We start from the raw sequence: 59,623 nt of genomic DNA, 5'->3' as shown, positions 1-59,623 counted from the left end.
TTTTATACCAGGGGGTGCCAATAAATCATTGGGAAACATGTTTTTTGGGTGAACTCTCAACTCTCTCTCAACCTCGAATACAAATAAGTTTTCATTTTTAATATTTCCCCATTTTACTTCATTTTTTTGCTGCATTTTTTTCTGAATTCAGCATAGTGGATATATAATATATAAATAGTGGTCACTATTTTTAAAACAAAGACATTTACTGAAACTCCTACTCCTACTGTCTCAAATGTGAAACATGCAAAAATGTGTTTACCAATCAATCACACTCATTTAAAAGTCAAATTATTTTCTTTCAAAGCATCTTGTATGTAAAATAAAACTTATGGTCAGCATGTTGAAGCTTAACTTTTACTGACAAAAGCAAACCGTCTGGTTTCAACAAACCCATAGCAGTACAAATTCAATAACGCTACACATCAGCACAGATTATCCAGGATTTTTTAATTAATTATTCATTATTATTATTATTATTATTATTATTATTATTATTAGTCCAAGCAGTTATAATGTTTTACCTTATACTGTTTTGCCAATGTGTAGGTTAGGGTGGGGTTAGGGGGTTAGTCCACAGGCAAATTGAATGATTTTATGAACCCCAAATGTTCGCCACGTGTGAGCTTTGGTACAGGTGTGAAATTAGTTCCATGGATATGTGTTCTCTGAGTAGATTGTGTGTGTGTGTGTGTGTGTGTGTGTGTCATGTGTGTAGGAGTGTGTGTGTGTGTTATGTGTGTTGGGGGGGGGGGGGTGGAGGGGGGTGTGTGTGTTTTGGGTGTGTGAGTGTGTGTTCTGTGTGTGTTTGTGCGTGTGTATGTGTGTGGGGGGGGGGATGTGTGTGTGTGTGGGGGGGAGGTGGAGGGGTGTATGTGTGTGTTTGTGTGTGTGAGTGTGTATGTATGTGCGGGGTGGAGGGGTGTGTGTGTGTTTGTGTGTGAGTGTGTTATGTGTGTGTCTCTACTCCAGTTGGCAGAGGGACACTGAGCCCTCCCACAGATTAAACCCAGCACAGAGGGGTGTGTGTTGAGTGAAGTGTGTGTGGAATGTGTGCAGGAGGGTCAGTGTGTCAGTGTCAGAGACGCTGTAGAAGGACAGAGTGCCAGCCGGACGGTCCACACACACTCCTACCCTGTACACACACACTCCTGCACCAGCACCATCATCACACACTCCTGCTCTGTGGTAGGGGGAGGGGCAGACAGGTAGGTCTGTGGGGTTCTTATTGTGACGGACAGAGTAACTGTGTTTATCGCACCTCAGACTCCAGGAGTTTTTATTCCATCCAAACACACAGTCAGCATCCTGTCCTTTCCTGCCGATTCCTTTATATGTCACTGCTATATCAACCACTCCCCACTCAGACAGACTGAACTCAGCCTCCCAGTAACAGCGCTCACACACACTCTCTCTGCACAGAACCTGGCCCTCAGACTCAAATCTCTCTGGATGATCAGGATATGGCTCCTTTCTCCCCGGTGTGCGTGTCACCTTCCTGTTCCCCTCAGACAGAGACAGCTCTCTGTGCGCTGTGTTTGGATCCAGTGTGAGCTGACAGCCGTCTGCACACCAGAGACATTAATGACATTAATTATTATTCATATTCACCTCAATATGTGAGTGAGAGATTTTTTGGCAAAGTCTCACACTCACACACACACACACACACAGTACAGTGCGTATCTATGGAAAGTGTTCTGCATCAAAAAAGACTCACATTTCCTGGGTCCTGGTTTGATCCTGTTCTCTCCTGCATGTTCCACACTGTAAGAAACACAGAACAGAGTAAGTGTGTGTGTTTCTGTGTGTGTGTGTACTTACAGCACTGTGAGTGTGTGTGTGTGCGCGTGTGTGTGTACTTACAGCAGTGTGTGTGTGCATGTGTGTGTACTTACAGCAGTGTGAGTGTGTGTGTACGTACAGCAGTGTGAGTGTGTGTGTGAGTGTGTGTGTGAGTGAGTATGTGTATGTGTGTGTGTGTGTGTGTGTGTACGTGTGTGAGTTTACGTACAGCAGTGTGAGTGTGTGTGTGTGTGTGTACTGACAGCAGTGTGAGTGTGTGTGTACGTACAGCAGTGTGAGTGTGTGTGTGTGTGTGTGTGTACTTACAGCAGTGTGAGTGTGTGTGTGTGTGCACTTACAGGAGTGTGAGTGTGTCCAGTTTAGCAGCAGACAGCGCTCTCACTCCAGAGTCTCCTGGGTGATTGTATCTCAGGTCCAGCTCTTTCAGGTGTGAGGAGTTTGAACACAGAGCTGAAGCCAGAGAATCACAGCCTCTCTGTGTGAACCTACAGCCTGACAGCATGCAGAGAGAAGAACACACACCTTACAGCACATTCACATAAACTAACAGAGCTGTGTGTGTCACACACCTTACACCACATTCACATAAACGAACAGAGCTGTAAAACATTGACAGTGTTCCCCAAAAGTAGTAGGCCAAAAAGAAAAAGGTTTTTTTCTGATGCAATTTGGAGGCTTCTGGTGCATTTAATGCATTAAATTAATCCCTAATACATGCCTTTATTCTTGAGCATTTTGTTAAATTTACCAGTTTAAAGATGCCAACATCACATACAATTAAATCTTGTACTGCCATGAAACAAATTTGTTCAGAAAGAACGAAGAAAACATGGCAATGATAACTCTCTACTTGAATAAACAAAGTATTTTACAAAGCTCAATGAAATGGAACAATAACTCTAATCTGACTATGTATAAATTAAACTATTAGGTTTATATATTTAGTAATCCATGTCAGACTGACTCTTCCCAGTCCGTGTGAAGAGACACCAACACACACAGAAATGCACATACCCTGTACATACATACACACACACACACAAATGCACATACCCCGTATACACAAACACAAATGCGCACACATTCACACACACAAACACAAAATCTACTACACACATATGCATATCCACTAACATACACAGACCCCCTACACATATACACACTAACATACACATACTCCTACACATGCAAACACACACACACACACACACACATACAGTACTGCGCAGAAGTTATATATATATATTCTTATATACAGTGCATCCGGAAAGTATTCACAGCGCTTCACTTTTTCCACAGCCTTATTCTAAAATGGAATAAATTCATTTTTTTCCTCAAAATTCTACACACAACACCCCATAATGACAACATGAAAGAAGTTTTATTAATTTATTAAAAATAAAAAACTAAGAAATCACATGTACATAAGTATTCACATCTTTTGCTCAATACTTTGTTGATGCACCTTTGGCAGAAATTACAGCCTCAAGTCTTTTTGAATATGATGCCACAAGCTTGGCACACCTATCTTTGGGCAGTTTCGCCCATTCCTCTTTGCAGCACCTCTCAAGCTCCATCAGGTTGGATGGGGAGCGTCGGTGCACAGCCATTTTCAGATCTCTCCAGAGATGTTCAATCGGATTCAAGTCTGGGCTCTGGCTGGGCCTCTCAAGAACATTCACAGAGTTGTCCTGAAGCCACTCCTTTGATATCTTGGCTGTGTGCTTAGGGTCGTTGTCCTGCTGAAAGATGAACCGTCGCCCCAGTCTGAGGTCAAGAGCACTCTGGAGCAGGTTTTCATCGAGGATGTCTCTGTACATTGCTGCATTCATCTTTCCCTCAATCCTGACTAGTCTCCCAGTTCCTGCCGCTGAAAAACATCCCCACAGCATGATGCTGCCACCACCATGCTTCACTGTAGGGATGGTATTGGCCAGGTGTTGAGCGGTGCCTGGTTTCCTCCAAACATGACGCCTGGTATTCACGCCAAAGAGTTCAATCTTTGTCTCATCAGACCAGAGAATTTTGTTTCTCATGGTCTGAGAGTCCTTCAGGTGCCTTTTGGCAAACTCCAGGCGGGCTGCCATGTGCCATTTACTAAGGAGTGGCTTCTGTCTGGCCACTCTACCATACAGGCCTGATTGGTGGATTGCTGCAGAGATGATTGTCCTTCTGGAAGGTTCTCCTCTCTCCACAGAGGGATGCTGGAGCTCTGACAGAGTGACCATCGGGTTCTTGGTCACCTCCCAGACTAAGGCCCTTCTCCCCCGATTGCTCAGTTTAGACAGGCGGCCAGCTCTAGGAAGAGTCCTGGTGATTCCAAACTTCTTCCATTTACGGATGATGGAGGCCACTGTGCTCATTGGGACCTTCAAAGCAGCAGAAATTCTTCTGTACCCTTCCCCAGATTTGTGCCTTGAGACAATCCTGAGACAAAACTGTGGGACCTTATATAGACAGGTGTGTGCCTTTCCAAATCATGTCCAGTAAACTGAATTTACTACAAGTGGACTCCAATTAAGCTGTAGAAACATCTCAAGGTTGATCAGTGGAAACAGGATGCATCTGAGCTCAATTTTGAGCTTCATGGCTGTGAATACTTATGTACATGTGATTCATAATTATTTAATGTTGTCAATACGTTACATAACACAATCTGGGAAAAGTGAAGCGCTGTGAATACTTTCCGGATGCACTGTATGTATGTATGTACATCATCGGCGGAGGTAACCGCTGCACCGCCTGTCTCTCCTGTCCGCGGAAAGATGCCTAATCCTGACCCAACATCTTCATCTGACTCCGAGCCAGAGCCAGAGCAGACCACATACAAAAAGGCCAAAATATACTCTGCCTTTCGCAAAGAATGGCCTGTCCAATTTCCGTGACTCAGATATGATAAAACGGCCAACATTATGCGTTGCATTTATTGCAAAGAGTGCGGCCAAAGCATGGCTGGAAACAGAGCTTTTGCTGTCGGAGCATCGACGTTCCAAACTGAAACGTTAAAAAAGCACAATGTCTCCAAGAAACACGTCCTGGGCATGACAGGTGCGTGGCTGGCAGAGGAGCCCCCCTCCCCGCAGCGTTTCAACGCCAGGCAGTGGAAAACCGAAGCAGTGAGGAGTCAGAAATGATAATACAATTTAACACTGCTTAGAATATAGCCAAATAAGAGCTACATTTTACTAAACTTAAGTCCCAGATCATCATACAAATCATGGATTCAAAGTGTGGGAGTGTGAAATCGTCTTAAGCCGCATCTTGTACAACGGGAGACAGGCCAACATATTATTGGCCACGAGGTGGAGCATGGCAATGTTACAGCTGAAGTTAAGCAGAAATAAGAGAAGCAAAACATTTATATAGTTATTATTCAGATATGAATAATATGATATGATTGATTCAATAAGCATCTATAGTGCCCTAACTATGGAATCTGTCATTTCTTATATTCTGTTTGATTTTTTCATGATCATTTTCTCTGTTTTAAAGCCATATTGTCCTGTGGATGTTTATATAAAAACTCTTGTAGTGGCTTCAGGAGATCACCACTATCTCTTAAAAGTGGTTAGACATGCTGCCCCACTGCAACATGTCCGGTTAGAAACACAAGAGGATGCCACTGAATTCTCAACATTTTATTCATCACTGCCACACAGTTAGCACACACTTTCAGTTGAAGATGTGCTTCTGAAAGGAATAATTATCCAAAATTGCTAAAAAGTCATAGAAATAGGTCAATGTACAACTTTGTAAGCTAACTTGCCACATGATTGTAGTTGAGTAATAATGAGGAATAAAAATCTTTGTTTAGGCTACTGTAGCCGGAGCCGTTATAAAAGGCACAGATAAAATAAAGTGGCTGTCAGGAATGTGGGACAGAGGAACCAAGAGCAGACTCGGGGAGAAGGTGAAAACAGGCAGGCTTTAATGAACAGCGGGCAGATCCAAAACACAATCCAGAAACAGGTAATGGTCAAAAATCCAGGCAGACGGGTACATAAAGGGCACACAGAAGAGTGGTCGGATAACAGGCAGAGTTCAAGAACAGGAAGGCAGTCCACACAGACAAAGGCACAAAATATCTATTTCTTTTTTAATCCAAAAACACAAAGTCCAAAGCCAGGCAGAGATCAAAAACAGGAAATCCAAAATCAGAGCAGACCAGACGGAATTACAGGGGTGAAGGCACGGGGTACAGGAGGCTAGAACCGGGACAGGAAAATACAGGGACAGACTCAGAATACAGGGTATGGTGAACTAGTGTTGAGCAAGCGAAACATCTGCTGCACATATACCAGTCTAACAAGTAGAAACAAGAATCAGGTGTGTGAACTCGGGAACAGATAAGGAACAGGTGAAATAAATGACAAGAGACAGGAAGGAAGTACATATAAGGAGTGGGAGGCAGAGACAACAAATGGAGCACAGGTGAAACAAACAAATGAGTGAATGGAGCAGGAAACCGACTACGGAAAGCACAGAGGCAATATAAGGCAAAAATGCTGGGAGTCATAAAACAGATCACCGAATAACAGTTCAGGTCCCTCCACAGATTTTCGATGAGATTTAGGTCTGGAGACTGGCTAGGCCACTCCAGGACCTTAATATGCTTCTTTTTGAGCCACTCCTTTGTTGCCTTGGCCATATGTTTTGGGTCATTGTCATGTTGGAAGACCCATCCACGACCCATTTTCAGTGCTCTCACTGAGGGAAGGAGGTTGTCGCCCAAAATTTCCTGGTACATGGCCCCATTCATCCTCCCCTCGATACGGTGAAGTCATCCTGTCCCCTTAGCTGAGAAACACCCCCAAAGCATAAGGTTTCTACCTCCATGCTTCACAGTGGGGATGGTGTTCTTGGGGTTGTACTCAGCAATTCTCTTCCTCCAAACATGGCGAGTCAAGTTGATGCCAAATAGCTCTATTTTGATCTCATCTGACCACATCACCTTCTTCCAAGCCTCCTCTGGATCATCCAGGTGTTCTTTGGCAAACTTCAGACAGGCCTGTACATGTGCCTTTTTCAGCAGAGGAACCTTGCTGAAGTTCCATTCTTTGTAAGTGATGCCAAAAACATGGACCACCTCCGAATCAGTGCAAGTAGGCAAGAGCACCGATTGGGTCACAGCCGAGGAATGTCCAAATGCCAGCCCGACTTGCTCATCCTGCCAGCTGAGTGAATGGCTCTCGTCCCGACTGCAGAGCTTCTCTGCTCTAGCTCCCCAGTGGTGAAACGACCTCCCCATTGCTATAAGAACTGCTCACTCACTGCCCATTTTCTACCACAGACTCACCTCTTCACACTGTACCTTGACTCCTCTGCGGGAGTCTGCCAATCTATTCGCACTTCTCTTCACCAGTCTCAGACTTTGGCACGTGTTGTATTACCTACTTTAATCTAGGACTTTCACATGTGTATTTGTCTCAGTACTGTAGTTCCTGACCTTATTACTTACAGAGCTGGCCTATCTACCTTGGGTACTTGACTTATGTTCATTGCCTTATCGGACCTGTTCTGTTGTTTGTTCCATGACCTTGATTTGCACTTTGTTTTGTACGTCGCTTTCGATAAAAGTGTCTGCTGAATAAAATGTAATGTGATGTTTCGCAGAAATCACAGAATACATAACTTCCGTGACGAACACAGCCATAATTATTAATATAGAATATCGTTATTTTACTATATTATTTTATATTATAGCCTACTCCTCTGCCTGTAGTTTTAACTTATATTGATGCCAATTGCACATGATACTAGTTGGTCACTACAACTGTTTTTTTTTTAAAGCTGAAATGCTACGATGTGAATTTCACACATTTATTTTGAAAACGCCCCTGCATTTCGCTTTTATTGCCCCTTTAAAAAATTGTACATTTCCAACCCCGATTGAAGAATTTGTGTTTGTACTCACCCCAGTCTCTGCAGTTTACAGTGTGGGTCCTCCAGTCCAGCAGAGAGCACTCTCACTCCTGAATCCTGCAGCTCATTGTCTCTCAGCTCCAGATCACTCAGCTCTGAGTGAGGAGAACGCAAGACTGAGGCCAGAACATCACCGCAGCCCTCTGTGAGATTACACCAACCCAGCCTGTGGAGAAACCACATACACATGGACACACAAACAAACATTAAAATTCACTGGTGATTGTAATAATGTTCACCTTGGCAGTTCATACATATGTAATTTCCTATGTGCCTATGCATCCCTGAGTGCTACATACAAAAAACAGGGAGAGGGTTGTGTAAATTACATTCATAAATTATTATGAAATTATTTAATAAATTAATCCACCAAATTCTAAGGCAATTATTTAGCTTCATTAACCAACAAAAGATTAAGGTTTGGAACCTACTGCAAGTATTTCATTACCAAACATTTTCTCTATGATGAATCTGATTAGCAAACATCTGCAAACACAAGAAACAGTGTTTATATGATCACTGTGATGCACTTTATCCCCCGAGATACGTTCTTCGGTCTACAAACATATACACATTTTTTTAACAGTTATTTTTGTCTTGTAACCTTTTATATAAGGGATAGGTCCGGTCCATTGTCTCTATTGGTCAATTTGCGTTAAAGCCATGCCAATATCCACAATGTTTACAAATCTTTAATATTACTCTGCGTTTAGATCACCGTTATTTACTGTGTAACCTAAATTAACTTAATGTTATCATCGCGCCGCTAGTACCCTCCCAAAGTAAAACAAAATGAGTGATTTTAAAGTGTCCTTTCACCTTCTCAGGGATTTGAAAAGGAGTAGGAATAGGCAACATCATCGCATCAAAATGTCGGCAAGACCACCAAATCCTGCTGAAGCAAATGACTCATGATGACGCTATGAATTATTTCAATAACTGCACATTATCTGAATGTGTCCAGATAAACGTTTACACAAATAACTTGTGTCAGTGTCATCAGGTGTAACTAGCAAGCTACCTAACGATAGTGCAGTGGGGATACATTTTTGCAATAGCGTTAGCAATGCCGTTGCTTTGCAACCAATAAACTACTGTTCAGGAAGAATACATTTAACATGAAACATAGTTCCATTAAAAATACATTCATATAAAGTTTGTCTTGTCTTTCTTTTGTGAACATTTTTAAAGATAAATCTGGTAATTGTCATATAAAAGTGTTATGGAACTCAAACCTGTGGTATATCGTGGATATTGACACAGCTAGTGGGTGTAAATTGCCTAATCAACTAACCAAGTAATTTAAATATGATGATTTAGTAAATTTAGTATTCTGGCCATTCATTTTGATATATTCACTTAGCTAAATGAAAAACCACATTCAATTCAAAATTACGTTCTTCCCCATTGATTTGTGGCCTAAGAGTGACAGTAACCATGACGACATTGTTTAAAATGATAGCTGGCTCTGAGAAGTTTACTGTAAGCTTTGTTCATTTTCTAAAAATACAACTGTAGACAGCTTATAGCCATCACTCGTCAAAAAAAGTTCGCATCAAATTCTTCCCCTCCACTGTAGTTGTTGTGTATTACCTGAGTTTTATTCCCGTTAAACTATAAGCTACAACAATAATCAGATGGAGACGGACTTGAACAATACAAGGACGGTCATCCATTTATTTACTTCCAGAAACAACATGTGACCCGGAGGTCTCTTAAATCAGAACGGTTAGTAAGGGCACTAGCCAATAGGTGGCAGTAACAGAGTGTAACACCCAATACCAGAATATATGACATACTCCTCCCCACTTAATGGTGGCATCCTTAACCGCCAGGAACACATTTTGGGGGATTATTCTACCCCATTCTACTGGGTAGGTCACCACTATAGATCTAGGCGTTTTGGAGGCCGCCATTCTCTATGCGAATAGCGGCTAATAGCACTGCCATCCGGCTGATTCACGCTGACCGTCACCGGAACAGACCTTGGTGTGGGATATGTCGACAGTCCTGTCTCTGAAACAGCTGCAGGAGTGGGTCCTGAAGAAACAGGTTCCATAGCCTGCAGTGCCTCCTGGGTGAGTGCGGGCTGGGCTGGGCTGTCCAGCTTAGATGGCTCAGCACCAACCACAGATGGGGTTTCTGCAGGTGCTGTCACACCAGCAAGTAGTTGGTCAGTGTGTCTCCTCCAGACAATATCATCATTGGTCCGAACTGTATAAGACACAGGGCCAGTCTGTTCAAGGACTGTAGCAGGCATCCATTTTGGTCTGTTGTTGTAGTTACGTGCTTGGTCTGTTGTTGTAGTACATTGTCACCAGGGCGGAAGGTCCTTTCCTTTGCTCTTTGCTCACGTCTCTCAACCTGGGCTTATTGTTTCCGGTGAACGGTCTCTTTGGTCTTTGGTGGTTTCAGAAGGTCAAGGTTGGAGCGGAGCTGTCTCCGCTGAGCGACTTGTGTGGTTGTCCCTGTGAAGTTTTTCATGTTCTGAACAAATCTCTCAGCTAATCCATTGGTAGCTGGGTGATAGGGACTTCCGGCCACTTGCTGTGGGCATCTACCACCACCAGTAACATCCTCTCCTCACGTGGGCCAGCAAAATCCACATGAACATGCTGCCATAGTGCCTCTGGCCAGTCCCATGGATGGAGAGGGGCTGGCTGTGGCATGCAGCAAACTTGTTGACATGATGGGCATGTTCTTGCTGTCTCTTCAATCTGCCCATCGAGTCCAGGCCACCAAAAGTAGCTTCTGGCAAGCTCTTTCATGTGGACAATCCCACAGTGTCCTTCATGTAGCTGTTGTAGTAGCCTTTTCTGCAGCACAAGTGGGATAATCAGAAAGGAGACATCCTGCCTGCACCGAGAGCTCATTCCTTCTTGTGAGGTAGGGCTTTAGGTCGGGGAGATCCATACCTCCTCCGTTGATCTCTGCATCCATCAGCGTTGCTAGAACAGGGTCATTCCGGGTGTGCCTCTTTACTTGTGCAGCAGTGATGGGAGCTTCCTCCACTTCCCTGAAGTAGAAAATTCCGGCCTGCGGTGGCTCAGCACGGTCCACAGGCAGGGGTAGTCTAGAGAGGCCATCTGCATTAGCACGCAGCTCAGACTTGCGGTATTGTATATGTCATAGTCGTAGGCAGACAACAACAAGGCCCATCTTTGCATCCGTCCGGCTGCTAAGGATGGAATGCCGGTATGGGGTCCGAAGATTGTTGTTAGGGGGCGGTGGTCTGTCAGAAGAACAAACTTTCTCCCAAAGAGATATTGATGAAACTTCCTGACACCAAAAACAATCCCCAGTGCTTCTCGTTCTATTTGTGCATAGTTGCACTCGTCTTGGCTTAGTGTGCATGAGGCAAACGCGATAGGTCGCTCTTCACCACTGGGCATGATGTGAGAAACAACTGCCCCCACCCCATAAGGGGAAGCATCACATGCCAGTTGTAAGGGTAGTGTAGTGTCGAAATGTGTTACAACGTCAGACTCAAGCAGCCTTCAGAGTCAATCACATGTCCCAAATACTCAACAGAAGACTGGAAAAACTCACACTTTGATCTGCGGACCCTAAGTCCATATTCTTCCAGCCGCTGCAGTGTGGCATCCGGGTTCTCCAGATGCTCTTGCTCTGTCTTTCCGGTGACCAGTATGTTGTCCAAATAACATTGAATTCCGGCCGCTCAGTATCTGGTCCATCGCACAATTCAGATCCATTAAAGGTTCATGTGTGCGTCACTTGCAAATAAGCATTGTTATCTCCAAACAACTGCAGCATTATTAACTTAGTAAACATCTAGCCTAACAGGTCTTACAAACATGAGTTGCTGAATTGAAAAATTTCCTCAGCACTCTCCTAGGGACGCCGACTCCATTTCTCTCACCATTTTGTCTTCCCCAGAATTATGGGAATGGTAGTAAGTTCTATGGCTTAACCAAATTAATAACAACACATTACATGATTAACACAGATCACTATTGTAGGCTGTGCTATAAGGAAGCATATGCGCGCCAAAATGCAAATGCAAATCGGGAATTACATTCCATTTTGATTCCATGTACTTTAACACCATGTCATAATTAAAATTAAAATGCAAAAGCCATTTTCAGTTTCATTATGGCACGGATATACTTCCAAACAGCGACCAAGATGTTCAGTAAGGAAGCATTGAACACACTGACTAATCAGAAACACCTGTAAAGCTATTCGTTCCAAATGTTATGGTGCCCTGAAATCGGGGGACTATGCATAAAAGGGCTGTAATTCCTACACAGATATGGATGCAAATACCCTCAATTTAAAGACAACAGTCTGCACTTCAACGCCATATTCCATTACACATGCGCTGGAGTACCCAGCCAAAACAAATATCACTGACCAAATATTAACGGACTGCACTGTATATAGGTCAGGGCGGTTCTATTCACCTGTGGTACCTTCTCTTAAGCACTGTATCACAGGCAAATAGGGAAAAAATCCTTACCTTTTGTATCTTGACACTTTTTGAACATATGCTAATTCTCATGAAGAATGGAAAACGCACAAATTCACACTTATTTCTCCATGTGGATGAAGTCAATTCAGTGAAATTTTCAATTTCAATGTGATGAATGACTCAATAGCTCAAGAACTAATTTTAGTTTTATTGAATATTTATTGAACAGAAAAAAACTGATTTATTTTTGCAGGAAAATGCCCATTTTCCCCTGGTTTATGCCCACACCTTCTCATATCCTGGAGCTCCAACTGCATCACCCCACCCCTCAAACTGCTCACTATACTTTCCCTCATTTGAACTTCCTACCTTTCCAGCTAGTTTTTTGATTGAACTAAAACCGGTTCAACCCATCTGAATTACTCTAAAATCTCTGTCTTTGTTATGTTCCTGTGTTCTGTCTGTTAGTTTATCAATGTTTATTATTATTATTCTTGTAATTTAATATTTTTCATATTCATGTCTGGTGTTGTTTATATTAATTCGTCTTTGCACTCGTCTTCCCCTGTGATGTCTGAGTCTGAATGTTGACGAGCTCAGTCACTCGCCTGTCTGCGTGCCCCACTATTCTGGTGTTTATGGTAGTTCCGGGGTTCAACCTTACTTTCAATCTTGCATTCCTTACTTCCTGCTTTCTCTCCATTTCATGTTTGTACATAGCACTAATATACTAATTCCAACGAACATAGAGCCCTTAAAAGAGCCCTTGCAGTTATCTGGCCCTTTGGCTCTCTTATCAGGGTCAATCACCAACCGCTAACTGCAGCACCAAAAGCAAAAAAGTCCTGTTCTGTACGGGGGAATGAAGTCTTTACAGTCAGCAGAATAGTCCTGTTCTGTAGGTGGGAATGAACTGTATTGTGAGGAGTACAGCTCCCCTTCATCAGAGAATGGGGTAAAATGAAGGATTCGATCCGAATTCATAGCAGGTAGTGAACAGTGGAGATGGATGAAGACTAATGTGAGACATACCTGAAACATTTTACTATGCAGGTGGTCAGTCTTTTACCACATCAATCAGACATCCAGCATCCAGTCATCACCTGTGCGCTGATACTACAGACTCCACTGAAACCTTACATTCTGGTCAGTAACCACAAATCTGCCAACCATAAGACTCATCAGGTTTTATCCTGCTTTTCTTTGCTGTGATAGTGGAGTAAGAAGAGAGGGATGAGAAGAATGTGGAAAAAGAAAGAATGCCGATGGACAGAATAGTAAACAGAGAGAACAAGCGTTTCATCATTTCACTGCATAAAGCCATAATCACTCATTCTATTTCGTTAAGGTCGCACAGAACACCGCACTACTCACCCCAGTCTCTGTAGTTTAGTTTGGACTCATCAGTCCAGCACAGAGCAGCTCCACTCCTGCATCTCCCAGCATATTGTAGCTGAGGTCCAGTCTCTGTAGTTTACAGTTTGGACTCATCAGTCCAGCACAGAGCAGCTTCACTCCTGAATCTCCCAGGTAATTGCAGCTGAGGTCCAGATCTCTTAGGGGTGAGTTTGATGACTGGAGAGCTGAGGCCACAATGTTACAGGACTTCTCACTTAGGCCACAGCTGTTCAGTCTGTAAAGAAGAATAAATATATTATAGAATAAAAAGGTTTGGTAAGATCTGAAAGATAACATCTTTCAGAGTGGACAGTGAATTAGTTTGCAGTGCGGTGGGACATTTGGCACAGCTAAAGGTAAGATGTAAAATACAGTGGGCTCAAGAATTATTGGCACCCCTCACCAGCAATGCACAAACAAGGCTTAAAAAAAAAGAATAATATAATTATAGAGAAAGGCAATACACCAACATGTGCCAAATACTGTACTTTATTAAAGTTTCAATGGAAACAACCAAAATCATAACAATCATTTAATAAAAAATACATTTCAACAAAATCAAGGTTTCAGAATTATTGGCACCCTTCACCTAGTACTTAGTGCAACCACCTCTGGCAAGGATAACAGCATGGAGTCATAATTTTTGACAAGATTAAGGAACACATTTGGAGGGATTTTGGACCATTCCTCTTTGCATATCCTTTCAAAATCCTTCACATTCTTGGGTTTGTGCTTATCAACTGACCTCTTCAACTCAGCCCACAAGTTTTCGATTGGATTGAGGTCAGGTGACTGAGATGGCCATTGAACGTTGAATTTGTTGTCACGGAACCATTGTCGTGAGCCACGGACCCCTTGCCGAGCTCAGACCTCACGTTCCCACGAGCAGTACCTCACAATGAGGTGTCTCGGGGACGAACTGAAGTACTCCGAACGTCCTGGAGCCCTGGTAAGTTCTACTGAACTTCCAGCCCAGTCTCGAAGTGAAGGGTGTGATGCAAATCTGGTAATCGATGTCCTGTATTCAATGTATTTCTCTAAAGACTCTTTATCACATATGATTATAGTAAGATATACTTTATTATAATCAATCAAAAGAATAGAGTTATACAGATTACAGTGTACATATCATCTTTTGCAGTTTGCTAATCACATGCAAGTTACATATACCCCTCTTAGCTCTTTCTAAATTACCTTTCCACCACGATGTTTAAAAATCAAGGTACACCCTTCCTATATCCATCCTCCTCTTTGGCCTTTACCTTATCTTATGGCTCCCCCTTCACGGAGATAAAAGCTACTGAACTTCCATTAATACAATGGGTACGAACACCCCTAAAGTCTACTACTTATTTATATCGTATATAGTATCTTTCTAAAAAATAAAAGACATAAAAATAAAAGGAAACTTATAATGTATTACTTCTATGTATTACTTTTCCTACTTCTACAAGTAATATAGATTATAATTACCACTCATGCCCTAAATATAGCCATCTCGTTTTCTGCGGGATTTGATCCCTCCTCCTTGCTGTTGATGAGCTCTTTGAACAGCTGCATTGGTTTGGGAATCTGGGGCAGGATCAGGATCCAGACTTTCGAAAGACGTGACTTTGCACTTCGTACTTCTCCTGCCTGTTGTCTGGGATGTGCACTGGTATTTCTTCGAACACGTCGGGGGTTTTGCAGTGCAGCCGCAGCATATTGCTACAGCTGATCCCTTGAAAGTGAGTTCCCTGCACTCATTACATGTCACAAGTTCCCCTTCTGCTGTTTCAAGGCAGCTACATTTTTTCCTAGGCTGCCCCCCCTTCTCAGGCCCCTCTATTTCTCTGGCCATGAGAAAAGTGGTATTTGTCGCAATGCTAATCCTGCACTGTCCACAGACCACTAATCTGTGCATCATTACTACTGGAGAATGCCCTGTCTGGGTTGTCATTCCCCATAGGGCGTCCCCTGGTAACCCCTCTATTTTTGGGGGTACTCTTGCCCCACCAGGTCCCTGATATCCTGGCCTTAATTCATTACATGAACACATGATGCAACAGCCTGGTCCTTTAATTTCTTCCAGCACTGGACAAGGTTTTATTAATTTCTGGCCCCCATGTTGTGCCAGGTCATGACCTTTTCTAGCTGTTAAAACTCTAAATGTTCCCTCTGTCTGTCTGACCACCTTGACCCAGACTTTAGGGAACAAGCTTTTAGGCAGTAAATATTTCTGTGATCCTATCTCCATTATATTTTCTTACACTGTGCTACTGAGGTTATTCCTCCCTTTTTCAATTCTACCGTGTTTTTATCTAACACTTTCTCTACCCTATCTATAGGTCCAAACCTCACCTTTACAGGGACACCTGGTTGTGGGCCTTGATTTCTAGTTCTGACTTGATCTCCTACCTGTAAGGGGCACATAGGAGCGGTATTTACTACTGGTCTCCCTGTTTCTCTGGTTTCATATTCCCTTTGGAACATTTTATAAAAGGCCGTGCCCCCCCCCGTAGTGTCATAGTCATTTATCTGCTCATGTAATTTTATGAGGTTCTGATCCCAATCCTTGCTATTACAAGTTTTAGCTATTAATCTCTTCACTGTTTGTATCTTCCTCTCTACTATCCCATTTGCTTGGGGATGATAGGGTGGGGAAAATATTCTTTCTATATTGTTTTTGATACACCATTTATTGATAAGGGTATTCTTGAAATGTGCTCCATTGTCTGATCTAATTTCTTTAGGTTTTCCTATTGCCATTACTGTGCTTTCTAGCTTGGCTAGAATCTGTCTCCCCGTACCTTGCCGCAGAGGATGGACCAGGGTGTACCCAGTGCACGAATCAACTATTATCAGCAAGTATCGGTGCCCCCCTGTGGATCGTACTACAGGACCGGCCACGTCCATGCAAATACTTCCCCAGGGTACTCCCGACCTTATAGTTAATCCAGCACTCCACAGGCCGTGTGGTGTATTAATCATCTGGCATTGTGAGCAGTTCTTAACTACTCCCTTCACTACCTCTTTCAGCTTGGGTATATGTAACCTATTCAAGTTCTTAATTACAATTAAAAGAGAAATATCCATTCTCTTTATGTATTTTCCGAACCAATGCCTCTCCCTCTGTCGGAGGCGCGACTTGTAGTCCCTAGTAGTCCCTACTATGGGCTATTCTTATTAGGTAATATACTTCTATATGTGGGTCTGGCATATCACTGACAGCCATTTTCCCACCTATTTATAGATTGATATGTATACTATTACTTTATTAGAATTTACTGTCCTATACAGTTTTCTAATATTGTAACTTATTCTAAATTACTTCGATTCCTTTTGAGTTCGAGTATTTACGGTTTCACTACTTAGGTGTCCAGCACCTTTCTCTTCAGTGCCAGTAATCAACTCGAGACCCTCGAGTAGGAATCCACTCGGACAATGCCTCAATAGGCCGTGAGCAATTCTCTGCTGCTCGAGCCCCACGTTGGGCGCCAAAATTGTCGTGAGCCACGGACCCCTTGCCGAGCTCAGACCTCACGTTCCCACGAGCAGTACCTCACAATGAGGTGTCTCGGGGACGAACTGAAGTACTCCGAACGTCCTGGAGCCCTGGTAAGTTCTACTGAACTTCCAGCCCAGTCTCGAAGTGAAGGGTGTGATGCAAATCTGGTAATCGATGTCCTGTATTCAATGTATTCCTCTAAAGAATCTTTATCACATATGATTATAGTAAGATATACTTTATTATAATCAATCAAAAGAATAGAGTTGTACAGATTACAGTGTACATATCATCTTTTGCAGTTTGCTAATCACATGCAAGTTACATATACCCCTCTTAGCTCTTTCTAAATTACCTTTCCACCACGATGTTTAAAAATCAAGGTACACCCTTCCTATATCCATCCTCTTTGGCCTTAGCCTTATCCTATAGCTCCCCCTTCTTGACGTTTAAAAAGAAACTATTCCTATAATATTATATTTATCTAAATATGATAATTTCTCTACATTTTTCTACTTTATATAGTATCCTAATAAGAAATAAAAGATATATAAAAGTAAACTTATAATATGTTACTTTTCCTACTTCTACAAGTAATATAGATTATAATTACCACTCCAGCTTGGTTATAATTGTTCTGCGTGGATCTTTCTTCACCAGCTCGTAGATATCTTCTGAAGCCAAATTCTGGGATCCTGCTCTAAGGTCTAAAAACTTATCCCTTATATATCTTTTTTGTATACAAAAGTGTACCTTTTTTGATAAGAAATGTCCCCATTATGTCAAGCGGGAAGACATTTATCTTTTATATAACTTGTTTTTCAATGACCATATTAATTATTTCTGTTTTTCCAATTGTCATTTTCTCATACCTCAAAAGAACTGTCCCCAATATTTTATGTCATGGGCCCCTCTGGTTTGGGAATTTCCCCCATCTTAATATATGAGTGGAAAAACACTAGCCCTTATGTTGTTTTTAATGAACCTATTCATTACTGGTGTCTGTGTCAGTTTCATAATCTCTCCTTGACTTCCTCCAAACTTTGATCTCATGCAAGCCAGACGTTAAAGCCTGCCACCATCTCAACACCCTCTTCAGGTGCCCCTTTTTGTGGCGCCTTAAGGGATCTACAAAGGACATCCAGCTAATAGCTGAGTGTAATTCATCATTCAACTCCTCTATAGTCAGTCCTTTAAATCTATTCGATAAATTATTTGTGTTATCCTCAGAGAGGCCCGTGAAGCCTCTTAATTTTCTTTCGGTATTGACATCCCTTCCTTCCGTTTTCCTTATTTTTGTTTTTCTTTAGCCAGGCATTGTGCCCCTCCCCTGTAGGGTTGGGGTATTCTCAGTCAGACCTTTAACCTTGCTCCTTAAAACCCTAAATCTAAGTCCCCCGACTTCAGACTCCTCTACTGACAAGCATGGCTGCTCATTCTCTGAACCACATATTTTTCTTCTTACGCGCGTTCTTACTACCACCTCGATGGCGTGTGCGAGGGGTTAACAATGCATTCCTTTCTAACCCATCCCCCGTCAATCTCTCATCAGGGGGGCCTAGGGCCGGGTCCTCGACACCATTTCTGTGAGGATCTTGAGGTGTGTTTTGGGTCATTGTCTTGTTGGAAAGTCCACCTACGACCAAGTCCCAGACTTCTGGCAGAGGGAACCAGATTTTCAGCCAAAATTGCCTGATACTTGCTGGAATTCATTATGCCATCAATCCTAACCAGTGCCCCCGGACCTCTGGAATTAAAATAGCCCCAAAACATGACTGACCCACCACCATATTTCACTGTGGGTATGGGGTGCTTCTCCTTGTATGCATCTCTGTTCCTACGCCAAACATACTTATGCTGTATCTGACCAAAACGTTCAATTTTGGTCTCATCTGACCAGAGAACCTTGTTCCAGTCATAATGTAAATGACGTTTGGCAAACGCTTTCTTCTGTCTCTTGTGGTCAGAAAAGGCTTTCTTCTGGCAACCCTTCCAATGAGGCTGTGGTTATGGAGGTGGTGTCTGATGGTGCTTTTTGAAACCTGGTGACCCCAAGATGCCACGAAGGCCTGCAATTCTTTCACTGTGATCCTTGGGGATTTAGTTGCTTCTCTCACCATTCTCCTCAGTATCCTGGGGGGCAAGATGCAGTTGCGTCCTCTACCCATGAGATTTTCAACAGTTCCATATCTTTTGAACTTTTTTATAATTGCTCTGACAGTGCTCAGTGGTATATTCAATTGCTTGTGAATTTTCTTGTAGCCATTACCACGATTATGAAGGTCTACGACCATCTGCCTCTTTGGAACTGCCAATTCTTTTGTTTTCTTCATGGTGTTGGATGACAAAGGGATATTGCATGTGTGTTACCACATTTTTATACCCAAGTGAAACAGGTGTTGGAGCCAATTTGGGTATTGCTATATGTTGAGTGTGTTAGGTGAATGTTGTCATTACTCCACCTGCACACTAGGGGCATAAGCAGCAGGTAATCATGGTGTGCACTGATACAAGGGGTTCACAGGTGTAGGTAATCAGGGACTTAGTAGCCAGGAAGCACACAGTTTTTCAACCGTGGGTGCAAGAGACTGTCGTGTTGGTAATGTGGTAGTGTTTGATCCATATGTAAATAAATGGCAAAACGTGGACACATGGCAGACTTCATTTTTGTAACACACGTTGGAAATGCCGACAAGAAAACAAAGTTCCCTCTGGTGGCTATTTTTTGTTGTTAGGTAGCCACCACAACAGGAAGTGATGTAATCACTCAATACAGTTCCCTAACACATAGATAAACTTAAATAAGTGGAATTTAATACCTGGTTGAATTTTGGTAGGTGTTATTTACAATAATCTTTAAGGGTGCCAATAATTGTGAAACATTGATTTGGAGGAAATTGATTTTTAATTAAATCAGTAAATCAGTTTTTAATGTAAACTTAACAAAATGCTTCAGAATAAAGGCATGTATTAAGGATTAATTTATCATTTAAAAATGCACCAGAAGCTTCCAAGTTGCGTCAGAAAAAAAGAGGCCAGGGGACATCATTACATTACATTATTGGCATTTGGCAGACGCTCCTATCCAGAGCGACGTACAACAAAGTGCATACTCATAACCAGGGATAAGTGTGCTGAAAGACCCTAGAGGGAAGTACAATTTCAACTGCTACCTGTACAACAAAGATAAGGACCAGGGCCTATTTGATTTTTTTTTTTTTTTGAACAAATAAACAAACAAACAACAGAGCAAAAGTGACCAAACTTAACTATCCAAACACTGCTTACCTAGCCAACTAAAAATACCATACCAAGTAAGTCACAGAGACAACAATCAAGGTTCACAGGGAGGTAGGGAGGGATGGGGAGAGGTGCTGCTTGAAGAGGTGCGTCTTCAGCTTGCGCTTGAAGGTGGGGAGAGATTCAACAGTTCTGACCTCAACAGGGAGTTCGTTCCACCACCGTGGAGCCAGAACAGACAGTAGTCGTGAGTGTGAGGTGGAGATTCGGAGAGGGGGAGGTGCCAAGTGGCCTGTGGAGGCGGAACGAAGGGGTCTGGCAGGGGTGTAGTGTCTGATGATTGTTTGTAGGTAAGCTGGGGAAGACCCCTTAACTGCTTGGAAGGCTAGCACCAATGTTTTGAATTTGATGCGAGCCATGACAGGCAGCCAGTGGAGGGAAGTAAGCAGGGGGGTGACCTGTGAGTATTTGGGAAGGTTGAAGCTAGGAGGACAGCCAAGAGGGAATTGCAGTAGTCCAGGTGGGACAAAACCATCGCTTGGACCAGGAGCTGGGTCGAGTAGGGGGTGAGAAAGGGGCGGATTCTCCGTATGTTGTATAGGAAGAACCTGCAAGACCGGGTCACCGCCGCAATGTTCTCGGAAAGGGACAGTCTGCTGTCCATCACCACGCCGAGGTTCCTTGCACTGGGTGATGGCGTGAGTGTGGTATCCCCGAGGGAAATGGAGATATCCAGATGAGGAAAGGTATTAGCAGGGATGAATATCATTTCAGTCTTGCCTGGGTTGAGCTTTAGATGGTGGTTGTCCATCCAGCTCTGGATGTCACTCAGGCAAGCAGAGATACGGGCTGAAACCTGTGTATCAGACGGTGGGAACGAGAGGAAGAGTTGGGTATCGTCCGCATAACAGTGGTAGGATAGCCTATATGCAGTGATCACAGGGCCAAGAGAACGAGTGTAAAGAGAAAAAAGAAGCAGGTTGTTGTTAGAAAAGAAAGAAGAAAGTTGAGTAGAAGCGGCTCATTCTATGGTTTTAGAAAGAAAAGGAAGAAGAGATACTGGGTGGGAGTTGTGGATGATGGAGGGATCCAGAGTAGGCTTTTTTTTTAGCAGCGGAGTGATGTGGGCCCTCTTGCAGGATGCTGGAAAACAGCCGGAAAACAGGGAGGAGTTGACAAGGGAGGTGACAAATGGGAGAATGTCAGTTATGATAGTCTGGAGAAGAGAAGAGGGGATAGGGTCAAGGGCTCAGGTTGTAGTGCGGTGGGAAAGCAGGAGTTGAGAAACATCAGAGTCTGTAAGGGGGGAGAAAGTGGAAAAGGAAGGGATGGGCCTAGAGGGGGGGGAAGGGCTCGGTGAGGGGGCCAGTGGTTGTAAAGGATCTGCGGATGACTGTGACCTTCTCATCGAAGAAATCAGCAAAGTCATCAGCAGCGAAGGAGGACTGAGGAGGAGGAGGCGGTGCATTGAGGAGAGAGGAGAAAATAGATAAAAGTTTCCGGGGGTTAGAACCGGAGTTCTGAATTTGTGTTTGACAGTATTTTGCTTTGGCGGCAGTGACAGCGGGAGAGAATGCCGGCAGGAGAGACTGGTAAGTTGTGAGGTCTGAAGCGTCTCTGGATTTCCTCCACTTCCTCTCCGCTGCGCGGAGGCTGGCCCTGGAGGTACGGAGGGTGTCAGATATCCAAGGACTGGGGGGGATGTGCGAGGCGGCTTTGAGACAGGGGGACAGAGAGAGTCAAAGGCGGAGGAGAGAGATAAAAGGAGGGTGGCAGATGCAGTCAGCGGGGAGTTTGGAGAAGGATTCGGGAGTGAGGCGGTGACAGTGGTGGCAAAGGAAGAGGGTGAGAGGGAGCGGAGGTTATGGCGGGCTGAGGAAGGGTGGGTGGGAGGAGGGGGAGGAGGATGGGGAGGAAGAGGGAGGGAGAATGAAATGAAGACAAGGTCTAGGACATTGCCTGCCTTGTGGGTTGGAGGAGAGTGTTGCAGGGAGATGCCGAAGGAGTGGAGTAGCGGTAGGAAGGCAGCAGCCTGGGAGGCTTCAAGGTGGATGTTGAAGTCTCCAAGGAGAATCAGCGGGGTGCCATCCTCAGGGAAGGAGCTGAGAAGGGTGTCTAGCTCATCAAGGAAGCTTCCCAGGGGCCCTGAAGGACGATGACTGCAATAAAAAGGTTAGTCGGGTAGGATACTGCAACAGAATGGAATTCAAAAGTGGATATGGACAGGTCAGAAAGGCGGAGAACAGAGAATTTCCACTGGGGGGAAATTAAAAGACCAGTACCACCGCCACGGCTGGAAGGCCAGGGAGTGTGCGAGAAGGCGAAGGAGGATGAGAGGGCAGCGGGAGTGGCGGTGTGGTCAGGTGTGATCCAGGTATCAGTGAGGGCAAGGAATTGTAGGGACTGGAGGGAGGCATATGCGGGGATGAAGTCAGCCTTCCGAGTGGCAGACAGGCAGTTCCATAGTCCCCCTGTGACAGTCCTCACAGGGGGTCAGCGGGGGGTAGCTGAGGTTGGAGGGGTTCCGACGGCATGGAGGCCCACGTCGCAGGGGGTGTCTCCGAGGGAGAGAGCAGACTGGGATGGGGTGAAACATAACAACATAATTGGGATGGAGCGTCGCTAGCGTCGCTCTGAACACGCCCATTTAAATCACCTACAAATCGCTCACAAGCAGTATCAAATCAAGCTAATGTCCTGACAAATTCCACAGCTATTTAAAACAAAGGTTCAATCACTCTACAGGTATGCAACCAGTATACGTGATTAACACAGCAACAGAACAATCAAACTGGCTCAAGCCCTAACCTCAGCGGTTCAAATGAGCAATTACAAATTATCTGAACATCAGCTGAACCCCCCTGGACAGCTACTTTTTCTCTTGGCCTACTACTTACATTTCTGGGGAACAATTTGATAATCTGCAAAGACAGCTTCACAAATAAAATGGGCGGCCTGCAGCGTAGCAGTTAAGGAACATGACTAGGACCCACAAGTTCGGTGGTTCAATCCCCAGTGTAGCCACAATATTTAATGTTTCATGTTTAGTTATTTTATTGTCATGTATTACGTTAGTCTAGTCTCGCCACATTTTTATGTTTTATTTCTTGTTATGTTTCATTGTCTTGTCAGGTTACATTTCATATTTAGTTGTTACAACTTAATTGTTAGTCTTGTCATGTCACGTTTTATTGTTTATTCATGTCATAGTTTTGCAAACTTATGTCACAATTTATGTTTGTTTCATGTTTTGTTGTTCTGTTCATTTATTTGCATACTTTCTCGTGTCTTGCTGCAAACCTTGCATTCATGCTTTTTTTCTCTCTCTCTTTCTGTCACTAATTGTTTCAATTTCCCTTGTCTTCTTACTAATCTACTAACTTTAGTTCAGGATTGGATCATTCTAACCATCAGTTCATGTTACCTGATGTTTCTTGTGCATGTCATTTACTAATTTACCAACGCTAGGGCAGGATAGGTTCATAGCTAACGATGACTAATTACCTGATTAACTTGTCAATCCTCCACACCTGATTTCCATTCTCATGCTGCTCTCAAGCTAATTGTCTGCACCTGTCTACACCTGCACATAAGCTCAGTTATGTCATGTCTTTGCGAAATTGTTGCCTCCTGTTCGTCAGTGCATTTTTAAGAGGTCTGTCAAGCTATCTTCTACCCGTTAAAATCCAAGTCTGTTTATTGACCATTGTTATTGGATTCTGTTTTGTTGACCATTGCCTGCCTGTACCACAAACTTTGCCTGCTGTCTTTGTGCTTTTGCCCTGCGGAGTAGACTTCGGTCTTGACTCTTGTGCCGTCATCGACCCTGAGCCTGCCTGCTGTCCGTCTGCATTACTGCACCACTGACAGCTTTCCTGGTTACTAGACTTTTTGCATGGTTAACCAATTTCCAGACTGCCTTCTCCCTCGGAACTGTACTTTGGTTTTGGCTGGATTTCACTTTATTACATCTCTGTTGTCTGAGTCATGCATTTTGGGTCCAACCCCCCATGCACCCATCTCACAATACGATCCGCACAGCTGTTGGGCCCTAGAGTAAGGCCCTTTACCCTGCATTGCTCCAGGGGAGGATTGTCTCCTGCTTAGTCTAGTCAACTGCAAGTTGCTTTGGACAGCATCAGCCAAATGACATGTATTGTAATGTTTTATTATTACTTCAACAAAAGCACCATGATCAGGGGCGGTTTTAGTGATTTGGAGCCCCCAGGCAAAGACCAATGTGAAGCCCTTCTCCATTTTGCTAAATGCAATCATAGCTAGGGAACAAAAAATATGTGGAAGCAGCTCTTTTCAGTTAAAGCTACAGCATGGAAGGACAGACCCAAATGAGAATTCTAACTGTTGTAACCGAAGAACTGACCTTCAAATTACCTTCAGTCAGTTAGAAGACCATATTGCAAGAAAAATATTAGAAGTATATCATCACTAATTCTTTCAAAACAAAAGTATAGTACATGCTTTTTGATTAAGTATTTGTGGGTCGTTCTGTGATGGTGGTGGTGCAATTGCTGCTGCTGGATGCTGAGCTGGAGCAGTCCGAGCGGGTGTCTGATTTGTGGTGGGCTGCTGCTGTCTGTTGTCTCTGACACTTTCCTCCCACACTGTAGCTGGTTCACCACAACCAGCAGAGGCACTGTTGGTAGAAGTTGTAGGTGTGGTGGGTGCACAACCGGCTGAGGCAGCAGTAAGTGACAGCCCCTTATTATTATGGTGCTTGGCCTACCGCCTTCCTGCCTGACTGATCAGCCCGTCACTCTTCATTCATTCTTCTGCAGGTCCTGACCAGTTACCTGCATCTCCTTAATGCAGCCAATTCAGTGGGTAAGCCCTCCGCTCTCCCGCTGTGCTGATGTGTCAGTGGAGCTAGCAGTGTTGACCTGGGAGCTTGGCTGATGTGTCTGTGGAGCTAGCAGTGTTGACCTGGGAGCTTGGCTGATGTGACAGTGGAGCTAGCAGTGTTGACCTGGGAGCTTGGCATGGAGTGTTGACTGTCAGACGAGGCTGGCTTTCTTGGGCTAGTTGTGGTCTTGATGTGAGCTACCTTTGCGGGATTTCTGATAGAATTTATTTGTATCTTTATTATTCCTGGACAATGATTTTCCTCCTGCCTTGTTCAGTTTGATAATTGTGTGGGATGGCAACAAAGGCGACCATTCAGATTTTGTTGGTTCCATGGACTTTGTCGCTCACATTGGCAAGACAGAGATGTTTAGTTCTTCTTTTGCTTTTAATATCAGGAAATGTGCAACCAAATCCTAGCTCTGTGTTGAACTGTAGCACCCCAGCTGATTTGAAATGTAGGTCCGGTCTCAGTGTTATTCATTTGAATGTATGCAGTTTACTTCCAAAATTAGACATGATCCTAATCTGAGCTAAATCTACGGATGCTGATCTTATTGTGTTATCAGAAATATGGCTTTGCAAAAATATTTTAAATCAGCATATTTCTATTGATGGCTACATTTTTTTTACGAGCATTGTCTGATGATTTTAAATCTTTGAGCTACTCTCATTGACTTAATACTGACGAATGTTCCCCACAAATCTTCTGCAAATAGTGTTTTCTGCAATGACCTAAGTGACCACTGTGCTGTTGCTGCTGTTTGAAATACTAAGATCCCAAACAGAAATTGAAGGCGTTTTACTGAGCAGCGTTTTTTATTTTTTATTTTTTATTATTATTATGATTTTATTTTTACATGATTTCTTTGTTTTTAATTGGAGCAGGATAGAACTAATCCCTGATGCTGAAACAGCCTGGAAATGATTTAATTAATTTATGATGGGTTCATTACAATCATACATAGACACACCCCTTTCTACAGGTACAGAGTTCAGGGGCGGGATCACTTCACCAGAGCTCTCAAGTCTTATTCGCGAACATAATTTAGCCTGGGCTAAAGCAAGGAAATCATGGTCTGATATTGATTGGCTTCTTTTTACATAACAATGAAGCAAATGCTTTTATGAAAAAAGGCAAGTCAGAGTTTTACTTGTCTGTGAACAATAACTTTTGTTTTACCTCCTTGTGTAATGAATGATTCAGTTGCTGTTCATGACCAATCTGAAATGTTGAACTGTTTTAATGAGCACTTCATATCTTCAACCCCTCTGTTTGATTCGGTCTCATCTGCTTCCATACATCCCTGTGCTGATGAACCTGTGTATAATGGTCAAACCTTCAGCTGTACCCCCTTTTCAGTACAGGAAGTGCACAAAGCCCTTAAAGCCCTAGATCCAAGAAACTCTGCTGGTCCTTACCTATTAGATGCTCGCGGTTTGAAATTGGCAGCTGACATTATAGCTGAACCTTGAACATATAGTTTTAATCTTACCCTGGAATGTCACGAAATCCCAAGGATCTGGAAATCGGCCTAAGTTCTCCCACTGTTAAAAGGGGAGATCAGTGTCTTTTAAATAATTACAGGCCAATTCCAAATTTGTCAGCACTGGCAGTACTTGAAGCTCTTATTAGTGAACGACTCAGCGTTTGTATATACAAAAGCTATCTTATCTACGTCCCAATCAGGTTAAGGAACAACACAGCATAATTACAGCAGTCCTGAAGGCTGTGAATGATATTACTGTTGCGCTTGACAATAAGCAGCACTGTGCCTCACTTTTTATAGATCTCTCTCCAAAGCGTTTGATACAGTTGACCAAAGCATTCTGAAGCAGAGATTGCTTAACACAGCTCTCACAGAGCAAGCAGTTGCTTGGTTTGTAAACTCTCTTACTGAAAGAGCTCAATGCAATCGATTTGATGGTCTCACTTCAGATGTGCCATCTATCCATAAGGGGGTGCCGTAAGGGTTCAGTTCTGGTTCCCATTTCATTTACCATTTATATTAATAGTTTGGGTCATAATGTGTCAAATGCTTGCTCTTCATTTCTATGCTGATGATACTGTTACTTATTGCTGTGCTGCAAATCTTGTCAAAGCCTTTCAGAACCTGCAAAGTGCTTTTGATATTGTACAAAATACACTATGCCAATTGAAACTTGTTTTAAATGCTAACAAAACAAAACTAATGGTGTTTACCAATTCAATAAAAAACTGAAAGACTGAATCTACCATCTATTGTTACTCTTCAGGGCAAAGAGATTGAGTTTGTTTCCTCATATGAGTACTTGGGTATCTTAATTGATCACTGCCTCTCTTTTAAACCACATATTAAGCACCTAGTTACGAAACTGAAATTGGGTTTTTTTTCTTTTTTTATTCAGAAACAGGTCATACATTTATTTTGAGGTTAAAAGGAGACCTTTCTGCCTGTGCTTGATTATGATGAGGTTTTGTACATGCATGTATCCTCTCAGTGCCTCCATGCAATCAACAATGTTCATCATGGTGGTACACTGAGATTCATTACAAATTGTAGGGCTCTCACTCGCCATTGTACCTTATATGATCGGGTTGGCTGGCCAGCACTGGCCACCCATGGACGTATTAATTAGTATATCCTTATTTGTAAGGCAATTCTTTGTCTGCTTCTGTCATACCTATGCATTTATATATTGCAGAAAACTGCTGGAAGTTATTGTTTACATTTGCAGGATCTTTTTATGCTGTCTGTTCCCAATGCCCGTACGGAAATGGGAAATTAGGTATTCTGCTCCTCCTGTTTGGAACATGGAGTGGGTCTCATTAGATGCCTTAAAACCTATATGAAGGATCTAGAGGCAAACTCAATGGTATGTCTATGTTTTAGCTAGCCTATTTTATATATATTTTTCCTTGATTGTGACATTAATTGCCTTGCTTAAATACCTAGTTGAAAAAAGGGCTTGAAATGTGTGTACGCCACTTTCTAAGCATAAATTGGGATTTATAAAAAAAAAAAAAAAAACTTCTTTACAAAAACTTTGACCCATGCGTACGCACATTATGGAGGCAGAGGGAAATAGTGACCCTGCAGGCAAATTAGTGAAATACAGACAATATGTTCTAATGACAATTTCACTCAATTATTTGGACTCCATATAACATTCGATGCATTTTCATAATGGACTTGGAACATCAGTTCGTCCACACTGATTGATTCAAAGTGTTAAGCAATTCCCCTATTTGTGAAAGCAACGACGCGCAATGGCTGCTTTAGCACTGTTGGAGGGCTTTGCCAATGGCAGGCTTCGGATGGAGAGGGTGTTCAGGGACCACACGGATTTTCTGGCCCAAGATGATGACTGGCTTATGAGCCGATTTTGTTGATTTTGATATCATTGAGCCTCGTCATGGCATCTGTGTGGGATGGCATAATTGGAATGACCCAACGATACATACGGTTTCCCTACACTGCAGGTGAACAAGCCAATGCCAAAGCACAATTTACAGCACGTTCCCAAATGTAATCAGTGCGATCGACTGCACTCATATCACTGTAAAAACACTACACAAGGTAGGGATGTGACAAATAATCAGTTTTTGTAAACTGATACCATCCCACTTTTTAAACTGTTAACTGTGTAACCGACACTGTTCCTATCTTTTTCTTTTTATAAAAACTGTACTGATAAATTGAATGCATTTTGAACTTTATTTTGGGCCATCTTAGCAGTTACACGTCAACACTAAGTTAGATAATAGCCTTCATAGATAATTCTTCATGTTTTCATCCCTCTTTGGCTTCTGCCACACAGACTTGATTGGTGTTAAATCTGTAAATATGCTGCTGTTAAGAACTACAGACAGGGTTGCACACGCCGTTGGGAGTGCAATATTTGCCTGATAATATATCACACTATAACATGTAACACCGAGTCTATTTTACCATAGGCTACTGTTAGAGGATACGAGGAATTGAAGCCAAGCCAGGGGGAATTTATGGCTAGCCAGAATACATTGCAAAGATTTCCTGCCTTCACAAAGCAGCAGAGTGTGTTCTGGTCATTTCAATCAAAGAAGAATATAGCCACAGTCAGCAGAGAAGTCATGTTCTGTAGGTGGGAATGAGCTCTTTACAGTCAGCACAAAAGTCCTGTTCTGTAGGTGGGAATTAGGTGTACTGTACTGTACAGCTCCTCTTCATCAGAGAGTGGGGTAAAATTAAGGATCTGATTTCGAGTTCATAACAGGCAGTGAATAGTGGAGATGGATGGATGAATCCCATCCCTCCCTACCTCCCTGTCAACCTTAATTGTTGTCTTTGTGATTTACTTTGTGTTTCGGTATGCTCATATCCAGTGAATGGTAAATGGTTGGCATTCATATAGCGCCTTTATCCAAAGCGCTGTACAATTGATGCTTCTCATTCAACCATTCATACACACACAAACGGCAATTGGCTGCCATGCAAGGCACCGACCAGCTCCTCAGGAGCAATTGGGGGTTAGGTATCTTGCTCAGGGACACTTTGACACAACCCGGGCGGAGGATCGAACCAGCAACCCTCCGACTGCCAGACGACTGCTCTTACTGCCTGAGCCATGTCACAATTCTGGTCCTCATGTTGACAAATGCCAATAACAGACTCCAAAGCAGAAGTGCAAGACTCCGGTCCAGGAGGGCCGGTCTGCGAGCTAGTTTTTGTTCCAACCACTTACCTTCATTTATTTTTCTGCCAGCTCTACAAATGATATTGGTTCACCCCTGTACTTGAGCACATTAAAGGATACACTTGCAGTCTGAAGTTGTACCTGGTTCATATACAATTGTCTGATCAAGACATCATTTTGCTAATTAAATAATTAAGAGGAAAAGTAGGCACAAAATTCTTAAGTGGAACGGTCCTTGCTGTGCACCCCTGCTCCAAAGGCAATCAAAAGCCAAGAACCAAGACTAGACACTGAAAGCTCTCACCCCTTCACTTTTTGGAGAAATTGGAAAACAAAATGCAATTTCTACACTCAATACCCCATAATGACAAAGTGAAAACACATGTATAAATCTTAATGATTATAAAGAGAATAACTAAGTTGTCTTCTTCCCTACAGTGCTAAAACTCAGAACGCAGTTGTAAAAACATCAGTATGTATGTTGTACCAAACTGTAATATCACTTTAAGGAATCTTCTGCTGCTGTGTTGGCTACCAGTGACGTGCTCCAGTCCACTCTCTCCTCCTCTGACTATTCGCTCATTTGTGCCTCCTCCTCACCTATTCCTCCATTTATTTACACATCCTCACCACTTCTCACTTATATATTTTTGTTTCTAACCGCTCTTCATTGGCAGTTGTGCTTTCTCTTCTATTTCTGTCTGCCTCTTTCTCTCTCCACTTACTTTTAACAAACTCATCTGGAGACATTAGTTAGTTATCGCCGAGCTGGCTAACTTTCTAAATTTCGTTTTAGATCTCTACTGAACCATTTTAATAAACTACTTCACATGCACTGCCGCCTCACAGCAAGGAGGTCCTGGGTTCGAATCGAATCCCCGTCGGCTGGGGCCTCTCTGTGTGGAGTTCGCATTTTCTCCCCGTGTCTGCGTGGGTTTCCGCCGGGAACTCCGGTTTCCTTCCACAGTCCAAAGACATGCAGGTTAGGCTGATTAGAGAGTCTAAATTGCCCATAGGTATGAGTGTATGAGTGTGTGAGTGAATGGTGTGTGTGTCCTGTGATGGACTGGCGACCTGTCCAGGGTGTATTCCTGCCTTTCGCCCAATGTATGCTGGGATAGGCTCCAGCCCCCCTGCAACCCTGTTCAGGATAATGAATGAATTAATGTTTACGGATGTGATGCAGGTTGCGTTTGGTTCGGGGTTTGCGTAGCAGCGGGAAAGTAATGTAATTAAATCTAACTATCTTATTCTTTTGGTGTTTTGTGTGTTCTCCTGCTCCTGGTTATGTAAGAGGTGGCGCGCCTTCAGTCACTGATTTTTCGCTGATTCATAATTTGAGTATTTTATTATCCTCTTCATTCACTACCTCTACCTGAAATTTACACATTGTGATCAGTGCAGACTGCCCTGCATAGTGCTTCTGCTTCGTCATTAGTAACTGTGCTGACCCAATTCTGTACATTGTAACTGTGGTACAAGTGTCCACCTCTCAGCTCCATTGCCCAGTCCAACCAATGCGTTGAATAGCACTTGTGCGGGGCTCATTGGTGATTCTTTTAGTAGGGTTCTCTCACCCCTTATCGTGAGAGTGGCGTAAAAAACCTCAATTACTTTAACTGTAGCTGGCACTCGAGCTACTGCAGGCCAAATACAGAATATGCCGATGTTCGAGTAAGGAAAAAAGGAGAGGGTTTGATGAGTCAACTGACGAGCCCAGGTTAAATCCCCAGGCCCGTTTCAAAGTACAGACTACTTCCAGGTTCTTGACGCATTTATAACACAGACCAAGGAGAGATTAGCTGATGTCTGGGAAATGGCACCAAATATCAAATCCTTAACCCCAAGTATTTCTTCGCCTCAGATTCAATACAATATATAAACGAGCTAGCAGCTTATTATGGTCTGTGAAAGGTCAGGTTTTAGCCTTCCTTGTTGCTAATGACATGAATAGAGCATTCCCAAACCTTGCAACATTGTATCGCATAAAGCTATTGACAACATACCTTCGCTCGACAATGACCGAGGAGCGTCTTTCACAGCTTGCACTTGTCTTTATCGGGAGAAGTGACAAAGAATATTGAATATCTGTAGGCGTGATGCATGTATGGTAGGCTATGGTGGATGTAAAATTAAACTAGACATTTCCTCAAGAAAATGCAGTGTGATTGCGCCAAATTGGTGGAATATTGCTGCTACTGCTAATACTATTGTGTTTAAATATTTTTATTTACAATCTGGTGTACGTTATTGGTCACTGAGTGTATTTGAGCTGTGCTAGAGGGCAGAGGCTATTGTGACATCAAATCGGTGGACAATTGCCAGTACAGTTTAAATATTTGCATTTACAAGCTGGTGTCACAGAGTGTATCTGAACATTTTGATGTATAAATAACCTGTATGTCACCACTGTAGAAACTGAACATTCCTCCATTCATTCCTATTTTTTCCATGGAAAAGCTTAAATATCGAAAAGCTATGAACGAGCACATCATTCATTTAATTATTTCAATAATAACAGGTGATTACTTTGAATGTTACAAAATAGTTGAATAATCGTTGGTGTAGGCCTACTTAATAGGCCTAGCCCTAAACATAGTAATTCATTAATTTACGAATTTCAGCACACCTCGCACTGCTGGTCACTCGAGGTAGCCAGACCGAGTTTTTGGCTGAGCTTCTACATAGCCTTCTACATATAGTGTTTATAAAGAAACTAAAACATGTCTTAAATAATAATAGCTCAAATATATCACTACTACCATAGGCGAAATATCACACCAACCAGTTCACGTTATCTTAATCTGAAGTTACAGGTCTCCAATAGCCTGTGTTTACGTTCTCCCAAACACCAATGGAAATCACTGTAACCACTGTTTGTTTCAACGCTGAATCCGACAGAGAAAGGAACATTATTGCATCCATATCGATTGCATTTTGGGTCATTTAGAGAATGCCAGCCTCACAGAGAGCCTCCATGCAGTGCAGAGATAGAGGAGGAAGAAGCCCATGCCCTAATAAACAAATCAGTTCAAATTGATGCAACATCAGTTCAACTTCCGAGAGGAGCTTAGCAGAGCATTGGTGTCTCTTCACACGGACTGGGAAGAAAAACAAATAGTTTAATTTGTACATAATCATATTAGAGTTATTGGTCAATATCATTAAAGTGAAACATGTATCTTTTATGTAACGCTTTGTTTATTCAAGTAAAGAGTTATCATGACCATATGTTCTTCTCTCTTTAAATGTGATGTTGGTATATTTGAATGTAAACTTAACAAAATGCTTCAGAATAAAGGCATGTATTAAGGATTAATTTATCATTTAAAAATGCACCAGAAGCTTCCAAACTGTGTCAGAAAAAAAGAGGCCAGGGGACATTATCTGAACCCCCCTGGACGGCTACTTTTTCTCTTGGGCCTACTACTTAGATTTTTGGGGAACACTCTGATAATCTGCAAAGACAGCCGTGTAAGATATGTTGCATCAATTTTAAACTATATAATACCATAACAGTCAATTGCAAAATGTACTTATGTTATTAATGTTTGTACTGTACACAAATAAAATGGGTGGCCTGTAGCGTAGCAGTTAGGGAACATGACTGGGACCCACAAGGTTGGTGGTTCAATCCCCAGTGTAGCCACAATAAGATCCACACAGCTGTTGGGCCCTTGAGCAAGACCCTTAACCCTGCATTGCTCCAGGGGAGGATTGTCTACTGCTTAGTCTAATCAACTGTAAGTTGCTTTGGATGAAAGTGTCAGCCAAATGTAATGTAATAATGATGATGGTGCAGTTGCTGCTGCTGGATGCTGAGCTGGAGCAGTCCGAGCGGGTGTCTTGATTTGTGGTGGGCTGCTGCTGTCTGTTGTCTCTGACACTTTCCTCACACATTGTAGCTGGTTCACCACAACCAGCAGAGGCACTGTTGCTAGAAGTTGTAGGTGCGGTGGGTGTACAACCAGGCAGCAGTAAGTGACAGCCCCTTATTATTATGGTGCTTGGCCTACGACCTGCCTGACTGCAGGTCCTGACCCCAGTACCTGCTTCTCTTTCATGCAGCTAATTCAGTGGGTAAACCCTCCACTCTCCTGCTGTGCTGATGTGTCGGTGGAGCCAGCAGTGTTGACCTGGGAGCTTGGCTGATGTGTTGGTGGAGCTAGCAGTGTTGACTGTCAGGTGAGGCTGACTTTCTTGGGCTAGTTGTGGCCTTGATGTGAGCTATTGCTGATAGTATTTATTTGTATTTTTATTATTCCTAAACAATGATTTTCATCCTTGCCTTGCTCAGTTTAGTAATTGTGTGGGATGGCAACGAATGCGACCATTGTTGTTCTGATAATGTGCGCTCCCAGCTGGTCATCCCGTGTGGTGAAACTCGCACAAATGGACTAATTGAGAAACCACCGTCTCGCTTTTTCCCCAAACTCTCTCAGCCATACAAGCTGGGCGCATTCTCAGCCTCTCCGTTTTAAAAAAAGAACTCTCATTCTGATTTTGTTGCTTCCACAAAGACTTTCTAGCTCACTTTGACAAGACAGAGATGTTTAGTTCTTTTGCTTTTAATATCAGGAAATGTGCAACCAAATCCTGGCCCTGTGTTGAACTGTAGCACCCCAGTTGATTTGAAATGTAGGTCCGGTCTTGGTGTTATTCAATTGAATGTACGCAGTTTACTTCCGAAATTAGACATAATCCGAATCTGGGCTAAATCTACGGATGCTGAACTTATGGTGTTATTAGAAACATGGCTTTGCAAAAATATTTGAAATCAGCATATTTCTTTTTTTTTTTTCCAGATTTTTTCCTTTTTCTCCCCATTTGGTAGCCAATTGTACCTCGTCTGATTAAATTGGAGGTAGTCGTATTAGATGTACCGCCCGTACCCCGTCCCTCGGCGGCCCGAAGGAGAACGACACGCCTTCTTCAAGCCGTCTCGTCTCGTGCCCGTTGCCGTGATTCCGAGGCGCCCGAGGTGCTTATTGTGCGGCGATCTAATAACCCTGCCAAGTCCCTCCCTCTGGAGCAGCGAGTCAATTATTGCTGCCCCACGTGAGCCGGCCAAACTTGGCTTTTGGCAGGACCGAGAATCGAACCCCGGTCCCCGGTGTGCAACTGCAGCAAAAGCATATTTCTAATAATGGCTACAATGTTTTCTGTACCGACTGACCCAAGAGAGGGGGTGGTATAGCGATCTTTCCAAATTTGTTTGCAAACATTTACATTTTTTGCACTAAATCTTGAAATAGCTAAAGAACATGGTATTACTGTTGTTGGTTGCTATAGACCCCCTTCTCCCACCAACAATAGTCTATCCTCTGCACTATAGCAAAATTACTTGATTGAGCTGGGTTACGACCAGTGTCTGATGATTTTAAATCTCTGAGCTACTCTCATTGACTTAATACTGACAAATGTTCCTCACAAATTTTCTGATATTAGTGTTTTCTGCAATGACCGAAGTGACCACTGTGCTGTTGCTGCTGTTAGAAATACTAAGATCCCAATGACAAAACTGTGCATTATTCATAAGAGTAATCGAAGGCGTTATATTTACATGATTTCCTTTTAATTGGAGCAGGATAGAACTAATCCCTGACGTTGAAACATCCTGGAAATTATTTAATGATGGGTTCATTTCAGTCATAAATAGACAGGCCCCTTTCTGCATGAATTAAAAAGCCTCAATCAAATCCCTACCTAAGTCTCCAAGGTTAAGCATCTTTAGTCTTTCTGAATAACTTTTATCTTTTATACATTGTCTGAACCTTTTCCAGCACCTCTATGTCTTTCTTATAGTGCAGTCCCAGAACTGCACACAGAAATCAAAGTATTTTCTAACAAGGGCATCGTATAAGGCGAGTATAACTTTCTTTGGATTTATACTCAATACTCTTGGCTATGTATCCTAGCGTCCTTTTGGCCAGCATCACTGCTACCGCACATTGACTAGGACCTGAAATGCTTTGATCAACTATTACCCGTCTCTTTCAACTTAAACACCTTCCAATACCGTACCACCCATAAAGTAATCATGCCTTATGTTTTTATTTCCCACATGTAATAGAATGTAACTAAATGTAAAGTTCTATTTAATTTGCCAGGTTTCCACCCACTGTCTTGTGTGTCTTGTGTGTGATATGCTTTTTACCAGAGCCAGAGCAATGGCAGTGGTGGAACAGAAGCCAGCTGGGCTCACAACCTAAAATTCCAACTCACCCTGAAATGTTACTACAAGAGTCTCCAGCAACGCCCAGGACCCCCCTCACCACCCAGCCCACCTCAGGCACATCACACCCAAAAAAGGACCGGGATCCAACCTCACCTGGCCCCCCAGCACCCGCCAATCTGAATGCACCACCCCAACCAAGCACACTACCGCCCCCCAGGCCCACCACCCCAACCAAGCACACTGCCTCTCAGTCCCACCAGCACAGCCAAGCACACTGCCTCTCGCAGACCCACCAGCCTTGGCCCGACTCACCCCCCCAGGACCCCGCCCCACAACACAGCCCACACAGCTACGCTGAAGCCCTGCGAGGCCCAAATGACTCTGACTACATGGGTGAGATCAAACCACTGCTCATGTACATCTGTACAAAGCTGATTGGATAGAGGAAAAAAATAAATAAATAAATAAAGTGTTTCTATTTTTTTATAAATTAATATTGTCATATTCTTTAAATACATATATATTGTTGATAAAGGCAGAGTTAAACAGGTTTATATCCCTTCAGCCTGAATATAATACATTGTTTATTTTCTATATTGTTCGTCTCATCCAAAACAATTGTGATCATTAACAGTTACCACAGTATGAAATCTATTTTGATTAGCGTGTGGAATATCCAGGGACTGAGCTCTTCAATTTTTGGTTCAAAGAGCCAGGCCCTGGCTCAGATACTGTCAAATTAAAAACAGAGACCCCTTAAACCCTGATTTGCGCCTCTGTTACTGTGAGACACTAAAGCACTACAAACACACGTTCAGAACCAAAAAAGCCTTATATACCCAAAAACAACTGACACTAATTGAGGCATTAATGGATTAATACTAGTGGGGGTTGGTGGGTTACCATGCACTGAACATTACTGCTGCCCTAGAGGTGTGGAGAATAGTTTTTTAAAAACTAAATAAAAACTTGTTGAGATTACAGGATGAGCCTAGAATCCCCTTTCTCCCCCCTAAAGCACATGAGCTGTGCTCTATGTTTTGACATGTTGATCCGTCAGATTACTCTGCCTTTCACTTTCAACAAATTCATCATTTATTTGACAGTTTATCTTTGGAAATATGAATAGTAAATAAAATAAAACGTATAAGTGAACATTAAATGGGGGCACAAGCTAGATTCAGATATTATAATCAAATTTTCAGTTGCCTGACAATTATATTGCACTGACTAGAATGATAAAGTATGAAAATATGCAGTCAATCACCTACATGAATAATGACAATACTCACATGGCCTTCCTGCAGTTCCTGACTGCTGGTACCAGTCTGTGACGACCTGCATCTGATGTGTTGTAGGTCTTCAAGTCAAACTCATCTAGGATCTCCTCTGACATCAGTAACACAAAGGCCAGAGCTGAACATTGGTGAGGTTCCAGCTCTTTATCAGAAAGTTGTCCTGATCTCAAGGAATTCTGGATTTCCTCCACTGCAGAGTTGTCATTCAGTTCATTCAGACAGTGGAACAGATTGATGGTCCTCTCTGCGGAAGATTCGGATTTAACCTTCATCTTAATGTTGTGGACTGTTTGCTGAATGCTCCATGGTCTGCTTTCTGTCCATGTCTGTCGGTCTGGTACAGGGGATCTGCTTTCTGTCTGTGTCAAAAGTCATCCTAAGAGGGGCTGAATGGAGTCTAGAGAGAGGCCGAGAAGGAATCGGAGGAAAAGGTCCAGGTGTCCATTCTCACTCTGTAAGGCCTGATCCACTGCAGTCTCATTTAACTCAGACAGCAGCACTCTGCCACTGTAAGATTTTGATTCTTCTGCTCTGAGCACATTTCTGTTCTCATTTACACATGAATGAAACACAAACAAGGCGGCCAGATACTCCTCTATGCTCAGATGCACAAAGCAGTAGACCTTCTCCTGACCCAACCCACGCTCCTCTTTAAAGATCTCTGTGCACACCCCAGAGTACACTGAAGCTTCACAGACATCAATGCCACTGTCTCTCAGGTCCTCTTCATAGAATATCAGATTGCCCTTTTCCAGCTGTACAAAAGCCAGCTGCCCCAGTTTCAGGATGATTTCTGTATCTGATGCTGACATCTTTGGGTTTGATGCTGACATCTTTGTGCCACGATACTTCAGATTCTTCACATTAGTCTGAATGAGCAGGAAGTGTGTGTACATTTCAGTCAGAGTTTTGGGCAGATCTCCACTCTCTACTTTACCCAACATTGTCTCCAGAACAGTAGCAGAAATCCAGCAGAAGACTGGTATGTGACACATGATGTAGAGACTCTTGGATGACTGGATGTGTGAGATGATTCTGCGGACCTGCTTCTGATCTCCGATTCTCTTTTTGAAGTACTCCTCCTTCTGTGGGTCATTGAACCCTCGTACCTCTGTTACCTGGTGGATGCACTCAGGAGGGATCCGATTGGCTGCTGCAGGTCGGGAGGTGATCCAGAGGAGAGCAGAGGGAAGCAGATTCCCCTGAATGAGGTTGGTCAGCAGCACATCCACTGATGATGACTCTGTTATATCACAGCAGATCTCATTGCTTTGGAAATGTAGAGGAAGTCGACATTCATCCAGACCATCAAAGATAAACACAACTTTGACTTCATCACCTTCAACACTTTTGATCTCTTTCAGTTGTGGAAAGTAGTGCTGCAGAAGTTGCATCAGACTGAATGCCCTTTCCTTTTTCAGATTCAGATCTCGGAAAGGAAGAGTGAAGATTTAATCAACTTCCTGATTGGCTTTTCCTTCTGCCCAGTCCAGAATGAACTTCTGCACAGAGACAGTTTTCCCAATGCCAGCGATGCCCTTTGTAAGCACAGTTCTGATGCGTTTCTTCTGTCCAGTTAAAGGCTTAAAGATGTCATTGCAGAGGATTGGAGTCTCCTGGGTGGTTTGTCTCTTGGATGCTGTCTCAATCTGTCTGACCTCGTGCTCATTATTAACCCCCCCACTTCCCCCCTCTGTGATGTAGAGCTCTGTATAGATCTCATTGAAGAGAGTTGTGTGGCCCTGCACTGCTAAACCTTCAAATATGTATTCAAACTTCTTCTTCAGATGGGTTTTCAGTTCCTGCTGGGCTCTTTTAATGGATTCATCTGAAGAGAGGAAATATGAGAAATAATTGTATTTAAAATAAGATAAACATTTCCCATTCAATAACCGATTAAGAAGAAAAGCCAAAAAAAAAAGCAGTCAGTTTTCAAAGTATTTTACACACATTACAGTGCTGCATACCTTTAACAGTGTAACACCTCTCACAGTATTACAGTCCTCCCAATGATAATCAATAACAAATAAAACTAATGAGCAAAATCTACATACTGTTACACTTGTACAATAAGAGTGAAAAAAAAACGATGAAGATGAACTGACAATGGCCTCAATTGTCCTTTTCCATGTCATTTCTCAGGTTTATGCTGTGGATCCTTGTGGTAAATACCGTCTTCAAAGGTTACATGGTAATTCAAAAATCTATTCCACCCTGAATATTAACTCAGGGCAGTCTGTCTGATGGGACAGTGCTTTAGTTACTGCACAAACTCAGGACAGTCTGTCTGATGGGACAGTGCTTTAGTTACTGCACAAACTCAGGGCAGTCTGTCTGATGGGACAGTGCTTTAGTTATCTGACTTTTGAGCACTAAGTTCCTGCATTAAATCCCCTTCAGAGACATTTAATCTTCTGTGCATTTATCTTCTGTGCAATCACTACTTGAGGCGATAATTTCATCTCAATGCCATTGTGAACATATTGTTCCTGATGTTTTTTAGATGTAAGATTATCAAGGTAAAGCATTATCATGAAAGTGTGAATTCTATGAATCAGAAGACTGCACTGTGAGATCTCATGTCAGTACTCTAATGGACACAGTAGCAATGAGAGAAACTTACTGCACTGCTCTCTCTCCAGTGAGTCAGCGAGATCCTTCTGCTTCATGTTCCTCAAAATGTGGAGTGTGATCTTCAGAGACCTCTCACTGCCACAGGTCTCCAGCATCTTCTCAACAATATATAGGACCTCAGGATCCTCCTGCTCTCTCTCACTGCATTCTGGGTAATCATGGCTTTGATGACTCTTGAGCGATTCCTTCATCTTCATGAACTTCTCCAGCACAGAAGGATCTTCAGACAGAGTCTTAACGCATTCTGGGCAGTCCTGACTCAGATGGCTCTGAAACAGTTTCAACTTTCCATTCTTCTTCAGCCTCAACAGAGTGCGCCGGAGAGACTGAAATAAACACATGAAGAGGTGTGTTGTATCAGTGTGAAATAAACACATGAGACCAGCAAAAGGAGTCTGAACTTTGAGATCGATGCAGGGCCAGGACCACTGCAGAACTGGATTTGAGATTTAGGTGTGTTGCTGTTGTCTTTTCTGGCCTTAAAAAGTAGCACATTAGCACTAGCGCTTCATGTGCACAGCTGAAAGCTTCACCTGCTGTTTCCACTCAGGATTCTCTTCCCAAACATCTATGATTTTTAATTTCATGTCATTTTTTACTTCCTTGTGCCAAACGTTTGTGCCAAAATGTTTGAACGTTCACTGTCACGGACCAGCGCCGCGACGAGACTAACACTATTCCAGACATGCAACACAAACACCGCAACACAACACACTTTACATTTTAAACTGAACGGTAAAAAACAACGCACAGCAAGTGCATTTAAAAATGTTTTACCGCATAAAACAAAAGGTTTACCTGGGTCCGTTCAATCCTGGTGTCACAACCAAACAGGAAGTGAAGGGAACCAGGTGGTATTTATGGAGGGTGGTTAGCGGGAACTACCACCTGTTTGATTTAGGTAAGGGGGGAATTTGAATGGTACATAAATGATTGTTTTCATTTCTGTTTAGTACCCCCTTGTTTAACTGTTTGTTATTATTGTTATGGCCATGTTTTTATGTACTGTTTGATCATTTTCTGTTTCATTTTGTTAATTTATTGTATTTATTTTTTGTGCGTGGAAGGTGCCAGGTGGGAGGGGCTATGCCCATTTATAGCTCCAGGAGAGAGCTGAAGGGAGAGATTTTCTTTTGTTTGAGACTTGAAGTTGGTGTGCTGTGTAATGGGCCTACTTTTTAGGCATAGCCAAAGTACATGCCATTTTCATAAGCATTTTCTTTTATTTGTGTTGTAAAGTTTTTCTTCTTAGTTTATGATTGTTATTTTTGTTGTCACTAAATATTTCTGCACCACCACCATTGCACCTGTAAATAACATACACCTTCAGCACCTCATCCTTCGTCCTTCGTGTCTTCCACCCTCGGTGCACCCTAACATTCACATTAAATGTTTAAATGAAAAGCGAGTTGATTGCATGCATGCATGAGATGTGGATGGTTATGAGTAATATTTGGCAAAGGTGGAGCATGTTATTAATGTTAAGTACAAAAAAGGCACTTTTTTTCATGATATCCAGTGGGGTCCAAAAGTCTGAGACTATTTTTCATCTTTTTGTGGAAATTAAGTTTTCAGATTTTGAACATTTTAAATCAAAATTACTTCAAAGTTATGCAAGAACTACTTGAAGACCAAAGAAGAGCAAGGATTGCTGCATAATCCACAATCACCTGACATCAACTTCAATTTATGGGGACACTTGAAGACTGACAGAAACCAAGCATTCAGTAACATCACAAGATGCTCTTTGAAACATTGTCAAATAATGCTGAGATAACATGGATCATCAGGTTTTGCACAAATATGTGGAGTCCAAGACAGCTCATGTGCATGTTGCAATTAAAGCTGGGGGACATACCAAACACCAAGAAATTGTGAAATGTGTGTAAATTTCAAATTCAACTTTTCACTCAAATTGTTATGCTGATAATATAATTTGTAATGAAAACATTTGTATTTAAAAAGAAAATCATGCAAAATAGAAGCATTACATACCACTATATGTTTTAGATAGATTTACAGTACACAGAAAATAACTGATTTATAAATAATGAAGTTCTGAGGAAGATCTCACACCTGTTTTGGGGGAGATAATTTATCTGAACTCTTCTCTTCCAAAGAGCTGGACTCCAGTGATTGCAGGATCCTGAGAGCAAAACACAGAGAGATCTTCCAGTTAAACTCACCCTCTGACTGCAGCTCTAACTCACAGCACATCTGAAGATGACAAAATAAACACCATTTACACCTGAAATTTGCCAGTGATATTTAAATATAATAAAACTATTGCATCAATTTGAACATGTTTAATTACCTTTGATCCCCTGTGACCTCTCCTCTGAAGTCGAGTGGATGATCCATTGAATGATCACTCTTCATAGACAGACAGCTGGGTACAGGTGACCCTGCTCTTTCTACCTGGACCCTGTGAACAAAACATGGAGACAGAGCTTCCAGTTAAACTCATCCTCTGACTGCAGCTCTAACTCACAGCACATCTGAATATAAAATATCCACCTACACCTGAAAGGTGACAGTGACATTGAAGTGTAATTAAACAGTAGTGTCGATTTGAACCTGATTAATTACCTTTGATCCTCTGTGTCCTCTCGTCTGAGCTTGAGTGGTGGTTCCATTGAGGGATCACTCTTCATAGACAGACAGCTGGGTACAGGTGACCCTGCTCTTTCTACCTGGACCCTGTGAACAAAACATGGAGACAGAGCTTCCAGTTAAACTCATCTTCTTACTGCAGCTCTAACACACAGCACATTAAATATCTGAGTCGTGCATTTATACCTCTTTCTGTCAGTGCTGAGGGTTCCACCTTTGCTCTCTGGCTCCTCTGAGAGACTCATTTTAGAAACAGTGCCCCCCATCTCAGGAGACTGGAACACGTCAGACCAGACTAGACCACATGTGGGTTCTGACCCAAATCAGCCAACCTGTAAACACACAAAATGAGAACACACTGAACACACATATAGATACACTAATACAAACAGACAAGCACATACACAATATAGCACAGTGTTGACAGGAAGCAGTCTGGAATTTAAATGGTCCATAAACCTATACTCCACATCCATCCATCCATGATCTAATACATTCACTTCTGGTCAGGGTCATGGGGGGGCTGGAGCCTATCCCAGCATGCACTGGGTGAGAGGCAGGAAAACAAATCCATCACAGGGCAATGTACTATACAGTCACCTCAGTAATGTGGGACCATTGTAGGAACTACAACTTCCACATTCCCACAGGACAATTCCGCGACGTCTACCCCGCATGACGTCTAGCTTGGTTCAGCCAATTCCGTAATGGCGGGAGCAATACACTTTCCCGTATAAGAGCAAAACACGTTCTCGGGATCTCTCTCTTCTGCTTCTTCTCTCCTCTTCACTCTCTTCGCCCACTTCTGCGACGCACCTTTTTTGGCCATTCGCTTCAGCTCATCTGCTCCGAGACTCGGACAGAGGCTGAATGCTGCACAGCGCACTACCAGGCCTACGGACACACCCAGTTACCTTGCAGTAACTTCTTGGCCTATATCGAGTGGAAACTGGTGTAAGTGGAACGCTACATCAGTTTACTCCTGCAAAGCTAACCAACGAACAACAGCAACAAACTTTTCCACCCGGAAAAGGGAACATCCTTCCAGCAACCGAGCGGACCAGACGACAACGCACGGCTAAGACGCCCCAGCCTGCGCATCTCTCCAGGACACACATTCACAGCACCATCGCGGCTCCTACAGGGACAGCACGTCTTTTGGATCCAATGCGTATGGACTCAATAAGAGAACAAACATTCAGGCATAGCCAGTGTTTAGTTTAGTCTTAACTGTTTTTGTGAATCTGTGTTTCCATATTTGCCGTCTTATCATTGGAATGTATTTTGTTAGCTATATATGTACGTGAATTGATTCGCCGTCTTTTGCGCATATATAGAGTAAATTACGCAAGTAGTCTTCTCACAGCTAACAATAACTAACACACCCAGAACTCTAGCTTACCCAAGCTAGCTACTCCCACTTTTACCTTTCCTTTGTTCAAGCCACACACGCACACACACATACCCAACTAAATTTCCTTACTAACTTCCCGTTAGTGTATCTGTTCTGTGTTTTACGTTTGTTTAATAAATATATATCTATAAATAAATATATTTTATTAAACCCCGGTGTCCGTTTTGGAATCACATAGACATGAGAGCCGAGTTAAAGCAGTCTTTCGAAGAACTTCCAACCTTCAGGTTATCGGTATGTTTAATCATTAATATTGGTTATTTTAATTATGAATTAAAATACTAAATTTGTGGTTAGATATTTCTGATAATAGTAATTTTGAGACCGATTACTTACAAGCAATATGAAATCAAAGCTAATCTACTGATAAATTCCACAGCTATTTAAGACAAATGTTCAATCACTCTATAGGTATGCAACCAGTAGAAGGGATTAACAGGTAACAGACAAACAAACTGGCTCAAGCCCTAACCCTTGCTGTTCAAATGAGCAATTTAAAAATCAACGTTACCGCGTCTAGCGGAAAGTCCGCAGCGATACTAAACACCTGGGGCCTCATTTATAAACGTTGCGTAGGCACAAAAGAATGCGTACGCCACTTTCTAAGCAAACATTGGCATTTATAAAAAACGAACTTGACGGGATAATGTGCGGTTCTCCACGGAAACTCTGACCCATGCGTACGCACATTACCTGGAGAAATGAGAAACTGTGCCTTTAATGCTCGTGACGTGGGCCCAGGAAAACGGGAAGTGAAACAGGATGTAAAAAGGTATAAAGATTTGCCGGGAGTTGTGGCTGGGTATGGCTGCTGTAAGGACGTGCTTCGTCCCTGTTATACTTATTAAAGTGTTGTATTGTTGAATCTCGCTATACGGGTTCTCTCCCTTCCTAAGTGCAACACAACATTTGGTGACGAGAGAAGTACACTTTGTTGTACGTCGCTCTGGATAAGAGCGTCTGCTAAATGTAATGTAATGTAATGTAATGAAATATTACCTCTCACGTATCATATACGAAGAGTTAATTTGCAAAAACGGATAAAAGCCTCTCTTACAACGAATAAACAAACAGCTGTTTGATTGATGCTCCCTGGAGTGCCCAAAAAATATGATTTAGGATGATAAATATAAACGGAGATGTTGTAAAAGAATCCCTCAAATATGTAGACGAATTGTTAAACAATACTTCATGTTATTAAATGTATTCTCATAAATAATATGGTGAACAGTCGGACAAATTGCGCTGCACTGATGCCGTTTACAATGCGTCAGTCGGGCAGATACGAGCATAGTTTCATATATTGTTATCATTCATATATTCTGTTTTATAATGTGTTTGTTATAAATTTTTGTTCGTTTTATCTCTTAATTTTGTAACTGTTTTCAATGGTGCTAGACAAATAACGTGTATTATTATTATTATTATTATTATTATTATTATTATTATTATTATCATCGTCATCATCACATTCGTTGTGCAGAACTGTTCGTCATTTACAATCATCCATCCATCCATTATCTGAACCCGCTTATCCTGATCAGGGTCGCAGGGGGGCTGGAGCCTATCCCAGCATACATTGGGCGAAAGGCAGGAATACACCCCGGACAGGTTGCCAGTCCATCGCAGGGCACACGCACCATTCACTCACACACTCATGCCTACGGGCAATTTAGACTCTCCAATCGGCCTAACCTGGATGTCTTTGGACTGTGGGAGGAAACCGGAGTACCCGGAGGAAACCCACGTAGACACGGGGAGAACATGCAAACTCCGCATAGAGAGGCCCCGGCCGACGGGGATTCGAACCCAGGACCTCCTTGCTGTGAGGTGGCAGTGCTACCCACTGCACCATCCGTGCCGCCCATTTACAATCAATCAGGATAATTCCCACACCTGTAGCTTTTCAGAGGCAATCAAATGGCTGAAATCCCTTTTCTTGGCCTTCTTTTCAGCATTTGCCATTGTCGTCTTCGTGAAATGCATATTCATTAGGGGTGTTTCACTGCCTATTTATAGGCAACTGTGGGCGGGACATGAAGCTGGCAAAGTTGCGCCACATTTAGAGTTGATTGTGATTTATAAAGGAAAACTGGCGTGGGACGTGCGTATGCACTGTTTTATAAATCAGAATATTGTTTTGCGTACGCACGTCCTAGGTTTCATGCTTACGCAACCTTTTGACGTGAATCCTAAGCACAGTTTTATAAATGAGGCCCCAGGTCAGAATGATGCACTTACTTACTTACGTACACAGCTACATACTGCCACCTTGTGGTACAAACAAAAAACGGCGTCTAATACAAATAACCACAATTCTTGCTCCTAAAGTGGCTGCTGAATTGAATATGATTGAAACAAGTAAGAATTACATGGAATATGATTCAACAGGACATGAGTCGTTGTGAATTGGGACTGGTTAGAGTTGCACATCAAATATGAACCCTGAAACTTTTTTTTTTTTAACATGCTCCTGTAAACGGAAGCTGTTGGCTCATTTCAAATAATAGAAACTATGAAACTATGAAAGCTCCACACATGAATTAGCAAACTACCACCAAATTTAACATAGCAGAAATCAATTTAAGGTAATTTGTCTTAGTTCTTACTCTCACCTAACATGGAGGAACAACACAAAAACCAACAATAGCATGCCACGTTCTGTACATTCTGCCCAAATTCTACATTTGATCACAAATCCAAACTGTCTGATAAGTAGAGCAAAAATAAAAACAATGACATTCCACACAAGGTTCATACAAATGTTTGATAATGTATATCCAAATCCAAAAATGTTATTCTATCCATAAGCCTCAATTCAAGATAAATAGGCTTCTATTGGTCTATTATTGGTGGGTGGGAAAACTCACTTATTCTGAACAGGGTTGCAGGGGGGCTGGAGCCTATCCCAGCATACATTGGGCGAAAGGCAGGAATACACCCTGGACAGGTCGCCAGTCCATCACAGGGCACACACACCATTCACTCACACACCCACAGGCAATTTAGACTCTCCAATCAGCCTAACCTGCATGTCTTTGGACTGTGGGAGGAACCCCACAGACTAAAAACAGACCTTTTCAAACTGTACCTTAGTCCTACCTCCTGATTCCCCCCCCGCCCTTTCCAATATCCCTATCCCTCTTGTCTAACCAAAAAAAAGAAAGAATTCAATTGAATTGCACTTATGATGACTGTATGTTTAGAACAGCACTTCATGTGTATTTTACTTGTGATGGATGTGTTGCTTTAACTTGTGGAAGTACCTATGCACTTGTAAGTCGCTTTGGATTAAAAGCGTCTGCCAAATGACTAAAATGTAAATGTGAAATGAACCCGGAGTAAACCCATGCAAACACGGGGGGGAGGGGACATGCAAACTCCACTATTTTTTTTCAATGGCTTCCAGGTCACATGGCCCATTGACACAAAACAGCATAGTTGCCACATGAAGCATTATTGCTACATAGAACATAATCCCAAAAGGCTTGAGGATCACCCAGGTGCTTTTTTTGCAATTGTGAGACAAGCACTGATGTTATCTTGATAAGCAGTGGTTTCCACCTTGCTACTTATTGAATGCTTATGAATCCCTTATTGTGCAGTCGTGGACACAGACATTAGCTGAAGCTAGAGATGCCTTGGATGTTCTTCTGGGATCATGTGTGACTTCCTGGATGAGTTTTCACTGCGCCCTTGGAGGAATTTTAGCAGGCCAGCCACTCCCAGGAAGATTCCCCACTGCTTCAAGTGTTCCCATTTGGAGATAATGGCACTCACTGTAGTTAGGAGTCCCAGAGCCTTAGAAATGGCCGTGTAATCCTTTCCAGACCTGATTAACTTTTTCTCAACTCTTCTGGAATTTTCTTTGATCACGGCATTCCAAACCTATGAATGTCTGAATTAAAGCAGTTCTGCAAAGAAAAGGGGGATAATATTCCTCCACAGCGATGTGAAAGACTGATATCAAATTACAGGAAGTACAAAAGATGGTGCAACCAGCTAGTAAGATTAAGGGTACAATTACTTTTGCACAGTGGTGACCTGGGTGTTTAATTACTTTTTTCATGATATAAATAAAATAAAATATTGATTTAAGAATTAAACTGGCGGCACAGCAAGGAGGTCCTGGGTTCGAATCCCCGTCAGCTGGGGCCTCTCTGTGTGGAGTTCATGTTCTCCCCGTGTCTGCGTGGGTTTCCTTTGGGTACTCCGGTTTCCTCCCACAGTCCAAAGACATGCAGGTTAGGCTGATTGGAGAGTCTAAATTGCCCGTCGGTATGAGTGTGTGAGTGAATGGTGTGTGTGCCCTGCGATGGACTGGCGACCTGTCCAGGGTGTATTCCTGCCTTTCGCCCAATGTATGCTGGGATAGGTTCCAGCCCCCCTGCGACCCTGTTCAGGATAAGCGGGTTCAAAAATGGATGGATGGATGGATGGATGGAATTAAACTGCTATTGGCAATAAAAACAGTTGGGATCAATAGTCAAATTATTTCATATTGGTTTTTAGTGACTTGGTTTCGTGGTTGGGAAGCTATTGAAAAAATATTTGTATTTCATGAGCAAATTAATCTTCTACTTTTTGAACTAATTCTTATTTCAATATACACTCAGTGAGCACTTTATGAAGTATTTATTAGACTTGTTTTTTTAGACTTCTACTGCTGTAGCCTATCCACCTAGAGTTATGATGTGTTGTGTGTTCAGAGATGCTCGTCTGCATACCACTGTTGTAATGTGTGGTAATTTGTATTACTGTCACCTTCCTGTCAGCTTTGACCAGTCTGGACATTCTCCTCTGACGTCTCTCATTAAGAAGGCCTTTCTGTCTGCAGAACTGCTGCTCACTGGATTTTTGTTTTTGTTTTTTGCACCATTCTTTTCAAACTCTAGAGACAAGTGTGAGTGAAAATCCCAGGAGATGACCAAGTTATTTTCGTAGTGCTCCTCCAGAGGGGTTTTTGTTATTTATTGTTTTTATTTTTTCTGGTAAAATACATTGGGTCTCATTCATGAAACGTGAGCTGAACGAATTTGTGTGTAAAATGCGAGTAGAGGGAAATTTACGGGTTTTTGGCATTCATCAATATTTTAGTAGCTCCGATCTTTTCGTAGCTACTAACAAAATCTACACCTGCTGCTGACCACGCGTAGTGCTTGTGTAAATTCAAGAATGCACATAAATAATGCTTGTCACTATTGGAAATTTACGTTTTTATTCATATTGCGCTCTGTTATGTAAACAATACGCAGATGCCTTTGAAACACGTGATATGAACATGACAATTAAATATATAATACATTTAGTTAAATTAGTTGGCAATTAGCAGGTTTAAGATCCAGATTAGGTTCATGATTGTGAATTATCTATGAAAATCAACTCAATAGATTACACATTCTTTGTGATGCATTTGCTTACATAAACCGGAAAAACTTTCATTCCGTTAATGTGCAACCGATCTGTGAGGCACACGCTGCTGCTCAGGCCGTTGTGGAGCGGACAAACGGGGTCTTGAAGGCAAGATGGATCTGCCTGGACAATAAAGGTGGTACCCTTCTTTATGCACCCGTGAAGGTGTGCAAAATAATATTAGCCTGCTGTGTCCTGCACAATGTGGCCATTAAACAGGGCCTTCCCCTGCCTGAAGTCCCCAATGCAGAGGAACAACTGCCTCCGGAACCAGCTCTTGGGCCTCGAAATGCGGCTGCTATACAGGCACGCCAGCGACTTGTAGAGCAATTTTAAGGCAAGTGTTGCTAAGACTGAATAAGCTGTGCACATTTTAGGCTGACAAGCTTTGCAAAAAGTTAGTTTCATTTGTATTTTGTTTTATATTTATATACAACATCCTGTTTCAGTAGGCTACCTCAGTTCATTTTCAGGTCATGCTCTTTAAAATGTATACAAATAGGCTATATTTAATTATCAGAGTAAAAGAGAGTAGCTTGATTATCTTGTAGTAAATAAGTGTTTTCCCAGGATAAACACAGACATCACACAATACTGACAACATAACACTTTATTGTTGAGGACGCAAAAGTGTCTTGCAGATTTCCTTCAAGCTGGTGTTAATTTCTTGGAGGGGCGTGTTGATTTGGTTGACTGCTGTAGTAGACTTTCTTGATTCCTCGGAACCTCATCCGTAAGGACAGCCGGATCACCTCGGTACCTGGGTGCAGCAGGAGCAGCAGCGGCGGCAGCAGGTGGTGGAGCCACATCATGGGAGGAGCACTCGCCAGCTAGAAATATGACACAACGTTTGTTTTTTTTCGTTTTATGTGTGGCTCTTTTTTAATTTGAAAGAAACATTAAATAAATCTTATTTGAAAAATGTTTAATTTACGTTGGCTGCAGACTCACTTATTTTTAAATTACATTACGTTACATTACGTGGCATTTAGCAGACGCTCTTATCCAGAGCGACGTACAACAAAGTGCAAATCAAACACAAGAACACGTGCAAAAGTGGACCTGAGAGGACAGTACAGTTCCGAGTCCTAGTGTAAACATACAGAAATTCAGAACCCTTGAAGAGTTGTTTGGAGCTGTACAGTATAAAACAGAGCTTTAGGCTATTAAGATTCAAATAATTTGAAGACGATGCATACAAAACTGAAGTGGGCTATACGCGATCCGTATCCTTTCTTGAAATGAATGTTAAATAGCTCTACATTCCGACACTGATATCCATTACGCACCATATCGCACAATATAACATTACTGGTTTCCCGTTTCCACTTCCATTCAATCCGAAGATAAACCCCCACAAATGTTCTGTTTGTTTGGTGGGACTGTACGACCTAGGTCAAACTATACTAACCACTAAGCTATCAGTGATGGTTTTCAGAATGTATTATGATACAACAATTATCACCTTACCATCTGGGTTTGATGTTGTCTCCAGTGGAGGCATGTCGGTGTCTCCGTCAGGTATAATTCCTGACAGAGAGGTCTCCCCAATAATGCCAGCGATGCGCTCGTCAGCAGGTGATATTTGTGCCTGTGAGCCTCCTCCTCCTGTGGCTGATGCATGTTTTTTTTGTGTGCTTATGCGTTTCTTTTCCTCCAGTTTCATGTCAAACCATTTACGTTTAACCTCGGATATGGTTCTATTGTCTACAGAGGCAACATTAACAGCATCTGTCACCTCCTTCCAGGCCTTCGCTTTGCCTGTCCCTGTCACAACACCACTACTAATAGAAGAAAATAAAATATTTTTTACCCAATAAAAAATATTTCACCCAAGATGATTTCGATCTCCGCTTCGGAATTTTTTATTTATTTTATTTTTCCTCTCTCTCTTTCCTTGCGCCATGATGACTGACAGGTCGACTGGATGCGTCTACACCTCCTTATATGGCAATCATTGTCTATTCATGGGCGGGGATTTATGCTAATTGCTGATTACCGGGAGCGCGCTTTCACTTTACGATGGATTGGCATTCATGATCATACACATGTGTTTACGATCAGATCTGGGTTTCCCGCGGCGTTCATGAATCCGGAGTAGGTTTTTAGTAGCGTGGACGTTTATGTGGAAATCTGCACATAGACTTACTAACGTTTCATGAATGAGACCCATTGGCTTTAAAGTGTTCCTCGTCATTTTTTTCGACGCCAAGAGGGTGTAGGGAGCACAGGTCACTGTTGCTAAACCTCTTTTAGCCTTTTATAGCCATACTATACAAACATACAGGGTGATAGACATAGACAGGGGCTATACTATACAAACATACAGGGTGATAGACATAGACAGGGGCTATACTATACAAACATACAGGGTGATAGACATAGACAGGGGTAATACTATACAAACATACAGCATACAGATATTCTAGCAGACTCAGGTAGGGGTCTTTGTTCTCGGCTCTGGCTCTGGCTCCATCCAGCATGCGTTTGGCTGTCTGGACAGTCCTCTCAGTGAGGCCCTTGCTCTGTGGGTAGTGGGGGCTTGCAATTGAAATTGTACTTCCCTCTAGGGTCTTTCAGCGAACTTATCCCTGGTTATGGGTATGCACTTTGTTGTACGTCGCTCTGGATAAGAGCGTCTGCCAAATGCCAATAATGTAATGTAAATGCTTGTGGTGGTGTGAGTGAAACCCCATGTCTCGGCCAAGTGGCAGAACTCGCTTGAACTGTAGCACGGTCCATTGTCACTGATGACGGACTCAGCCACCGCTGCCTTTAGTTTCATGCTGACAGCTGATGAGGTGCAGCTATGTAGCCTCTCCACCTTGTGAGTACTGGGACCTTTCAAGTGAAAACCTTTTGGGGAAGTGAGGTCATTTTGGCCGGTCCTCACTTTTTTCTTCTTTTAATGGCATCTGGAGCCATATATAGAGCTGTATGCAGATTTTCTGAGAGGTCCTCAGTTATGGGGTAAATCAAGCAAAATACGTATTTGTGTGTTTGTCTCTTTGCTCTCTTATTTTTTTAGTTTATTACAATTTTGGAGGGAAAGTTGCTGTTGCTGGGCAGATGCAAAGGATTGATTGGCTACCATTTTGGAGGGAAAGTTGATTTGTGAAATGAGCTGCCTACACATTACAGATAGCCCTTATAATCTCCTCTCACTCAATTCATATTTGAAATCTCTCATCGTTGTCTTTGTACTACAAAATAATATATGATTTAAATATAACTAGGTCTAAGTTAAATTGAGTCTATGTTCCAATTATATATATTCAAATTATAAATCATTTAATGAGGTGTATTTATAAAAATGATGCTATAATTGAAGTAATAAAGCAATGGCCTGCTATCAGTTTTACATTCTAAAATAATATTCTAATAATAAAATAATATCTAATTATGTTTCATATATACAGTGGGAGCAATAATTATTTGATCCCTTGCTGATTTTGTAGGTTTACCCACTTACAAAGAATGGAACTGTGTAGAATTTTAATCATAGGTACATTTTAACATTGAGAGACAGAATATCACAAAATAATCCACAATAACATATCATATAAATTTTATAAATTTATTATCGTATTTTTGCATGAAATAAGTATTTTATCCCCTACCAATCAGCAAAAATTCTGGCTCCCACAGACCAGTTAGTTTTCCATTAAGAAGCACTCCTAATCTCAACTCATTACCCAAAACACTTGTGTCAACTCGTTACATCGTTATGTAGCTGTATAAAAGACACCTGTCCACACAATCAATCAGATTCCAACGTTTCCACCATGGCCAAGACAAAGGAGCTGTCTAAGAACATCAGAGACAAAATTGTAGACCTGCTCAAGGCTGGGATGGGCTACAAGAAAATAAGCAAGCAGCTTGGTGAGAAGTTAACAACTGTTGGAGCAATTATTAGAAAATGGAAGAAACACAAAGTCACCGCCAATCTCCCTCGGTCTGGGGCTCCACGCAAGATCTAGCCTCGTGGGATATCAATGATCATGAGAAAGGTCAGGGATCAGCCCAGTACTACACAGGAGGAGCTTGTTAATGACCTGAAGGCAGTTGGGACCACAGTCACGAAGAGAACCATCAGTAACACACTACACCGTGAAGGATTCAAATCCTGCTGCGCACGCAAGGTTCCTCTGCTGAATAAGGCACATGTATGATCTGGATGATCCAGAGGAGGCTTGGGGGAAGGTGATGTGGTCAGATGAGACCAAAATAGAGCTATTTGGCAATAACTCAGCTCACCGTGTTTGTAGGAAGAGAAATGCTGAGTACAACTCCAAGAACACCATCCCCACTGTGAAGCATGGAGGTGGAAACCTTATGCTTTGGGGGTGTTTCTCAGCTAAGGGGACAGGACGACTTCACCGTATCGAGGGGAGGATGAATGGGGCCATGTACCAGGACATTTTGGGCGACAACCTCCTTCCCTCAGTGAGAGCACTGAAAATGGGTCGTGGATGGGTCTTCCAACATGACAATGACCAAAAACATACGGCCAAGGCAACAAAGGAGTGGCTCAAAAGGCATATTAATTATAAATCAAATAATTATTTCTCCCACTGAAGGTGGAATATTTAGTGATGGACAGCAGAATGAATGGCACTTGTCTATAGCACTGAGCCAGTCAACCAGGCAGCTGATTTAAGGAGCCATATTGTGGGGTTCCTTCTCACTGCAGTGCAGGTGATATTGATATGTTGTATGAAGAAGCAGACAGTGATTGACTCTGTACCAATCAGCAATGGCCTGCCCTCCCCCCACTGTCTGCTCTCACTAAATGACTTAACTGGGTTGAATGTGTTGTTTAGATGAGTTTGGCCAGCTTTTCCTCTGAATTGAGCTGCCAACACATTACAGATAACTCATACAAATTCCTTTCACTCAATATTTTACAAACAACAGTTATCACCAAAGGGGGGGGGGGGTTGCGTGTGTGTGTGCTTGTGGGGTGGAGGGGTGAGTGTATGTGTGGGGTGGAGGGGTGAGTGTGTGTGTGTGTGTGTATGTGTGGGGTGGAGGGGTGAGTGTGTGTGTGTGTGTGTGTGTGTGTGGGGTGGAGGGGTCTGTGTGTGTGAGTGTGTGTGTGAGTGTGTGTTTGAGTGTGTGTGTGTGTGTGTATGTGTGTGTTATGTGTGTGTGTGTGTGTGTGTGTGAGTGTATTTGTGTATGTGTGTGCGTGTGTGTGTGTGTGTGTGTGTGTGTGTGGGGTGGAGGGGTGAGTGTGCGAGTGTGTGTGTGGGGGGTGTGTGTGTATGTGTGTGTGTATATGTGTGAGTGTGTGTGAGTGTGTGTGTGGGGTGTGTGTGTGTATGTGTGTGTGTATATGTGTGAGTGTGTGTGTGGGGGGTGTGTGTGTATGTGTGTGTGTATATGTGTGAGAGTGTGTGGGTTGGAGGGGTTGTCAGCTCACTCTGCTAGTGACCACGACTGCAAGCCTCTGAAATCAGCTGTTGCTCTTAGTTACATCTCAATCTGTTAAGCAATATGTACACTAATAATTCTACAGTTGTAGTTGGCTAATACTATAACTAAAATACCACATTAATGGCACTGTTTTCATGCAAATAATAAAATTGTAAATTACGAAGGATGCATGTTGCACTTTATTGAACATGTTGCCTAATTGCCTTTTAAATAATATTCATAAACTGACGATTTCACACTCTCTCTGTGTGTTGGAGCGATGTTTAACCATAGTTCTTTCTTGGTTTTGAGGACACCGTAGTCCTAAAACTGGAAAATAATGTTTCTTTATTCAGCGCCACGTCCAACAATATCTCCATTTCATTTACTGTGAAGCTGTGGGTGCGCTTATTTCTTTGTTTTTTTCCGCCGTATCTTATGTAAAAAAAAAACCAACTAAAAAAACATCAGCTAATCAGAGAAAATAGTGAATTACACCAGTAATGTGATGGTGCCTCTGCCAAAGCAACCCTGATTGCAAAGTCATTTAAGGCACTATGAATAAAATAATGTAAATAAAACATGACATACCAAAGGCGTATTGCTAGATGGCGTAGCCACAAACCGTATCACTAGCCGTATATATAATTTGGCGAAGATTATAGATACAGTTGGATAATTTAGTTTATAAGTTTTTGATTCTATTAAGACGTTTCCACCAGTCATGATAAATGCAATATTTTTCAGAATTCCTGCAGTGTATTATTCATAAATAACACTACTTCCTCTCACAACGCAGTCAAACAGTCGCTGCATGGAGTGCATAATCGACCTCAGAGCGAGTCGATTGGCCAAGTAACGTCGCACGTAGAAGCAACCGCCTAAGTAATAGTTTCTGCCATCATTCTACTTCAATTTAGGTATTTGGCTGTCCCCCACTGTTCACTCTGAACAATATGGGATATGCAATTTGTTTTAAGTACATTGTTTTTAATGGCTGTTATTGTAATATGAATGTTTTTTTAATTTTTTAATTTTATTGTTTCAAATTGTTAAAATTAGGGATATGTTACGGCCCCCTGCTCTGTGCTACTTATTCTGGCGTTACCTCACAGGTGCCTTGTTGGCGGAGTATCAGGTCATTTGCGCAATTGGGACCACCTGTGACCAGATGTTAAAATGTGCCTGACTCTTGTCTGAAGGAGGGAACTCTCTTCCCACGTACCTGTTGGTTCTTTTTGGGTTTGCATCAGATAACATTGCTATAGCATACTTTTCACACATCCACTCACTCACACTACTGATGCAACTGACTTTCACACTACACATTTTTGTTAACTGGTAATTTCAAATAAATTTGACCTTGTGTTTTAAATGCGTCAGTGCGCGTCTCCCTCTTTGTCACGGCAACTGAGCCAGGTCGTGACAGATAATGAAGTACATAATTTAATATCTTCTAATCCTGAAAAACTTTACATTCAAATTAATAATATCAAGCAGGAAATAAAATGAAAGGCAGGCAGCTGGTTGGATGTTGGGTAAAAGTTTTTATGTGTAACGGTTCTCATTTGGTCAGAGATGAGACGATGACTCCATACTGCTCTTAACCATTTATTGGCTCTCTGTAGAAGACAATGCAAAGACAACACAACTGTAGTCTTCTGGTCACCGCATATCAGGTTTACCTCTCAGCAGAGAGACACAGAGCTCTCTTTAACGCAATAAAACATATAAGATATATATATACATACACACATACTGTATATATATATACGCATACATACATACACATGTATCCTACATTAACACAAAATAACAGTGCACCACTTGTCAACAAAAAGAACATATGCATAGCCTGTACATTACAACACAGCAGTCTACACAGACCAGGCATAGTTACCAGGCAAAATAAATGAACATTGAAAATAACATATTTACAATATGCAGAGCCACATACCTGTAGAAGACAATGCAAAGACAACACAACTGTAGTCTTCTGGTCACCGCATATCAGGTTTACCTACATGTACAACATAAAATAATACCTTTAATCTTCTTTCTCAAAATAGCTAGCTTCACGAGAGCAACGCGACAACAAAGGAATGCATGAGTTCGCGTCATAACGAACTTTTCATCTATCATAGCGAAATTTAACGTGCCCATAAAACTTATACTAGTCACCAAATTAACACAATTATTGTGACACCATGTAATACAATGAACGTTAATCATTATCCATTACAAGATGCAACTTAAATTAGCCATATTTAACTGAGAAATGTAAAATAAAGGAGCGGTGTTTCAAAGGACCACCTACCTCTCAGCAGAGAGACACAGAGCTGCTGAGGGAGGTACGGCAACACCGGAGGTACATACAGCGCGATATGCGATGACCCAAAACATCACAGGTGGCTCCAGAACAAATACAGGCTGGGGTTTCTCACTTCGGGCAAAATTCACATTTACATGAATCCCATTTCTAACTCTGTTACATATGGCAACTGAAGGAGAACAATATTTACAACTTGTCTACTATCCATGCACACAGATACCGACAATTGCCAAAATATCCACTCACTGAGAACTTTATTAGGAACACCTGTGCACCTACTTAGTCATGCGATGACCTAATCGTGGCAGCAGTACAATGCATAAAATCATGCAGATATGGGTCAGGAGCTCCAGTTCATGTTCATATCAACCAATAGTGATTTTGACTGTGGCATGATTGTTGGTGCCAGGTACGAGTATTTCTGTAACTGCTGATCTCCTGAGATTTTCATCCGCAACAGTCTCTTGAGTTTACTCAGAATGGTGCGAAAAACAAACAAACATTCAGTGATCGGCAGTTCTGCAGACGGAAATGGCTTGAGGATGAGTGAGGTTATGGAGAAGGGCCAGACTGGTCTAAGCTGACAGGAAGGTGACAGTAATGCAAATAACTGCACATAACATCAGTGAACAGATCTCTGAACACACAATGCGTCAAACCTCTAAGTGGATAGACTACAGCAGCAGAAGACCTAATACGTCCAATAAATACCTAATAAAGTGAGTGTATATTGTCAAATAGAAGATGCAAAATATGTAACTGAGGTGAAGGGTATAGCTTAAAGTACAGAACCGTATAAACATATTTACACTTACACAATGAGGCAACATAAAAGTAGTACAGTAGTATGTATGTGAAAATAGCAGTGTATAACAATATGTGGAAAGTTCTACATTAGATGTAGAACTGACATTTCATCACTACTGACATTAGATCAATTACTGCAATTTATTACATACACAAAAAAAGATTACAATGTTATATACAGTGCCAACTGTAATGTTTAGGACAAAGACATTTTTTTATTTGGCTCTGTTCTCCACAATTTTAGATTTGTAATCAAAAATGCATATTCTTAGCAAATATTGAAGGGCATGTTTACAGACTTTGGTTTCACCATATTGAAATTACAGTGTGTTTTATATATAGTAACAATAAACATCATATTTTCCTAGGCTTTTTCTTGCCTTTGGTTTGTATTATTGTCATTAAACATGAGGGCCAGAGTTGTTCCAATGAATGTCAAGGAAGCCATTATGAGACTGAAAAATTAAAATAAAAAGTCTGGAATGTCTGTTTTGTTATGCCAAACCTTAGGTGTAACAAAATCAACTGTTTGGAACAGCATTAAGGAGAGAGAACATGTAATGGGGCATAGGGCATGGCAAGCCAAGTAAGACCTCTACAGCTGATAGCTGAAGAATTCTCATCATAATGAAGAAAAATCCCCAAACATGTGTCCAACCGATCAGAAACACCCTTCAGGAGGCAGGCGTGGATGTGTCAGAGACTACTGTCCACAGAAGACCACAGTCATGTCTCAGTGGGTCACAGACTTCAACCAGTCATGCATACAGAAAATATGCAGTAAACATGACTGTAATTTACATCACATAAATATGTCCCAAACATTATGGTGCCCTGAAATGGGGGATTATGTATAAAAAGTGCTGTCATGTCTACATGGTGAAACCAGAATGCATAAAAATACCCTTTAATAAAATATGAGAACTTGCACTTTGAATCATTTGTTTATGAATATAAAATTGTGGTGTACTGAGCTAAATTAATGTTTTTGTCCCAAGCATTACGGAGGGCATTGCATATTACAATTCTTAGGAACATATAAACACAACAACAGCAACAAAAATATCAATGAATAACTATATATTGTTGTTTGTAACAATATTAGCATGGTGGATATGCATAGGTATTAAAGGAGACTGGGCTTGGGACTGGGGCAGTTGCAATAGCCAGGGCAGGAGGGAAGGTGAAGGCTGGGTCTCCTGAAGTACTGGTATTGTTCCGATTTTGCCGAGGACTTCACGGACCTCTTCGGAAGTACATCTGCAGCCTACCTGGGAGAAAGTATACACGCCTCCACATGCTGATCACCTGGAGATATCAAGGTAACATTAGTTGTGAAATGTATGAAAGTAACCAAGAGACATGTACCGTGTGCCTAATTATACTGTAATTCCTGGCATTACAGTAATTATTGTACTAAACAAAGAAAAAACAGAACAATAAGTATATGTATTTACTGTACATTCATATAATTTAAGGTAACATGGGTGTAAATATTATATAATATAATAATTGTGGAAACTGCTCTATTATTTAAGTACTTAGCTGGGCAACTACATAATATGGGAAAGTTAACAACAACAACAACAATAATAATATATTAATGGAAAATAAAGGAACATATACCAAGATGTCTGAATGACAGTAAGTTAGGCCTATGTCAATAAACAATTGGCGGTGAAATAAGAGCAACAATAATACATTTTATGTCTAAAC

The 59,623-nt window shown here is 42.1% G+C and overlaps 1 pseudogene; it reads right to left on the bottom strand.

Annotated features, from left to right (window-relative positions):
• Positions 1-963: 963 nt before the first annotated feature.
• LOC133119049 (protein NLRC3-like) lies at positions 964-42,053 on the bottom strand (annotated as a pseudogene).
• Between the last annotated feature and the right edge of the window lie 17,570 nt (positions 42,054-59,623).

Source organism: Conger conger, chromosome 19 (genome assembly GCF_963514075.1).
Source record: "Conger conger chromosome 19, fConCon1.1, whole genome shotgun sequence".
In the NCBI taxonomy this organism is placed as follows: Eukaryota; Metazoa; Chordata; class Actinopteri; order Anguilliformes; family Congridae; genus Conger; species Conger conger.
This window is presented reverse-complemented; position numbering and strand designations above follow the sequence as displayed.